Raw genomic sequence first — 72089 nt, 5'->3', positions numbered from 1 at the left:
AGAAGTCCACTCATCAAGAGAAATTGAAAACCTTTCTCCTTTTAATTTTTTTTGCTGAAGCTCTTGAACAACTTTTAACTTAATTGAGTTTGCGTAGTTCATAACAATTGTCTTTATAGCATGTCGATCATCAGGGATTTTAAGTCCTTGAGCTTTCCAGCCATTTTTAATATCTTTGCGATTGGCCAAAGTTGCAAAAGGGATACGATCAACAGCAGTTAAACGAGCTAATACATCTTCAGCTTTGCTACCTGTATTATTACAATAGGTAGCAATACTTGGCTGTATATTTTTAGACTTCTCTAAAATAACTTTTGTCAAATAAATTTTATGTTTGTGCTCTAAATGATACAAGAAACTTGAAGTTGATGAATGGAATTTAAGTTCAACTAAACAATGTTTGCACTTGTATGTTGATTTGTCTTTATTTTCCAATAAAAAGTGTTTCCAAACTTCAGAGCGGTTTTTTCCAAACGACATTGTAAATGGTGGTTAAGAAACGGCACTATGAAAAAAGCATTGTTTTTGTTTGTTTATACTAATATTTGACCGGATGCCGGAAAATAAAGGCAAATCAACATAGAAGTCAACACAAGTCTTGTTCGTTAAAAAAACGCTTGTAAATGTTCGTAAAAATCTTTGAAACAAAAAAACGCAAAGTTGTTATTTTAAAAAAAAAATTAATCGATTAATCGTTTGTTAATTAATCGATTAATGATTAATGGTTTTTAATCGATTAATCGTTAATCGTTTACCACCCCTAACAGAAATATCTTGGCTCTCCTTTTGATAATTATAACTGTTTTCCCGATCGGTCATATTCATATTGGTACTTAGACTTAACAAACATAGTGCATAGATTTAATATGAACACCGATCGGTGTATCCCATTGCGTTGGCCGATTGGTTCCCATCTAGAAACCAATGCCAAAAACCGTTGACATCCCAATGGGATAACCTAATGGGACCCAATGTTTCTTCAATAGGTTGTGTTCACTGTGTATAGTACATCTTTAACAGTGCATTGTTAGATGCAATTTTACATTCTGTAGTACAAAGTTGAATTTTAAACAAAAACGTTTTCAATATTCTAGAGTATCAACGCAAGTCGCTTCGGTAACTTGCTGAAATTAGAGATCTTCTTTCAAAGTTAGTAGGGGTCACGGACCCAGAAAATATGAAATTTCATATCGAAAAAGTTAAATACTTTGAAGAACCTTTTGAACTAGCAGAAACTTGCGCTAATACACTTTCGCACCTCCTCCGAACTTACAGATTTTAATTGAAAGATCGTCGTTTAAAACGAAAAAAAAAGGTATTCAACAACAAATTTCATCAAAGTAAAGGGCTCTAACTCGATCTTGAAGTTTTGAAAAAATACACACAAAAACGCTAATATTCGCCATCTTTTTTCGCAAGATAAGACATTTCCTGTCCAAAGTCTTCGTTTTTAAAATTTTAATAGCCTTTAAACTCAACTTTAAAAAAGACTAGCTCCTACTAACCTAAATGTTTTTAAATTTGCCTTTGTAATAAAATGCAATATAAAAGTAAGAAATATAATTTACATCTATGTAGTTTAACATTTTTCTAAATTAATTTCTTTTATAAGTTTTTATATTAAAATATGGTCTGCTTTCTCAAAATGTTACTTGTCCTCGTTGCAACTTGCAATGTAATGAAGAACAATACAATCGATATGTTGACAAAATAATTTGGAGGTGTCCGTTTAAACATTGTAGAAAAACTATTAGTATACGGGTTGGTAGTTTCTTTGAACGATCTCATTTAGAACAGTGGCAAATAATTGGAATTACCTATTTGTGGACACGTAGTGCTGGCAAAAGTAGAGGAATGTCGTCGGAAGATATTAGAAAGGAGTAAGAAATTTTTAGTCAATCAACGGTCGTAGATTGGAATCAGTTTTGTCGAGACATAGCTGCTAACTATTTCTTGAAAAACCCATTTCAATTAGGTGGTCCCGGAATTATTGAAATTGACGAGTCCTTGTTTACAAAAAGGAAATACAATCGCGGAAGAATTCTTGGAGAATAATGGATTTTTGGAGGTTATGATGTCACCACAAAAGAAGGGTTCCTTATACCTGTTGTGCGTCGAGACGCTGCCACTCTTATACCAATCATTAGACAATGGATAAAGCCTGGTACTGTGATATGGAGCGATATGTGGGCACTGCGTATGGAAATTTGGCAGGACACGGCTATCAAAACAAGGAACAGTCGACCATACGTATCACATTGTAGACCATATTACTGGAGTTACAACAAATAGAGCTGACGCAATGTGGCAGAGAAGTAAATCAAAGATCAAAGCAATATTCGGTTCCTCTAATCGAGAAATGATTCCTGATTACTTGGCAGAGTTCGTGTAGGCGCAAAGATTTAAATAACACGGTTTTTTCCATTTTTGGAAACAAGTTGTTGATATCTATCGATTTTGATAAGAAAAAATTGTTTCATGAAACTTGTTATTATATTTATTTAATAAAAGACAACAAAATCATAAATCAATGCAAAAAATTATTTTAGAAGTTTATAAGAACTTATTTTTAAGTTTATTTATTAAAGAATCTAATTTTGGTGTACTTAAAATATTGCATATTTCGTGCTTACGTTTTGCAAAATCGTCGTAGTTAATAATAAGATAAGGAACTTAATGACTTATAACTAATGACTTTATAACAACGATGTTTGAGCAAGAACATTATAATGCGAGATGACAATAAAACCAGATTATTTAATAAACAAAACTGTTTTTCAAACAAAACATAAGTAAACTGGTTACATTTTTAAAAGATGACGAATGTTAGCGTTTTTGTGTGTATTTTTTCAAAACTTCGAGATCGAGTTAGAGCCCTTTACTTTGATGAATTTGTTGTTGAATACCTTTTTTTTCGTTTTAAACGACGATCTTTCAGAATCTGCAATTAAAATCTGTAAGTACGGAGAAGGTGCGAAAGTGTATTAGCGCCAAGAAACTATCAAGAATGATGTGCAACGAAAAGCATTCGTATGCTAGTTTTATATTTAATATATAAAACAGATAGTAATGTTTTTTAAATCGTGTTATCATTGCAGTGATAATGATTTTTATCTCTATTAATATTTTAGACGATATATATATCAGATGATTTTTTAATACTTAATAAATACTATTCGCTATCAATATAATGAATAATGCATACAGAAAATATTTTTAGAAATTTAGGAAACCTATTGAGAAAGGGGTTGAAAACTACTTAAATAAGCTTTAAATAGCGCCTTTTTTAGTTATCTAAACTGAAAAATATTGGTGGTGTGGATATGGCAGATTGTACCAGAAATATATTGGGAAAGTATGTTTTATCTTTATTTTCTACTTTTAATTAAGAAAGCATAGTTGTAAGAAAAATATACAATATACGATAAATATGTATATATATACTGTTTTTTTTCAATGATCATCAAAATGAGTAAGCTTATTAATTTTTATTAAATAAAATTCCTAGGATTTTTATTTAAACTCAGTGTAATAAGGTAAATTAAAAAAAAAAAATTCGGTTTTGTTTTCATAAAATCAAGACATTTTGTGTGCTCTGATTGGTTTATTTTAAAACATTGTTGCATCTTATCTTTGAATTTTTGAAAAATTTTTTTTTTACCTTGCATCAGCAGAAACATTTTTAAAAAATCAGAAGTTCTCACTGGTTATGAAATATTTGGAGACCTGAGTGTGCTACTGACATGCATATTTGATAGTTAAGAATATTTATTTATCAATATATTGATTCCAAAAACAATATCTTTTGTTTTCAGAATCAACTTCAGAGTCTGATACAGAGAATGAATACACACTTCATTTGAGAACCAGAAATCAGAGACAGACCATTACTGTTATTAAAGAAGATATTGGGTAAACCATGAGAATTGATGTAAGTTTCCTTGCATATTTGATAATTAAGAATATTTATTTATCAATATATTTTGATGATGATATGGATACAACCAATAAAATGACTGCAATATCCCCCATACATCGATGGCGAGCTGGACATGTCATATTGGGAAATAGGCTTCCTCCACAACAAAGAACTCAAATATATATACTCTTAAAATTATTTTTTCATCATTTTAAAATTTTTTCTTTCTTTTTATAGTCTGATGTCGCACAAAGTTATGGCTTGTTTTAATATGAAAGAGACTAAACGCAAAAAAAATGGATAAACAAAGTTTTGAAAAGTTAAAAGTTTACAAGCTTATCATTGGGCGTGTCCAGAAAGATACTGATGCAAAATAGAAAGTTGTTTTTTGTAATGAATACTTTTACGCCAGAAAATATGTGCTATTTTTTAATTGTATTTATTATGTTGGTTTAACATCGCTCTACCACTTAATGACATCGTCTTTACATCAGTAATCTGACGTCATTCCGACGCTGGTTTAACATCGCTCGACGTTGAATGACATCGGAATTCTGACATCACCCGATGTCTTTTTTTCGACGTCGCCCAACCTTTCCATTTCCAACTTAAATCCGACATCGATCCGACGTCAGCTCCGACGTCGATCCGACGTTGTTCCGACGTCGCTTTGCCCACTGGGCTGTTGGACCGCGCGGAAGTGCTTCAGCATTTTATAATTGGTTTTTTGTATATAACCGGAATTGCATTCTTTAACTTTGTCAAACTGTTATCTTGTGTTTTGAACATTATGTCCAAAAATAGAGTTGCTTCAAACAAGAATAAGAAAGTTTGCGAATCAAATTTAGTAAGGTTTGAAAAAGCTAAAACTTCCAGAAAATGTACTACTGTTGTTAAAAGTATTAGTGAAATGAATAAGATGCCAACAGAACAGCGTATCATTGATCGATTTAAAAGTTTGTCATCAAATGTGAAAAGTAGAAAGGAGAGAATTGCAATTGTGGCTGAAGAAACTAAATTGCTATGGAGAAAGCTAAATCCCAGCAAACATCGAGTCTAAAAAAGACGTCTTTTAGATGTATAAAAAACGTCTGATACGTCTAAAAGACGTATTTAAGACGTCTTTTTTAGACTAAATGTTTGCTGGGATATTCCTATTCAACAAGGGAAATCGGCAGCAGAAAGAAAAATAGAATATGTATTGAAAAAACTTGACAAAGATAGTCGAAAACCCGGAACTCAAAATTTTACACGATTGTTTGACATAACCGATGAGAAAGGTGAATGGTTGTGTCAGGAAGATAAAGAATTTTATTGTCTTCAAAAGTCAACAAATGGAAGAGCTGGATATTGTACCACAATTAAAGATACTGAAGATATTCATCCAAGAAAATTAGTGTTGATAAAGAAACAAATGTCCATCAGTCAAGGACAAGATTTTGTTGAATCAGCTAGTGAAGGAGAACCTTCAGAAAGTGAAGAGCAGTGTTCCAGCAGTGATATTGAAGCTGAAGGTCCTTCATCATCATCATCATCTAAAAAACAAAAAACAAATTCAGCAGTAAATTTAGTGATTTCTGCTAAGATTAGTACCAAAAAAGCACATAAAGTCTGTAAAACTCTTTCAGAAAGTGGTATTTCTATTCATACTCCAACGCAAAGTGGTATCTACAAAGGTGTTATGAAAGAAGGAGAAAAGTTGAAAGCAAATTTTATGGAAAACCTAAAAAATGAAAAGTGGTCTGGAAAAATGGAAAACAAATAAAGAAAATGGAACATCAAGTAGTTGTTTTGAAAAATGAAAATAGAGAGGTTAGGCTTGCTGTTCTGGAAATGATGAATGGAAAAAGTGAAACAATATATAATGGGATAAAGCATGTGCTAGATGAGTATGAGCTGTGGCCAGCCATAAAAATGATTGTATCTGACACAACATCTACAAATACAGGATTAAGAAATGGTGTAGTTACACGGTTACAGAAACATTTTAAAACCATTGGACTAGAAAAGCCTGTTTTTATTGGATGCCAACACCATATTCTAGATACTCTTTTGAAACATGTCATGAATGATCTTTTTGAAGGATCGACAATGTTACCATATCTCCATTACCCTTTTGTGACAAGGTTGCAGCAAGATTACGAGAACTTGAAGCTATTGTTTAGTAATATTGGAAATCCTTTGACAAAAGTGAAGCGAACTCGCTGGAGAGATGACATGGATTTCCTGAATCACTTAATAGCATGTTATAGAAAGTTTAAAAGCACAGGTAACTTTCCAAAAGTTAATTTCAAATCACTTCCTGCTATAAGCAATGCAAGGTGGAATTCGAGAGCCATTTTTATTCTACTTGCTTACATTTTAGTACCAGAATACCAAGAATCAGAATCAGCTCAAGCAGCATGTGACTTCATTTGTGGTTCATGGGGTGATATATGGTTTGGGGGTCACTACTTCAATCCTGCAGACTTTGTTAATCTATTAGAAGCATGCAATGAGCATCCTAAAGCATTGAAATCATTGAAAAGGTTTTGGTCCACTGAGCCAACACCAATACCAACACAACGTTCAAATATATGTGCAGAACGTGCTGTGAAAGTGATGCAAGACTTAATGCCATTATGCCATAGCATAGAAAAACTAAATATTAAATACTTATTGTCAAATACACAGTAGACAAATTTTAATTATACATGTTTATTGGTTTCTATATAGTAGTGGAAGATGTGTTGCAAAACTACATTTTTTAAAAAAAATTTACAAATATTTTTTAATTGGGGGGTGAACTTTTTTGACATATAGTAAAAATGCTTGTTATTTTTCTGATTTTTGCACAAAATCTCCACTAAATTTAGTATGGGGATATAGGGTTGCAAAATTGTCATATCCCTAATGTATATAATAGTCATATAATAGTCATTATAACTAAAATTTTGAATACGACACTTGTATTCCAAGTTGTCTATATATTGCTTAACTTATTTTAGAAGCGATAGAAGACAGTTATAAAGATAGTGAAAAAGAATTATTTCGAATTGTCGGAGATAAACTTAAAAATACCCCAGGAGGATTGCATCATTCCATTGATATTTCAGAGAAATATTTGAATTATAATAGCATAAGTGTTTTATTATAAATGACATAATTGTAATTATAAATATATTTAATATTTATGTTTTTTTTAAAATATATATTTATTATTATCACAGATTTGCATTTGTTGAATGAATTTTTAAATATCTAATACGAGTATTAAATAAGTTTGTTGTACGTCTATTACCAACACATTTTATTCATCTACTTAATAAGTACTATAGATTTGGCTTGATTACTCAATTTACAGTTATCTGAGACGTATTTAAAATACGTCTGTTATACGACTATTATCAACGCATTTAAATCATTTTCATTTTATTAATAATTATTGTAGATTTGCATTTAAGAAAAAGAATATACGTATCGAAGAGTAGGTTAAAGCCGTATTTTATATGTATAATATACGTTTATTTCCTAGCTGGGTACATATACACAAATAAGAATTTATAAAATGTACATATATACACAATATACACGATACACAAATAAGAATTTATAAAATGTACATAAACATAAAGAAAAAAGCTATAGAGTTAAGAATAAAGTTAAGAATAACTTTTTAGGTAAAAATGATAGTGACTCTTAAAGAAAAGATTGATTGATTTAAGGATAAAATCTGTTTTTAGAGTGTACGGAAGGGTCTTTCAAGAAAAGATACAAACAATAGCTTCTTCTTGATAGAATACCTTTGTCAAACAATAGTATGCAACCATTTTTGAAGTTTGCATTATTTGTAATTATTCAATAAAAAGTTTATAACTTTGCTAAGACTTAGTTATTTCTTACATGATAATTTTGGACAGTTTAGATTCATTTTCATCTGCAATCTTTATTTTTAACCTTAAACACAACGTATATCTTTTTTATCATCCTAATTTAAGCCCGAAAATATAAGTCCGAAGAATTAAGCCCGAACACAACAAATCTATTCAGTAAACATACTTTCTGTAATTTTAAATCTCAATTGAATTAAATAGTGCACGTGTAAATATTTAATCTAGCACTCTCTTAGCTTAACTGTCCTTATCTGCCTTGTGAGATAATCCTTTTTAAATCCTGCATTCACGCTTATAGTGTAAGCTTTGACTTTTTAACTCTCATATGTTATCGAGCTAAGCTCCATGTATCTCATTCACTTATGTCAACACTTATATCTAGCAACGTGTTCTCCACTTCTGTATTCCAAATCTAGGTTATGTCATTTTTTGTTGTTGTTTTGAGTTTTTTTCTTTGCAATAGTATTTAAAAATACATTTCCTACCGTTCTTAACACTATAATGATACAATGTAATTGGTAATGTTTTTTTTTTTTGATACGAAGGGTAATTAACACTTCATATTACATACACAAGAATTGATCGATATTGTTTCTCCCCTTATTAATCCCACGATTAATAGTTAATAAGTTAACCCACTAATTATCTTGTCATGAAAAACTGGATGCAAATAATTGTTAATTGCATTTCCTAAGTCTTTGGGCCACTGATGATATGTAAACAACAATTTTCTTTTATACAGACACTCAAAACTTCTAAATGTCGTTTTCTGAGAAGAATAACTCATTAATTTACTAACAAAAAATATGCAGTTATTATTATTTCAGTAGATCTTTTAAGTTAAAATTTGTTTTTCAGGTAAAAATGTTTCAATTTTTATGGTTATTTAACTGTATATAAATTACATTCTGTAACTTTAAGATAACTTTACAGATATGTTGTTTCATTTAGGAATTATTAATTTAAAAGCAATGAGTTAAGCCGGGTATAATAACATCAATAATGGGATTAAGTTCAACAATTTATATTGTATAGTACGAAACGTTTTAATATTCATCTTTGGTAATTTTACTAATAGTATTACCATTGCACGAACTTTATTCTTAAAAAAATTCAAGTACTCAAAGTCATTTTCTAGATAATCCTCATCAAAGTTTGGTTCTGGCAAACGCTGAGTTTGGGTGAACCTTTTATTAGATGGTAAATTTTTGTATCATGATTCTACTTCTTTTGGAATAAGTCCAGCGTCTGCAAATATAACAATGTTAATGTTTAACAATGTTAATGCTATGTTTTGTGTTGATCCTGCTTTTGTTGAAGATGATGTATTTCCTACTGCTGTTAGAGGTAAAATAAGGTTAACACATACTACTCAAGTTTATCGTCCAGAATGGGTTGTTGATAGGATGAAACTTTATCATGAAGATCCGAACTATACTCGTTCTAAACAAATACAGGCTAAGTTTGGTTCTGATGCAACTTTTACTACTATTATTATGCCAACTCCGTTTGTTAAGGGAAATCCTAGCCTAACATTTAATAATTGTTATCAAAAGATGTTTTTTCGGTTTTTGTTACGATGTTTTTATCTGCTGTAAAGAACGAAGATGAGTCAGAGGGATTAGAGCCTTTTATAAACGTATTAAAATTTAATAATGTAATTCATTATAATGTTTTTCAAATATATTTGTTTTTACATCTGAGTCTCTTTTAAGTGGTTGTGATAATTCATATATAAAAGTTCCGGGTTTAATTTCGAGTATTCCGATATCTTGTCTTTTATGAAGTATAAAACTGGCATTCTTATATATATAACTGGGCGCTACTCGACTTTCTCCCCCCCCCCCCCCTAATTTTATGATTGATTCTGATAGAGAATTTTATGCTGATTCATAAAAATATAAAAACATAGACCTGAAAATCAACGGAAAGTGCTCTAATTCGAAATCAAAGTTTTATAAAATCCCACTAAAAACCCTAATATTCGCCATTTTGTAAATAATAAATTAATGAACTTTTAGCTGACAAAAGCATTACATTAATAGCATGGTTTTTACGTTAAAAAAGTCGTTAAAGTATGTTTATCTTGCGCAATTTTTTGTGGCAATGAAAATAGCCGTTTTTTGATTATAAAAGAATAAACTATTTTGCAAGTAATGTACTATTGTAATAAATTTTAAAAAAGAATTCAACAGCTTTTTTTCCTAAAAGAAGAACTTTTGAAACTTAGTTCATAGTTGTTCTATCACATGTAAAATTTAGAAAATGTAACCTTCAAACCGTTTTCTTTAATAAAAAAAACCAGCGTATGATACAATAATAATTATTCATCAATTTTTCTACATTCTCAAATTCTACGTTCAAACTTTATTTGAAATCTTCTATTAATTTCATTTCCTTATAACACTTTCGTTACCATACTTTAAAATAATAATGCTAAGGCTTATGGAAACCAGGTCTGTTTATTGCGCAATGTAACGGTAATTAGTTTTCGTTAAAAATAAAAGCGTTTTGAAAAAAAATGGCGAATATTAGGGTTTTTAGTGGGATTTTTTACAACTTTGACTTCGAATTAGAGCACTTTCCGTTGATTTTCAGGTCTATGTTTTTATATTTTTATGAATCAGCATAAAATTCTCTGTCAGAATCAATCATAAAATTAGGGGGGGGGGGGGGAGAAAGTCGAGTAGCGCCATATAACTGTGCATCTGTTTTCAAATACTTTATATTCTTGTGGATACCACTTTAAAATATCAAATTTCTTCACACTGCATTCTTTTTAAAACTGGGTGAGGGTCAATCGGTAATGCGTCCTTGTATTTCATATCCGTTGCTAATGTTGGTGCTCTTTCAAGTAATTGTTTCATTAATTGTATTACACCTAAGTGTTCGAATACCATTTCGTCTCACCTGTATGCAATACAATTGATAAGACTTTGTAATATATATATGATGAAGGAGTGGCTCCCATTGGGCAGTTAAAATTACCGATTTCGTGTGGTTAAAAATCCACATACAACAGGTTTGCAACAAATGACTTCCCGCTGTCCGATTGACTACACGAAATTAACCTCTTCTTTATTGTATTTTCATTACATGTGAATCGTGCTAGTTAAGTAATAAGTCTGTTTACAGTTACAAAATTTTTTGCTGGTCACACGACGCAAAATATAATTTTCGTTAACGAAATATTACTATCACCATATTGAAGATAATTTTCTCTGAATTAAGTTATTTTGCAACTTTCTAATTCTCTAGCTGCAATATTTAATTTCAGCTGTCTTAATGTGTTGCTAGTTATCAATGTTTGGTCATACTGTCTGATGTTCATAATTTTAGATTCTGTTAGGAATTATATGAAAGCATATCTAGTGTGACCTTTTTTGGAATTTCTTTTAGTTTTAATTAACTTTTTAAATGGTTTCTATTAGGGTTGTCCCGGATAGCTTGTTTTAAATATCCAGATAATTTTTATTTACAAAACCTATTACAGGTATGCTTTTAAGCTAAATATTACAAAATATCACAACGGTAAAGATTATACAATGACAAATTTTGTTTGGAAGCTTGTTAAAATAAATGATCCTTATGAATCGTTAGTAATTTGCATTCCATGTGGAAAGCAGACAAGCAGGGGATCTAATAATTCTGGTCAGAAATCGTTTTCTACAACTCCACTGCACAATCATGCCAAAAAGTTTCATTTGAAACTGCATGAAGAGGAAAAAGATAATGATATTGAACCTTTAACATCTTCAATTCCACAAGAACATTCAAAAGGCACCATGATAATTTCAAAGAAAATGTGTGATAGGAAAAAACAAATGTCTATTGGGGATAGTATTTCATCAAAAAAGATATGGGATATTATTAATCAAAAGCCAAAGTAAATACGTAAAAAAATAGTTATGATGATTACTTTATATACCCAACCATTCAGTAATTCTGAAGATGATGGATTTATTCGTTTAATGGCTCATTTACAGCCCAGGAATCAGATTCCAAGCAGACATTTTTTTTCAGAGAATACTCTTCCATAATTGTACCCAGATAACACAAATCTATTGGGCCAATATTGGGCAAATATTGGCCGCGACATTGGGCAAATATTGGCTGCCAATATTGGCTGCCAATATTGGGCAAATATTGGGGAGTGCAAATTGGGCCATTACTGGGAAGATATTGACATTTGGCTGGCAGAATCATGGCTACAATATTGGGCCATGATTGGTTTTGACTGGCTTATAATGGCCCAACATCGACCATGAATGGGAAAATATAGGCTAATACTGGCACAACGTTGGCCAATCCAAGCCAAATACTGGCTAATTAAAGCTCAATATTGGCCAATTCAAACCTAATATTGGCCAATTCAAGTCTAATATTGGCTATTCTTGGCATTTTATATACTCACACCGCCTTTTTTTTGGCAACAAGAGCTTATAAGGTCTTGTTGTGCCTTAATGTGACAATGGAATGTTGTGTCTTAAATGTGATAATTGTATACAATTATCACTGCCACACTAACAAATATCTTTTCAAAATAATCTTTTTAAAATAAAAAGAATGTCGATTTGTTCGAAATAAAACTCAAAAGACAGTCATAAGTCATATAAAAGAAGCTTATTCAATCAATATTCTCAAACAGCATCCAATAAAAAAAATTAACAATGTAAACAAGAAAATAAACACATCATAAACAACACTTCATTACATTTGATATAAATAAAAAAATAATTAAATGTCTTCCTCTACGCATCTCCTTGCGAATTATCTTGAGGCCATCAATGTGAATTGAACATGACAGCCATTTTGGCATTGTCTTATCCAGTTGACTAATCGTCTCTTAGGGATAGTTTTCTTACTGCATCTGCATAAACAAATAATAAAAATAAAAAGAGATGAACAAAATATAGAAAAAATGAAAACACCTAACAAAATAAAACTTCAATCTACCATCACTAAATGTGAACCACCTGATGTGTATGGCATAATCGGAAACAAGATCTGGATCCGATTACCTGGGTAACTGTATCCTAATTTTGAGTTATGGATCCGGATATATTCAGTTCGGATATTCTGTTCCCAAATAACTATTCCCAAATAACTTTTCCCAAATTTGTCCCTCTCAAAAGCAAGGAAAAGTCTCGTGCATATGAAGTAAATATTTAACCAATTTAATGGTCAACAAATTTAAAAAAATTGACTAAATTGAAAAAGGAAAAGTCAGTTATTCCGATTAACAAAACTCGGCCTTTTCTTTGTAGGTGCTTGTTAGCAAGAAAATAAATAATTATTTCTAAAATCATATTACAAATTATATTAAATAATTATTACACAATTTATTAAAATTGAGATATAAAAGTCACAATTTAATAAAAAATAGCTTACTGTTCTTGATCACTGCTCATAATCTTCCATAAGAATCGGGTTGAATTCCAGAAGATCGTTTATCACTTGGAATGGAAAAATAAGAAAAAAGTCTAGGCTTCTGAAAAAGGTGCCGTCATGGTTTGTCTAACGGGGCTTTCTGCCACTGCTAATTAATATCACCTTTCAGCTCCTCCAGTTGCTTGAGCACACTTTAGAAAAAATGACTGAACAGTTTAAGCCATTGATTGCTTTACTATTTCAGGAACTATACACAAAGAAATATTTATGTTACACGCTAATAGTGTATATTTAGTCCCACGACTGGGACTAAATATGACGTATGTAAGAGAGAGTCAAAATAACAAGTGTTGTGATGAAAGACTAATTAACTTTACATGATTTAGTCTTCCCAATAGTAAAAAATACATTTTATATAAAAAAAAAAATTAGATTGCTTTTGAAAATATATTTCAACATTTTTAGTATTTGACATATTTATGCCTAACATATTTATGACATATTTAAGACATAAAATTAAAATTGTAGGTAGATCTATAATTTCTAAAATCAATAAAAGTGAATGAAAAATTAAATCATCAAGCTACTTTAATTATAACAATAATTTAATTATTACTAATATCAATGAATAAATAAACAAACACTTAAATATTACAATTAATATATTCATACGTTCGCATATTTATTAACTGTACCATTTATTTAGAAATGAAAACTGTACTCATAATAGCTATATTAAAATTACAAATAAGATTAAAAACAGATAAAAAAACAAAAGCAAAATTGAGTTAAGTAAAAACTTTATTGACTTTTTGAACTATTTTCTCGAGCTTTTTTAGTCCATCTCTGTCAATAGACCCTGACAGCCATTTTGAAAGTATTTTGTCCAGTTGACTAGCTGTTGATGTTGGATAGCTTTTTCTTACTGCATCTGCATAATAAAATGTGCAATAATTAGCAGATGAAAAGATTTTTTTGTGATCTTTAAAATAATTATAATACAAAAATGATAACAACGATGATGATGTTTATGATGATGATGACGACGATCATGAGAATTTAAGTGTTACCTTATATATAACTATTTATTTACAATAATTTTATTTATAAGTTTGCCTACCATATATTACATTTTTCACACCCATTAGACAACCAAACTCTAATTTTACTTTTCTTCCTGTAAGATTATACAGCTTTGATAGTTTTGCTGTCAAGATTTTCTTAGCAATTTTTCTTAAACAGTCATCAAGACCACTTCCTCCAATTAGAGACAAAAAAATAACCTATAAAGGAATAATTATTTATTATTTCCACTTCCATCATTTAGAAACAAAAAAATAACCTATAAAGAAATAAACATTTATCATTACCTATTGCAAATGAAAATAACGTTTATACTAAAGTACAAACGTTATTATATATGTAGGCAATTCCAAATAGAAAAAATAAACTAATTTAATTTTTAGAAAAGAAATTAACTTTTATATTATATATTGATAATAAAAGATTTACTGCATTAGATCGACATTCAGTATTTTCCAAAAAAATCCTATTTAACTCTAACAGTTCATCTATTTCTTTTAACGGAAATATATAGTTTTCTGGAAGATTTCCACTTGATATTATGACCAAGAGAAACTTGCTTTTGGCGTTGTACACGTAACTGTAACTTAATTTCCTCCAACTGTTTAAATACACTCTGAAAATATGGTCGGACAGCATCAGCCACTGCTTGTTTTACTAAATCAGGAACTATCCAAAAACAACAAATTATATTTATAGGAAATTGTACGGTATATTGAGTCTCAAAAATGACTCTAGAAATTATGAAAGTCATAAAACCCTTATTCTTGCATAATTTTTAGTGTTAGGGCTATAAAAAGTTGAAAGACTTTGCAACTAGAGTAATAGAAAGATAAATAGAATTAAATTCAAAAGCGGTCTATTATAAAAAAAATACCTTTTGCACATATAATTGAACAACCTATATATGCCAAAATATAATTAAAATGCAAAACTTACGAATTAAAGATGCTATGTTTGTGCTAGGACTAGCTAGCGAGGGTTTATCAATTCGATCTGTGTAGGTGGTGGAAGTTGACTGTATGCATGGGGGTGGGGGAAGAAGTGGTACTAATAAATGTTCACTATCCGAAGAGTCATAATTAGAATTTTCTTATAAATTGATTGGTGAGTTTTGCTTATTCTTAATTTTTGAATTTTCTTTTTTTTTCTTTTTCTCAATTGCTATGTCAGGACTCCTAAAATTGCAAATAAAATGTTAATAAAATTGTAAAGTAAATAATAACGAATACAAATATTCAACTTAAGAATTCTAATTTGCATTAAGAATCTTAACATTTTAAAAATATACAATAAATATGATGTACTTTACCATTGAGTTGGCAGTTTTTTCCTCTTTAAATCATTTTTTATTTCCGAACAACTTGAAGAAAAATCAGTGTAGTGCAAAGATTTAGCCTCTGCCTTTTTCATCTTTTCATAGTCTGGAAAATTAAAATGTGCAGAAAAACAATCTTATAATAAAAACTTTTCAAGAACATATAGAAATTAAATACCTCCAATTTTCAATATTTTTATATAAGAATAAAGAGGCCAATCTTTGTGACTAGGAATTGGTAACTTTTTCATTTTTGACCATTGTGTAGCACCAATTCCCTGAGGCCAATAACATGTAGCTGATTCTTGTAATAACCAGCAATCAGGAACCACTGCAACTCCACCCTCAAATTCAATCAAATAATACATTAGTATCTGAAATAAAAAAAATTGGCATAAAAATCATTTTAAATAATAAATAAATGATTGTTAATCAGGGTGTCTTCCAATAATTTATGATGGATTTCCCTGACTTTTCCGCCTGTTTTTCCTGACTTAATTCAAAACTAGAAAAGCGCAACTTCAGATAAAATGGACTTCAATTTGTTTTATCAAGTACTTTAAACTGCAAAAAAGTTTTAAAAATTAATACATTCTTCATTCTACATTCTACATAATACATAGTTCTTTATATGACATATTATACATTCAAAGTATCAATAAAAGATCATTAAAAAAATCTGCTGAACAAATTTTTACATTACGTGTATTATGTTCAAGTAAAATAAGTCATTTATTTTCAAATAAATTTATTTATAAATTTTATTCCAGTAATAATAAAATTTTTTTTTTCATATAAATATCTTGTATAAAAACAGAAAAAAATATAAAACCACCAAAAAAAATACAGTTTATTATGTATGTATTTGATGCTTAGTAGATAAAGGAATACAAACAAATTTGGACTTGTATGGTAGTATAACATATTTTTTCTGTATTTCATGTGTTGTGGCAGATTAACACTGACATGATGATTTAGAGACCTTAACTATATCAAAACATTCAAAAGAATTTGCAGGATATCTAAAGAAAGGCTCAATAGTTAGAAATTTTTCATAAATAATAAAATGCCTATTATCACTATGAAATTTTAACATGTTACGAATCAAACAAAAGTCATTTTTTATTTTAATGCAATTGTTGCCTGTTGAGGTAGAGTAAAAAATTCCATTTAAAGTAATTTCTTGGTACTGTAGACACTCTGTTTGTTCTTTAAAAACAATAGAACCATATTCATGCAGCTTCCTGGGAATGCCTTCCTTCATACACTTATAAGAGTTTCTTATAATTGATCCATTTCTTTCAGATATACGCCGGATAACCTGTTGAAGTGGTAAATGAGGTTTACGTATTAAACGCTTTAAATGCCCTAGAAAATTTTCAAACGGAAATGCAGAGTAGTTATAAACAGATCCAAATCTTTTAACATCACTTGCAATGTGTATTAAGCTGTGTACATTGTAGCTAATGAAACCTCTGCCATATATTTTAATGGCATTTTTTACAAAGGCTTTTAAGCTAGATTCTGCATAATCAACATGACTTTGATTAAGATCTGAACTGGCTAAACATTGTATGCCAACAAAAAACAAAAGAAAATTGTTATATACAGATTTCGAAAGATTTCCTTTTAGTGCAACAATACCACCGTATAATAAAAATTGACTGAATTCCACTGCTTTCCAACGCTCTATGTCACTAAAAGGCCGACATTGTCTAGAAAACTCACAAGGAATAAAACTTTTAAATTCTACTAATCTCTCTTAAATGCCATTAATAGATGCCATTCCTAATCTTATTCCATCGCTAACAGGGCTTTTTATTAAAAACATCAAAATCCTTTTCATTACTCCAAGGCACACTAAGTGCATAAAATCAAGTGGAAACTGAGTTACCATTCCAATAGACAATTTTTTAAGTGGAGTATCTCCAATGTGATGATTAGCATCTATCATATCATTAAAAGAATGGTCAGTTCTAAGCGGAGCATCAGTTTTAAGAAATGTAACCTTACAGTGCCATTCCCCTTTTTGGATACACTTATCACAACTGTAATATCCAGTATGCCCTTTACTTTGTTTTATATATGCCCTTGCAGGAGTATCACATACAAAGCAGGATATACCAATGTTAACAGAGTAATTTTTACCATCTACATCAATTTTAACAGGACCTTTTTCCAATTCTAACATTTCTTCAATGAAATCTTATAAATATTCATTCAAGTTAACTGGTTTACTTTGACCGCAAAACAAGCCAATCAAAAAAGGATTACTTGAAAATGGAATCGACACTCTTCCTAGAATTGGCCAATATTGCTGAGTACTTGACTTCTGTAAGGGTAATCCATCAATATTAATTTGTAGAGAAATTGATAGTTTCAGAGCTTGTAAAAAAATGTGGCAAAAGATTTATGTGTTGCAATGATATAACAATACCAAAGTGAAAATAGGAGCCCCCTTCAATTGTTTTGACAGTGCTTGTTCTAGGTGTTTTTAGTAATGTTCGCGGATCTTTTGGAAGTGATGGGTGCAACACTCTAAGTATATCCAAAAGTGAAGATACTGCAACCATAGAAATAGAAAATGATGCTGCCCACATTCCCAAATCAAATGATAGCTCTTTTTCTTTGTTTTCAATATCAGGTTCAATTTCCTCACCGATATCACTTTCATCACTGCTATCACCCGACAATGACTCTACATTAATGGATTCAATTGTATCCTGTTTCATAAATATTTCCCAATTATTTGTTACAAATTCATCATAATTACTATCTTCATTCAACTTTTCTCCATCTATTGAAACTAAATCGAGCATATTTAACTCAGAATCGTTATTAAATTTGGAGTTATCAAGCATTGGAGAAAAGCGATCTAATAAACGTTGATTACAAACAACATGGTCATCTTTTTGCCCCACTATGTCATTAAAAGAATAGCAGGCATGAGATATAACACTATCTTTTTTTAAAGCTGTATTATTGTTAGAGTAAGAAAGTTCTGTATCGACATCGGACATAATTTTGTTGACAGATTTAATTACTTTTCTTCTCTTTGACTAATAAGATGGCTCAATATCCATGATTTGTTGAAATCCCTTATTATATAAGTTATATAAATTTTACGAAAGCTTAAATGTTAATAAAATAAAACTATAAAGAAAAAATATGGGTACAATTCAGATACGTATACTTTGAAATTGAATATGACTTTTAAACTAAATACCGTTCTATAACAATAATAATAACTTGTTTTCAATAAAACTGGTCCAAGATGACTGTGTTAAGCGAAAATGTGCGCCATATTAAAAAATCTAACTTTTTCGCATCTATTGGTTTATAATTATTAGCCAATCTTGGCCCAATAAATTCCCAAATTAGTCGGCCGGTATTGAGGCTTCTATTTCAGCTGCTAATGGAAGCCGACAAACGCAAAACCACGGCAAATGTGGCAAAATGATGGCATACAATGGCCCATTACATATGTTCAAAAAAATTGTTGGCCCAATAAAGGGCCATCGTACGGTGTTTACTGGGTATGATGATATAAAGAATAACGTTGTTAATGAAATTATAAAAGCAGTCTAAAGTTTCACTTATGATATTTGGACTTGTTCCTCATCTGATGAAACATTTATTTCTTTATCAGGAGACTGGATAAAAAATTATTTTAAACGCAAATATGCTGACTCCATGCTTCACATTTTGCAGAATCTCAGACAGGAATAAATATAGCTGAGAAATTCATCAATATGTTAGAAAGCTGGGAAATTAATTCAAAAAGAAGACATATTTTAGTTTAGGATGGTGCTGCAAATGTCTCTAAGAAGTAAACTTGCTCAAATAACATCAGTTCATTTCACAATTCATTTATTACAGCTGATGTTTAAGTATGCAGTTTTATCCCAAAGATCAGTAATAGATTTATTAGCTAAAGCACGTAGGATAGCAGGCCAGTTTAATCATTCATCAAAGGCATGTACAGAGCTTAAGTCATTACAACAATAACAAAATGAAACACCTCTACTCTTAGTGCATGATATCCCCACTCGTTGGAATATTGCATACTTAATGTTAGAACGACTTCTGAAACTCAAAAGAGCAGTTCAAATATATTTAGCTGATATAATGAGCTGCTAACACTCACATCAAATGATTGGAAATTCATTGAAAATCTATTGCATATTTTAAAACCTTTTTATGAACATACTGAGTTTATGAGTTCTGATGTTGGTAGTTTGTCAACAGTTGGTCCTAATATAATAACTTTACAAAGATTTTTATCTAAATTTAATCAAAAAGATGGTACAGTTCAAATAACAAAACATCTTTTAGCATCTTTAAATGAGAGATTCTTTTCTCAAGATAATTTAGGTATATAAAAATGATGAGAGACATGTTTTATCCATCATTATTGATCCTTTCTACAAGCTCAAATTCTTCCTATTGTTTCAAGAGAACAATCAAGATCAATGCTATTAGAAGCTGTAGTGAAAAATCAACGAAATAAAAACTTTTACCAGAAGTTATTATATTAATTTATATTAATATTACTATATTAATATTGCTACTTGTTCCAATCATTTAACACCATGATCCAAAAAAAAGAATGTTGATTTGACATAGAATGACTTTGATTCTTGCTTTTTAAAACTTGGGGAATATGAAGGAATCTTTGTGCAAAACAATCAAAAAAGCATTTCAGAAACTTTGTTTACAAGAATATAGAGTATTTGCTTATCAAATAAAAGCAAATTTTATAACATAACAAAAAAAAAGTTTTATATATTTCTACTGATTAAGAAAATCTCATTACTTATATGAAATGTATTTATATGTCTAAACACCGCTTATTAAGAAGTCTTATTATTAAAAGTTTGTGCAACTCTTAATGCTCTTTAGCGTTTGTTTTTTTTTATCTTAATGTTTCTTAAGCGGAGTTTCATCTACAATTTTCCAAGATGGTGCACGTTTTGTTTTATGAGCACCTTTGTGTTACCAGTAACAGGCTCAACTAAGCGCTGCATTTTTAACGTATTTGACTGATAACCAAACTGATAAATGGTAGGTGATTGAGTGAGGTTTAATTTGAATATTCGTAATGGCTTCTTTTCTGTAAACTTTAAACTCGTAATTACCATTAGTGTTATTAATTACCGTTACATCGAGGAAGTTTAAAGTTTTATTTTCACTTTCGATTTCGATTATTTATTGTACTGCAGGGTGTTGTTTATTTAAAATAAGTTGGAGTTGCTCTGCTTCCTGATTTTTTGAAAATCTAGCATGACTATCATCAATATATCTTAGATAGGATTTTAAATCAAGAGGAGGGTTTAATGTTTTTGCAATACTAAAAGCATTTTCTTCGTGGTATTGTAGAAAAGATTCTGCCAGTATGACCATGAACGAAAGACCAATAGAACCGGAATTCTCCAACTCATATATATTTATTTTTATATATTTATATATAACAAATATATTTATATATATTTATAAATATATTAATGCATTAACATACTTATAAAAATTATATTAAGACGAAGACATATTTACACAAACATTGAAATAATAAGGAATATTTTACCTGGATATTAAAGGGATTATTTTACCTGGATAATAAAGGAAGTTTCTCATAGTTTTTAATAGGTCAGAAGCGTCAGCGAAAAACAAAGTAAATCTATCATTTGCAAATAGATTTATTGTAATTTGTCACTTTATTATCAACCAAACCCATCCATCATTTTATGTATTCGATAAAATTTCATTTTTTCTATTGTTTTTGTTAATTCCTTTCATTGGAGTCTTGTATCTTTTAAGGCTAACATAATTATGTTTGGACGAGTGCTTTTTAAAGGAGCATTATTTTTTGCAAGAACAATTGCATTTTTTTTTTTTTTTTTTTTTTTGTTAACTGTTAGTAAAACTTCTTTTCAAAGTAAAAACATTTGCAACAAATATTACTTTCTGAAGATAAAGGACAAAGGATATCACATTTTTTGGTCTTAAAGCTCGTGGACTGAGAGTCCTGCTTGCAAGACAGTTGAACTAATTTCAGTTCCAACATAATGATAATATATAAGTCCACTTGAGGTAATATTTGTTAATCCATGGCATACTTTAAAAATCTTCATTTCAATTATTAAGTCCAGAGATAAAAACATTCATACTTCCTGAATATTATTTTATGAAAATAAGGTCACTTTGAAAGACCCAATCAAGGTCAACTCAACTATAGACTAAAGATTAATCAACAAGGATTTCATAAGTAGGAACTATGAAAGGCTTTGTAAATTTTTTGAATGATGTTTTTTCATGATAAGTTATCTTCCGATTATTAGTTTATTTGAGTTTGTTTGCTCTAATTTTAAAGTACAAAAAACTTTTGTAGTATTTTGAGTTAAAACTTTTATCACTTGCTCTATCTTGTAAAATGTGTTAATCATTTACATTCTGGGTGTTGTGATTTCTCGTGAGGCATTTGCGGTAAGTTTTTTGTTGGTTTTGCAAGTTGCTTTAAAATTTTTCTTTTATTTTTCTAGAATATAAAAAACCTAAGGTTTTATTAATAATGGATTTTTTTCTGTATGATAGGCAATGTAAATATTTTTATTAATTTTTAAATTTGTATTACTTGTTAATTCAATATCATCTTTAGAAAAATGTCTTTCGCAAATGTTTATTTTTCTAGCAGCTATTCAATCTTTCAAATCTTTATCTGCAACGCGATATTTAAACAAAACATTGACTATTTCTTACCTCCCGTTAGAATAAAATTTCTCATATCTCATCGGGTATTGATCTATGTTAATTCCTATATACTTTCAAGAACAAGAAACTCCGCATCCAGGGAAAGCAAAGTTCTTACCTGGCATAATGATAGAGTAATAGTTTTTTAAAATCTCTCTTTTGATATCGTAAATAGATATATATAAATACAGCAAGGTTTGAGGATTTAAGATTTTATTCTAAAATGCATCTACATTGATCACGTGATGCAAATATACGGAACTTTAATTTCAAACAACGACATAGCCAGACCAGGGTTTAATTCTAGAGACTATGAAAAAATAGTAATAATGAAATGAAACGACAACGAAATAAACATCGAATAAACAAGCAAAACAAGTTAGAAATTACAATCATAAAGTAATAAAAAACAACACAATTCATAATTACCGGATTGGTGGATGTTTTCTTTTTTAAAAGAATAGATAAAACTATTCTTTTTAAAAAGAAAACATCCACCCATCCGGTTGTTTTGAATTACGGAATTAAATGTCTCTTAGTATGTTGAATTAAAGCTTTATATCTAATTGTACCGGATGCCCAGTATTTATAACCGTTTCGTATTATCTGGCTTATATATCATTACATTTAAATAGATTTCATTTATCATAAAGATGCTGCTGCTGCTGGTTCTCGTTGCATTTAGTAATGCTAATTGGTGTGGTCAAACATCTTATTACTTGTTATACGAAGAATGTGTTAATCATAACTAACTTGCTTGTGATTTTCTTACCATATGTTGTTGTAATGACTACATCGACACATGTTTTCAATCCAAATGATACATCTACCATTTAATGGGACCCCCTCTGAAGGTTATGTCGATTGGGATTCTTATCAATATCGTGGTAACGTCTCCAATTATATCCATAATAAGCCCAAACCTGAAACTCCTACGATTATGCCTTATCAAGATAATAGAGTTGGTGTTCTCTAATGAGCAATTTAAGGACCCTGAACAAGCCTAATTAATATGGAATTCTGTCACTGCAGTCTTAGTGGTATTCAACCCAAATCTGTTGTTGATGGCACCAGAAGTATATTGCAAACTATAGCCGCATTAAAGAAATCTATAGCTAACCTACCAAACCTTGCCAGAAAATATGCGAAAGATTATAAACCTCTTCGGGCTACACCTTCTCCCAGGACTGCGGGATACTCATAGTTTTAAATTAGAACGATTACAACAGATGCACATGGAAAATATTAAAAATAGAATTCCAGCTGTTCCTCCTTATATATGGCCTCCTGAAGATTTAAGTCATAAGTTTTTAGCTGAATCTTACGGTTTTGAAAAAGTCCTGTTAATAGGGTTTTGGAGGCTCAGCTGTTGTATGATGTTAATCATTTGTTAGAGGTACCAAAAAGTTTTTTGATAACGAAAAGTTGAGACAGAAATACCGACGTCCCTCTAAAATGAAATTTCGACCCATTAAGGATAAAGTTATTGCTCATGAAAAGGCAATGTTAAGTTCTGCCTAGCAGTACACTTAGGCTATCAGACGGAGGAGACTAAAAAGAAGCTTCGTGGACCCAAAAGAAATAAAAATTCGAAGTCGTAGAGGTACGAAGTCTAACGTTTATGGCGGAGCAAACTCCCAATTCGATCGAACCAGTCGACGTAGATTTCAGAGTTGAATAAAGTTGGGACCCTTTGAAAGGTTATTGGGAAGAAGCTACTGTTAGCGAAACATTTTATGTTGCTATTAATTGTGATGATAGTTCTATAGAAGCTATATTTTACTTGTCTACCGAGTTTTCAAAATCAATAACAAATGCTGAGAAATATTTTGAATTTGTTACCGCACTATTTTTTACTGATAAATTAATATCCCTTGAAGTATGTGATGCTAGAGTAGAAAATCATTTAAAACCACTGCGCAATCGTCTCGAGTTCAAAGGAGAAGGAAATCAAACCATTAGAGATTCTATATACCTGCTTCAATCCGTTGATGGTATGGAAAATCTTACAAATTTGCGTACCAATTCTAAATCAGAATTACCGTTTCCTTTACCTACTCGTGTGTTATTAAAAAGTACGTATTTATTTAAAACAGGACAGCTTAATTAAATAAGGAAAAGGCTAATATACAGTACTGTGAATAAGTTTTAGCCCACCATAAGTTTATAATTATTTTTGATTTTGTCGTAAATATATAAAGGCCTTATGAAGAAAAAAAATTCGGATTTATAGACACAAATTATTTACAAAAATATCTAGAAATAATTTGATAAAATATGATACAAAAAGAAAGAACAATTTATACTTCGTAAGTCTGCCTTTTGCGTTGATCACAGAAGCGAATCTCCTGGGAATTGATTCATTTAAATTTGTAATGAAATTTTGTGTAATATTGGCCCACTCTCGAAATTACTAATTTTCGAAAACATTCTTCGACATTTTTGGGGTTATATTCAGCCTTTTTTTTTATCCAAATAATTCCAAACATGTTCAATAATGTTCAAATCTAGACGTTGAGGAGGCCAGTTCATTACTTCGAGAACTCCCTCCTTACACATGTCCTGTAGATATTTTTTGGCCACTCGGGAACAATGTTTGGGATCATTGTCTTGCTGTAGAATGAAATTATTACCAATTAGTCTTGCTGTAGAATGAAATTATTATCTATTCCAGATGGTGTTGCATAATGTCTTAAAATTTCTACATATTTTTCTCCTGTCAGTTTGTCATCAATTCTGATTAAATCACCTACTCCAGTGAAATACAACACCAAACTAAAACAGAACACCCCCACCCCTCCCCCACCCCCATTGTTGTCTACATCCAACAATGCTCGATTGTTGGATGTAGACAATCAGGGTGATAAGCCTCTCCTACCCTTCTTCTTACATGCTGTCGTCTTCTGCTACAGAACAATTCAAATATTGATTCATTTGTGTATAGTACACGGTCCTACATTCCTTGGGTCCAATTATTATGCTGTTTTGCATATTTAAGTCTTTTTTCATTATTGTCACGACGTAGTATAGGCTTTCGAACTGCAACACACCCTCTTAACCCAGCTTTTAGTAAATGTCGTCGAATGTAAGATGAGGAAACATTTGCCCCATTTGCAGCCTGAATGTCTTGGGCTAGTTCACTGGAGGTTTTTTTCCGAATTCGGAGAGACACATTTTTTAAATGTCTTGGAGATCTTCCACTTCGAATTTTATCCTCAAGAGATCCCGTGTTTTTAAATTTTTTTATAATTTCTCTAATGGTTGTCCTTGAATATTTTGTTTTTTGGACAACTTGTCTTTGAGAATAGCTTTCTTCAATAAGCACGATAATTTTTTTTCTACGTTACAGTAGTGGAATTTTACCCATTTTATTACTTAAATAACAACATAATACAAAAGAAATAAAAAAGAAAGTTTAAATTAGAATAAGTTTTGCTGATTAAAAAACAAAAAATAATATTAAACACACAGTTTCTATGAAATATCTTTGTAAACTGTACTTTCATCTTATATGAAGCCTTCATAGCAGTAAATAAAAAAAAAAAATTCAAGAGCAAACTGAAATCAAACGAGCTGATACGAATTGGGTTCAGATCAGCATACAATAAAAATAAACACGTTAGATATCCAAATACAAAAATCTATGTAAAAGTTTGATAAATATTGCTTTTGTTTGTTACTATAGTGTTTAGTATTGTTTGAAATTAGACATTATTTTATGTTATAAAATAATCGGAAGCTATTATTCAAATTATGTTAAAAAAACATGAGTTTTAATTAGTGCGCTAAAGCTTATTCACATTACTGTATATCCGTCCAAGGTGTCTATTAGAGATTTAAAGAGAAAAGTTTTGATCCCGACAAAAAATTGGTTTGTTATACGTGGACAAATTACGCTGGTTTGCTCAAAGAAATTAAACATCTATTAATGCCCTCTGTGGTTACTCTTTCATTATGGACCGTTGATTGTGATAAAGCAGGTGATGGTGAATCATTTTGTATTGAGAATTACCGCAAAATTATAGATAAGTTCCGTTGGGACCCTAAGTTCCATATTGATATATGGACCTGTATATATGCTTGTCCAGTCGGTTTTAGAGATAGGTGGTTCACCTGTCCTCATAGTGGTTTTAAAAATATTGCTCGTTAAAGTTATAATCAGGGAGGACTTAAGTTTATGACCTATCCTTGTATAGCTGAATAATATTATCACAAAGGTAATACCGATAAATTGGAAAGATAAAAAATATGTATAATGGCTCTTATTAATCCTGTTACACCCTCTATGTTTGATAACTATTTTGATATACAGTTTTTACCTAATGATTTAAGTAATTGGGAGAGTTATTTATTAAAAAATATTCAAGGTTATCAGATACTGTATGTTGACAAGAATCCTGCCTCTGCACAGTGGACCAGAATTCACTTTTACTGGGTAAAATTCATTACTAACTTAACATTAGGTCTATATTGACTAAAATCAGGATGAGTAATAAAATGGTGTCTGCGCTTCTTATTAAGTTGTTATTTCTTTAATTCGCTGCTATAGATACCTAATTTTGGGGTTGCAAAAACATTTTTTTTTTAGATATTTTTGCAAGTGCTTTTGTTCACCGAATTTTACATAAGTACCAATATAGGGTCATGCTTTTTAAAAAAGTAAATATATTTTTTATGTAGTTGCTATGGACACCTAATTTTGCTTAACAACAGCTAAATTTTATTATTGTATATGTTTTATTTGTGTTATGTACTCTATCTAGCGCGTAATTTATTATGAAATTCTCCCTTAAATCCTCGCTCGCGGAAAGCCAAACTTCTTTCAGTTTAATATGATTAATTAGTCTTATTACACTTGCTATTATTATGATTAATTTGCGTTATTAAACGTTGCTAGATAAGCTTGGTTTCCTGTAAAAAAAATTATATTCTAGTTTAGTTAATTAGTTCTTCTAATTTGCAGATTTTATAAGCGTCTGCAGAATTTTTCAAATTTGAATGGGTATTTTTGTACCCATGCATTCAAAATCACCGAAAATCTTTGACAAAGTATGCCACAAGCAGGCCCGCCGAGAGCCATAATTTTAGACGGTGCAAGAGATATTTTTGGGCCCTTAACCCATAATTCTAATATTTTAAACTATTACTGTATGCTTTTGCTGAAACAATTGAGGTTTAATTCCACATTGGTTTTTGAAATCGGCAATTGTTCACAATGAGGATGCAATCTTGTATTACAGTTTTATTTCTAGTTACAATTATTTCATTTACTAAAGAATATTAATTTAAAAAATAGATATTAAGCGTTTTGAATTTTTTTTTTTTTTTTTATGTAAATAGTTTTTCTTTCATTATTGGATTATAGGATATTTCTGAAATAAAAATTCAGACTATTTGTTACGTTTCAATCATGTTCAATAATACAATAATCAATCTCAACAAATATACAAGTACTAATAAAAACAGAATTTTAACAAATAGTTTATTCCAAGAATAGTTCATTTACAAAACAAACGTGCTTTTCTTGCTTTTTTTAAAGCGGAATTTCAAATAATTTTGTCAAAATCAATTGACCTAGATATTGAAGATTCGAGACTCAACATTGCCAAATCCACTAACCGTCCTTGTAGCATTGTACTTTTTAAAAAGTTTTTAATCAGTTTTAGTTTGCTGAATGAGCGTTCGGCGGATGCAACTGGAGCAGGAATTATTAAGAATATTCTCAAGCATACACAAATATTTGGAAATAGGCGATGTAAATTAGTTCGACTAATCGAATTTAGGAGTTCAAAGAGGCTTAACCGATTCGATCCAAAATATGCATAATGTATAGATTTTAACTGTTTTATTTCCATTACAATATCTTCGCTAACATCTGCTGAATATTCTTCACTTAATAATTTTGCTTTCATTTCCAATGTATCCAAATTAATATTGAGATAATTCCACATGAAGCTAAACTTATCTAAGATGCTCTATGCTGCTTTGAATCTTACTGTAAGGCCACCAATAATACCACATAGAAAACAAATCTTCTAAAGCATGATTCTTCCATGGCCTCATCTTCATTTAAATCTGTAAACCCTTGATCCTCTGGCTCTTTTGCGATTTGCACCACCACGCCCTCTTGATAGTTTGACTTCTATATCCAAACTCATTGCAAAATTCTTTGATTCTGACCAGATATCTTTCCATTTATTCCGAAGCTCAAGAAGTTGTCTCAGAAAGTGGTTTATGTTGTCCACTTCCACATCTAATGTTGTATTTCTTGCTTGAATAACTTTGTTGCAAAAATCAATCGGAACAAGAATTTTGTACCATATTGATGACATTATTATGCAGGAAAATGAATTAATATAATATAAGGCACCTTCTACTTTAGTTCTTGTTTTAGAAGTCAAATTTTATTCTTAAAGCTCTTCCAATGACAATTTAATGCTAGAAAGTTGTGCTGCAAGAGGTTTGACACTTTCAACACGATCTGACCACCTTGTATGTGACATTACTTTTAATGAGCAATTGATGTGTTTTGATAATATCAAAACACATTTTTTAATTTTTTTTTGTAATTATTATTGTAATTATTTTAAAAAAAAGCTTTGGTTAATGGGCCCCAATCGTTCAATGGGCCCTGGAGCAGTGCACCGCCTGTACCCCCCTCTCAGTAGGCCTGGCTACAAGTTGTACAAGCTTAAGAAGTGATAGGTCTATATTTAAAAATACAAGATAATTATGTACAGTATAATTCAGGAGAAATTACGAAAAAATAGAATGGCTTTCATTTAAGAGTTGCACAACACCATCTGGGAAATTTTCTTTTTTAGGATGCTTAGGTGTTCGTAAAGTACTGATTACTAAATCGGATGAGCACATAAAATGCCGTAAAAGGTCTTCGTTTGTCTTTAAATGCGAACACTTCCTTGAAAAAAAGTCTTTATTTCGTGCTATTAAGGCCTCTTAATTCGTCATCCAAATAGGCAACACCATCTCATCAACAACCTGCCACCCATGTATTAAGATTTTGTGCAAGCTCTATGGCATGTAGTACCAGGGATAAAGTTGTATATAAAGCTGTGCTGTTTCTAAGCAATAGTCTTTAAATTTATCGACATCGATCACAAAACCAGATAACAAAGTACACAGCACAACATATATTCTTTTAATGAAATGCACATCAGCATTAATAATTGCTGCTGTTTGTTCAGCATTTCTGAAGAAACGTCGGTCAGTATTGCCATTATTTGATGAACCAGAACCACCAGACCTAGAGATTTGAATCACCAGCCCAACTTTATTTCTGAACCGAGATTAAATCAAAATCTTTTTAGCTTTAACTTTTTCTTTGCCTGCATCTGACCTTGATGCCCATTTCTTCACTTCAGCTTTGTAGCCGACTTTCAACAAACACTTCATACTACAGATCCATGCAAGAAGTTGGTTTATTTGACTTAGTATTCAACCACAAACTGAGCAACACTGACATGAATTAGTAACTGTAGATAATGCAGTGGCAACTTTTTCACCTATCATATTAACATTAACTAGGTAAAGAACAGTTAAGTTTTTCATACTTTTATTCCATACATAATTGAATCATACCATATTATCATAATAAAAAGATGTTACAATAAATTCCTTAATAATTTGTGTTTTATTTAAGTTTAACATTGGCCTTAAAATTTAACCACCCTTTATAATTCATTTGGACTAATATAATATTAGCGCATATACAAGACACCAATAGATTTTTTCAAAAAATATGTTGTTTTTATTTATTTTAGATATTTTTTATTTCACATTCATGGATTTTTGTAAATTTTATGGTCATAAACCAAAACCAGTTCTTCCTAAACCAATTTTGAATTCTGCAGTATCAGAGGAAATTGATTTATCTTCGGAAAGTGATAAATCAGTTGAGCCAAATGATATAAACACAGATGGCGAACTTACTGATTCGGAATTAGAAATAGAGTTACATGCTGATTTGGAACTAGAAACAAAGTTGAATGAGTCATTTTCGGAAAATAATGACCAACTTTTTTCAATAGCAGATGTTGCTCCAATGCAAAAAAGCAGTGCTATTGAAACCAAATTAAACCAAAAAACTCTAAATTATTGGAATGGAAAACAAAAGAACGTTATAGTATTTCTGTCAAAAAAGTTCCTTTAATTAGGATTCCACCTCTTGGAATATTGCCTTTGCAGCAGTCAATAGAATATTTTTGAGATATTATAAGCTACGATCTCATCACCCGCATCGTTGAAAAAAGTAACATACGCAGCCCAATTTGGCACCAGTAAACCTCTTAATATTTCATCAGAAGAGCTGAAAATATTTATTGGTATACTTTTGTAAATGTCAATAGTAAAAATGCCTGGAACAAGCGATTATTGGGACATATTTCTTCGATACGAGCGTATAGCTAGTGTTATGAACATTCGACGATTCGAGCGTATCAAGAGGTTTTTGCATTGCAATAATAATTTGAATGTGTCAGAAAACTGTCCAGACAAACTTTTTAAAATTCGTCCTTTAGTAGATGCTTTATAAGAACGTTTTATATTATTTGTTCCAACTGAAATGTTACTCATTGATGAACAAGTTGTAGCTTTTAAAGGGAGATCTAGATTAAACCATTATAATCTTAAAATGCCTCAAAAGTGGGGCTACTAGCTTTATCTCCTGACAAATCCATACAGACTCCATTTTTGCAAGCACGGGTCAATCTGATCTTAAGACCTCAGGAAGATATTGTTATGCCATTACTACAAAATATTCCAAGACTCAATTGGCATAAATTGTTTATAGGTAATTGGTACACATGTGTTGGATTAGCATCTACATAATTAAACCAAGGATTTTCTTTATTAGGGACTGTGCACCCTGACAGGATTAGTGACTGCAAAGTTTCAACTGACAAAGATATGAAAAATAAGGAAGAGGTTCAGTTGAAATAAAAACTTGCCAATATGATGGGGTTGAGCTTCATGGAATTAAATGGTTTGGTAATAGATCTGTTAATATCCTCACTACCTATGAATCAGTAGTTCTAATAACTCAAGTAAAAAGCTGGGATAAAAAAGAATAAGAAAAAAAGAGATTCCGAATGATTGTCCCTCTGCAACCGTCATTTACAACAAATGTATGGGAGATGTCGATCTTTTAGATGGACTATTGAGTGACTATCGCACTCCTGTTCGTTCAAAAAAGTGATATCATCGGCTAATCTGGCATTCTGTTAATGTTTCAGTAGTCCAAGTGTGGATTTTGTATAGAAAAGTTTAATCAAACGATAAAAAAAAAAAAAATGTGATTAAAGTCCCTCAAAATCTCGATTGCCGAATCAGTGAATTTGCAAGAGAAAAGGTTAATCAGAAAAGGACTACCTTCAACATCAAATCTGAGCTTTAATTCAAAGAAAAAAAAGAGAATATAAGAATGTTAAAGGTTGCTGATTCTATTCAAGTCAGAGATTTTAAAGGAGTTTTTCATTTTTTTGCCTTTTTAATTTTTGTTGCATCATGAAGTAATAGCGCTTCTTTCTGGAGAGTCAGTGAGAATTCCGCGACTTTCTAGTTTTCTACCTGTTTTTTTCTAGGTGAACAAAGTTATGTTTTTGGAAAAGGGCAGACCTGTTCTGGCATTTCACTTGAAAGATTTCATAAAGAAAATTCTATTTCCATAGTTGTCGAAACATTTTCTGGCAAAGATATATCGCTATTTTTTTAAACTTATCGATGAATCTTTAATTAATCTCTAATCTGGAATTCCCAAGAATTCCGTTGCTATTTCGGAGTGGATGGGTACTGGTGTCCATCAATCTTATACCACACTAAAAAGCGCGTATTTTCATTGCGCTTAGGGCTGCCAAAATCGAAATAACATCCGGTAATACGAGTATGTACGAGTAATCCGGTACGAGTGCTAACTGAACTATCGAGGCTAGTAATATAAGCTATTTAAGTAAAATTTTATAATAAATACACACATATCTCAAATAAGTAGAAATCCTCACGTGTTTTTGCTTTCACGATAGCTCGCACTCACCGCAAGTAAATTGCACGTTTTGAAAAAATCCATTCTTTTTGAGGGGCACATGGGAAAAGCAGACAAGTAACATTTTTCAAGTTTTTAGAAAACCCATTTTAAAAGTTCAAACACTCTTCAATGATCTAAGCTACAGAATACAAAGTGGAGATTCAGCATACAGCAAGGCGAACCAATATCATTGCTACAAATGATAAAGTTTGTATGTTTTTTTAATGACCGATGGGATTTAAACTAAAAAAATCACATAAGAGATGGTTTTGTGACGTCTGTTTTTTCCCCTGAAACCAAGACATTCCAAAATAGGCTAAGTTTTATTCTATAGATATACTTATAATGCTATGGGATGCTTAAACAATGAGATAAGAACTTAGAAGCCATATAAATCCATCTTTATAAATAAAAAAATTCCATAAAAATCAACCAAAGCGAGAAATTTTTTGTGATATACAGAAAGCTCAATTTTATGACAACTACAAAACATAAACAAACAGCACACAAGAACAAAGTTGCACAACAAGCCACAGTTGCAACGTTTTAATGAAACAAGGGATTCATTACCAATTCATTCCTCATTCTCCGACGAGTCATTAAGTTCATGGCCCTGGGTTAGTTCTATCAATGTCTGATCGACTATGAGGAAGCTCATCGAAGAACTGATAATTTGTAGGACAGCAAAACCTTTTCAATACTTAAAGTTCTTCATACTTTTCTGAACTGATGGGCAGGGGACCATTTTCATACAACTTGGTAAGTACAGACATCTGTGGTTGCTTCTTCCCACGCTGAGTCCCTGTTGTTTTAGTACAGCAGATACAAACGCACCATTCAAAGAATCCCTCTAGAGAGCAAGCAATGGACGGGAGTCCAAAATGTGGACTTCCATGACTGGGCGTGTTTTTAAAGAGCATGCGACTTTGAAGGAAGGTCTTCATTACTTTGTGTAGGCAAAAAACATGTCTTGTGTTGCCCTGATGACCGTGAAAGGTGTTGGACATGCTCGAGTAGTTGTAAATTCTGCTAACCAGTCCTCTGGCTAGTCTATATTACTTGCCATATTGACGTTGCCAAAGTCTCTATCGTTCTCCATGTAGGAGAGGCCTCTTATCGGAAAGGTGATTTTCACTAACTTGAATCTCTTGCGCTCATGTACGTTATTGTATAAGAACTTTATCACTGTATAGTTTTTATTTTGTCCACTGTACCCATCGCAGAAGAAACTAATTTCGTCCACGGCTTCAGAACTGTGGCTGCGGATGAAGTCAGCAAGAAGTAAACAAACGTCGTCAGCACCCTTTTTTGCTACTGTTGCAAAATATGTATACATATACACTTCATCAGTTGACAGTACATGGATTACAAACGTATACAGGCTGAGCTGCCTGCGTTAGTAAACGTCATTGGTGGACTTGTTTGGCATTGGTAGATTTCTGGCAAAGTCAAAGCAGATTGTTTCAAACCTGTCACGTTTTCTTGCCCCTTCCCCTAAGCTGCAGCTTTCCTGTCATAGAATGTACGGGCCTTGCGTGTCTATGCAGCTCGTGGTTCGTTAATAGTTTAGTTTTCTTGCTATTCCGACCAGAAACATCTCTGCCTTTGCTCTTGGCGTCGGCGATGTCACCATCCACATGCTGCAACTTCACGATGAATTCGTCACATGTAGAACAAGTGTCCTTCCGTGGGTAGCCAAATCCAATCTTGAATTTAGTATTAAACTGTTCTGTAGGATTCATAGCTAACCTGTGACAAAAAAAATGAACATCACATCAAAGCATAAAATTAGTCAAGGACTATCGATCGCTTCTATTGTAAAAAAAGACTAGCTTGAGTTGAAGGGCTTAGCCTAATGGAGAGAAATTGAAACGCGCGTGTGATATATTAATAAGATTGAAAAAAAAGTCTCTTAATTTTTAATGATTTTACGTCGATATTGTGCCATGTTGTGGAAAACAAAATCATTGGGTATAAATGTATATGCACAAGGGTTGTTCACGGAGTTTTAAACGTTTTATAGATTTATTACCTTTGAAAAAAAGGTGTTGAATTTCTAAAACGAGGTAGGAGAAGAAGAATTTGAGTTATCTGACCAGTGTTAAAAGATTCCAGATTGTCAACTTAGATTTATTTTTATAAATCGTTACATTTATTGTGTCATTTAATAGTCTTTAAAATATCTAATCAAAATTGATCGTATCTCATTTATTTCTAAGTAATCTTTATACAATGTTAAAAACAAAAGAATTAAATTAATTCAAATATTTTGGTGTATAGTGTGCTTTATATACAAAGTATGAGAGTTTTTAGAAAAGCTTACATTTTTTGGCTAGTAGTATAGTTGTTTAATAATATGCCCTGATAATATAAATAAAATAACAAAATAAAATAAAGGCAAATCCACAAGATGCTGTGATGGATTTGATATGTAAATTTAGCTGCAAGTAAAAATAAGCATTTGTGCATGCAAACCTTGGTTACAGGGTGAACTGACACAAACATCTTATTCAGTTTATCAACATTTAAGGTATCAGAAAGGTACAACTTTCTTGACTCCCCCATTGCATAGTGACTGTGTCTGCATCGGAAAGATGATGTGGCCTGTTGTTATGCTTTCCTCTTCCATCTTGTGGTGCATGACCTGCGAAGAATTAACCCACACAATCAACAATCCAATCAAAATTAAATTAAAAGCACTAATTCTAATTCCAACTTACCTGTTAATGACATTGCTTTGCGGACTGTTTCTACACTGTTTTTTGTGATGCCGAAGAGCGAGCAAAAGGCTTTCACACACTACCAGATGTGTAATTTTTTATGTTTAATCTTTGCTGCATCTTTTTTCCTTCCATTACTTGTTCGCTTTCGAGGCTTTTAAGTCATACCTAGACTGTCAAAGCAATCCGCCATTTTGCTCGCACTTTGTTATGACAAAGCTAAACTCTAATTGGCTGACCTGGTAATGTGAATCAACATCACATGACTTACCGGGGAAATGTCAACTTTTTCCCCTGCAGATTTTGGCCTGGTTTTTTACCCTGATGGCTATATTTTTAAATGCTCGAGACTTTGCTGGTTTTTCGGCTCGACGATATAATATGATGTAACTTTGCGTCGGGCTCTACGTACCAAGGAAAAAAAACTCAATATACAAAATTTTTGACATGTCTGTTTTTTCCCCTGTGCCCTTCAATTGTCAAACTTTAACGCCTATGGGAAAAAAAACTTTCGTTTCAACTTTATTGTAGCTATTCACTATTAGGAAAAATTGTTTATGAATTTAAGTGAAATGAAGTGTTCTTGAAAATTCTAATGTTGTCGTTAATAAAAAGGAGAATCATAGGCATTTCATTTAAATTCTCGAACTCTTATGACAAAGATGTTTAGAAGAGTTAATTACTCACTTATATTTGCTCGTCAGAGATATAGCATGCGCTCGTGATCAATCGGCCTCATAAACATTTTTAGGGGTCATAAGAATGGAAACACAAGCCTGTGAAAAAATATTTGCTTGAAAGAAAAGTGAATTTTTTTGGAGAATCTAGATATATAGAACAGTTGGGGCAGTTATGCATCATATAGTTATGATTTTTCATGTGCTAAGGCTTCGAATAACAAGTTTAAAGGTTAAAATTGACGTAAAAAGTCCTTATTTACAGAAATATGAAGCTTAAGTACTTCATTTCGAATATGTGAAGAAACTCCTAATTTGCAAAAAGCACTGTCGTATGTTGTGGGTTATCTAAAATGTTGTCTCAATAGGTATTGATAAATAATCATTGGACGTTCTCCTATTAAAATGGTTCTAAATTTCGCTCATTAAATAAGCTGTTTTGCGAGAAGTGGAAACGACTTAAAAGATATAACAAACACGGAGAAGAGACAACTTGTGAGAACTTTTTATAATAACGAGTGTTCTATGTAAAATTAAATTCTCAGTAAGAATTAATCGAATATGATAATAAAGAATTGAACTCATTAATTGATTTTATAAATATTTGTCATAAACATACTTTTACATACTATTTATCAAACAACCTTATCTGAAAAGGTTCACTGTTTCTTTAATATTCTTTTTATATTTTCCTGATTATTTTTATAAAGTTGATAATATATTTTCCCTGAAATAATAAGAGTTTCAAATAAGAGACTTTTTACTTGATCACTAGGAAGCGTTTTGAGATATCTGTTGTGTGTAATCTTTTAATAGATCTCTCTTTATTTTGATAAAAACAATTGGTTGGAAAGAAAATTGGAAAGATAATTTATTGTCTAACGTTGTTCTTTCTTAAGGCGTTCACTTTTTAAACGGTTTGGTTTAATTCGTCAGCTGAAAAGTTTTCTTTTTCACTGCAATATTTCTTCAATTTCTTGTTTGAATTCTTTAGCTGCGGTCAATAAAGTGACATCTCTCCTTCTAATTGATATTTAACCAATTCTCTTGGTCTCAACATATTGAGCCGTTTTTGCAAGAGCAAAATTTATTTTTCACAGAAGCCAATTTTTTTTATTGACTTTTGAAAATCAGTTTTTTGCATTTTCTTTAAATGCATTTTTAAGCCTCTTACATTTCTTTCAATAGTTTTGTGACCAGCGTTTGACACATTATTCTTTACTCTCATTACTTTTTTCAAAATACTGCCACACTTCGATGAAAGCACCCTTATAGATATTTTGTTTACCCGGTAATAAAAATGTCAAAAACCGGGGTTTTACCGTTACCGGTATTTATGAAAAACGGTAATAATTCCATGCCCTAATTGTGATGATTTTGTTGCTGTAAATAGTGCTGTAGTAACTTTCCCATTTACGATTGTTATTTAATTCTTGTGTAGAACTGTAAATTTTTTATTATTTGTAGTAAACAATTTTTAAATCCAGTTGCGAAGGAATTGTTCTCCCTTTAATACATCTGTTTCTTTTTCCTAGGAAAATCCCAATGGTCTGTAAGATAAGTGGATGGTGGATGAGGGGTTGGATCAAATAATCTTCCTTTCACAATTACAATATCCAGATATCTGCAGAGGCAAAAAGCAAGTGAGGAATAAGCTGGCTTCATCAAGGATATACCTCTAACCAAGTTATTGAGCTCATCTTGGGTAAAGGTTTCCGGTCTAATATCTGACTCAGAGGATTAGTCCAAATCCGTAGAATCCTGATCACTGCGGCCAGTAAAAGTATTACATTCAGCTTCATCTTCAACAGACTTAAGTCCTTGCAATGGAGGGACTGAATCAGGCAGTGAAGCATCATGAGAAACTGGTTTTTAATGTCTTAATCTAAATTTCGATTCACAATTTTGTGCTTAATTTTTACCGAAAAGCCACTGGTATTAAAGCTGCAAAAGTACCAATCAACGAGATGATTCTTGGGCTCTTACTATATCATGGGTTTTGCAACAAAACATGAAGTATAAATAACCATTAGAACGCGAAGTAAAAATAAAAAATCTCGTTTTTATAAACTGGTCTTAACAATTACAGAGTCAAGCTAAATGGTCCTTTTGATTGGCTAGGCAAGCGTATTTGAATTTGTAATTCATAAAATAATCTCAGAAAACAATTAATTTTCTTTTATATTAAAATGATATTTAACATGGTTTATTTTCTATCTCATTATAAAAGTGTTAATATTTCTAGATTAACATCATTTTTTAAATATTATATATTAAATATATATATATTATTTATATAATAATCATTTATTTTTCATAATGTGAACAGAAACACGTTTTTCTAGATAAGGAGGCAAAAGCGCATGTAACTATTATTTGAAAATAATTATGAGATTTTTCTTCTTAATATAAACATTATTTGTATGCCAAAATTTTATTTTTTTAAATTATATATATGGTGCATGCATGTAATGCAAACATTCCATCAAAATAATCAATGTGCAAATATTTTTTTCAATAAGTTTAAATTTAAAATTAAGCTATCAAATGATCGATATTATTCAAATACTGTAGCATTGCCTAATGACAAAATATATTCTATTATAGTTAAAATAGTTATAATATTTTAATACTCGTGAAAACAGGGATTATTATGATCAAATTAGGTGAATTATATGGTTATTTTTTTGGCGGTTGCTACTTAGAGCGCAATGCGCTCTATGCAGTTATATGTAACTCGAAGCGCAATACTTTGTACGCATGCGCTAGATTTTTTTTTTTTTTTTTTTTTTTTTTTTTAATTTTAGTTTTAATCTTGTTGATGTTAACCCTAACACCCTAACTAACCAGCTTTATTGTGAAATATAAATTGCACTGTTATAATAAAATAATTGCGCATGCGTGTTCAATATTGCGCTCTAAGCAACGTCGTATTTTTAACTTGAAAAAAGACACTTTGTATTTTTTTTTCAAGTTAGTAACCTATTCTTATGATATTTATTTTTTTTATTTGTTATAATTATATTATATTTCATTTTTCTATGAAAAACTTAATGAGTCTTTCCTCCCTCCCCCCTCCCCCCCCATCCCTGTAATATTGCTGAAAGTGTTAAACTTTGGTACCTATTTTTGCGCCAAAATTTTGGTGTCTATTATGTAATATTTTTTAATTTAATTTTGCATACTCATGAAAGTTCTTAAACTGGGCCTAATACTTATAAAGAAAGGCTCAACATACCTTCGATATCAGTTTTATATCTGAACAGCGACGAAGTTTTTTAGAACTGTAAATCTAATAATAGCGGTGCTAACTGTCGAAAAACAAAAATACAAAAATGAAGCGTAAGTATTCTACTTTTTAAAAAATACCTGTTAATATGAAGTTCTAAATAGAGATAAAGCAATCGAGGTCGATGTGTTTCGAAGTCGAAGTCGAAGCTTCGACGTCGCAAAAAGTCGTGTGTGAACGTGTTTCGAAATCGTTAAAAGTTGTATGAAATTTATTTAAACGGTTTTCAAAATCGTATTACTTCGAATAAAATATATTTTCGCGGTTTTCAAAACCGTAAAAAGTTGTATAAAATTTAATTTCACGGTTTTCATAATCGTATTAGTTCAAATAAAGTATATTTTCGCGGTTTTCAAAATCGTAAAAAGTTGTGTAAATTCGAAAATGGCGTATTTTAAAACTGTTTAAAATTTCTAACGGCTTTCAAATTCACTTCCAAATATTTAACTGTCTTCGAAATCGTTTGAGTAAACAAAACGAGTGCATACAAAAAGTAAACAAACGAACGTCGCGTGACTTCGTTCAGGTTTTAAGCTCAATGACTTCAAGTTCAAGTTTAATAACTTCAACTTCAAGCTCTATTAGCAAAAATTTTAAAGTGAAGTGAACTGATAAGCCATATTTTAAGCTGAACTTGTATGTGGCTGTACTAGTACTGTTATGCTCTTCCTTTCTATTCTCCTAGACTCCTACTCTATCCCTTAGATTTGGAAAAAATCACAATCGATGAGAAGCTAACTATGTTCAGGTTCAAAGACATCGGTATAAAGTAAAGTGATGTGATAATTGGTTTGGTATATGCTAGCAATCTCTGCCCTTCTATTTCTTAATAATAAAAATTTGAAGTATACACTACAGTAACATTTCAGAAACACAGAATGTACAAAAGATATGCTAAAACCCTTTCATTTAATAATCATACTAGATTTCATAAATCCAATTTCTTAAACATGTGAAAAAATTATTTGCATATTATCGATTAACTAATCTAAAATAATACTAGCATGCTTCGCAAGTATAGAATATTTTGTTGTCCGCTTCCAGTCTTTCATTCTCATTTTTTTGTGCAAGTTCCTGGCCTTGGGAGCCTAAATGATGTCTGTCTCACCTTTCCAGTTCAACAATACTAGAGTTTACATTTTTTTATCATCATCATCATCATTTTGATTTCTGTCTGGAGCAGATCTTGCTGCCATTTGCTCTTCCATGGAGTGGTATTCCCAAATTTGTACAAAGGAGTTTAAGAGATCGAAGTTCTCGTTGATGAAGACCAACTTCTCAGTGGTTTTTGGAGACAACCTGCATCTCTTTTCGTGGACCACCTGTCCAGCTTCACTAAAAGCCCGCTCACTTGAGGCACTTGAGGCTGGCAGGCAATAATACTCCCGTGCAAGTCCTGCCAAGATGGGCATCTCTTTGCGATGTGTCCTCCACCAGTCAAGGGCATTAACCTTCGAATCTATCACAGTTGTTTCTCTGAATTTTGCCCACTCAACGGAAATCGGAGGACCCTTAGCTGTAGCATTTGTCTGCCTGATTTGGCTGGACACAGTCTAAAAGAAAGGAAGGAAGTTAAACGTTTAGTAAACTTCGTTTTACTTCGCTTTCTTTAATCTAAAATTGTTTAAATTCAAATAATTTTTAAAAAGTTCGTTTAACTTTGAACCGCCTCCCCCTCTCCCCCGTATGGCATCGTATCCTCAAATTAAAATTTTTATGACTGTTTGTTCGATTGCATTAAGATTAGTAGATGTATATTTAACTAGTTTTAAAGAAATTTATTTTATATTATACTTAATAGCTATTACCTTTGCTGCTGCCTTCCAGAATTCAGTCTCACCATCATCTTCAAGAAACTCATCGGTGATCTCATCTGAGACATTGATTGTACCTTGCTGGTTTGACATCCAGTCTGCTGTTGTAGGATGACTGGCTTTCAACTTGTCAAAAATCTCATCCCTGACACCATAAGCGTGCAGTTGGTGGCCTTTCAAGAAGGGGTGCAACAGGTAGCCTACAGCATAAGGCATGATGTCACATCCTCCTCTTGGGAATCGTTTCTCAAGTTCTACAATGAGCTCAATCATGAAAGGATCTACTCCAGTGACACTGTTCTTTCTTATTTCTTTGACCCTCAGAGAAGCACACCTATCCACAAGATGAACAATGGCTGTCAGTGCTCTATCCATTGCAATTTTCTTATCACTCGACATTGACTCAGAGATGACTCGGCATGTGGTCAGGAGTGGCAGAATGGTTGCAACCAGTTCAAATTGTTCATCCGTAGGAACGGGTGTGGTCCATTCCTTTTTGTCAGCCCGGAGAGCACACAGCACACTTTGAAGATGGTTGATGTCTAGGAGCATCATCTGGACAGAGTTCCATCTGGTTGCACAAGGAGCAGTGATCTTTCTGTAGGGCACTGAAACAAAAACTAAAATAAAATTTCGCAAAAAACTTCGCATGAAATCGTAAACTCTTAGAAAACTTTGTTTGAAATTAAAAAATATTTGTAAAAATTTGACATTAAGTTGTAATACTTCGTATTCGTATCTACTTAAAATGTTAAAAATATTACCATTCATCTCGAGGCACTTCTTTTTCAACACCCCTTCAGCAAGAGGAGAGTGATGGACTCGGGCGGAGATTGTCCTGCATGCATCGATAGCAGTCTTGATATCAGGCTGTTTGTTGACAGTCCTTTCTAGGGCCATGTTAAGCTTGTGGTCAATGCACGTGATTGAACCACTTTCAAGATCAACAATAGTCTTTGACTTCCTCAGTGCAGCTTTTATATTTGAAGCTTGATCACACACAACAACCCGCTTTTTGACCATTTTGAGTGACTCAAAACGTTTAACCAAGTTGTCCAACTGAGTAGCAATGTTCTGACCAGTGTGCTTACCTGGGAATGGAACAACTCCAACAGTTACCTTTTGTAAAACAAACTCTTTGGTGATGTAATGAAGAGTCACCGCCATGAATGGGTCGTTGTTGCGTGAGGTCCAGATGTCAGTGCTGATTGCAACTCGGTCGCAATGAGGAAGCTCCTTGTCAAACATGCTCTTCATGGCCATCTGCAGATTCCTATAGACGAGAGGTAACTTGAAGCGAGCCATGCAGGCACCACTTTTAACCTTAAACCTTGAGTCAAAGTGGGCAAGCAGTCTTTGGAACGGGATAGAGTCACATATGGAGAAAGGCTGATTGTCAGTTGCAAGGTAAATTATGAGCTCCATGTCACCACGAAGTTGAGTGGTGCTCTGTGATGGATAGCACAGATTCTTTCTGGCTTTTAGAACCCTTTTTCTTTTCCTGTGACCTAAAAAAAATTGTATACATTTGTTAACATTGAATTAACCCCCGATTTCGTTGTTTACATAAAAAAAAAAAGTTGTATAACTTCGCTACATCGCATCGTAAGATCCATTATGTAACTAACTTACCAGTGCCAACTGTTTCCAATTCATCTTCTGCCTCTTCAATTTTGTCCTCCTTAGCAGCTTCTGCCTCATTCTGTATCTTTTGATTCTGACACATTTCGATGTACTCATCCTTATGGTTGGATCGCAGGTGACAACTCAGGATCGATGTTGACCCAGTATTCATTTTTAGGTCCTTCTTGCAGATATTGCACACACCATAGGCCTTATCTCCTCTGTATTTCTGCAGGAAGTACTGCCAAACCAGCGAGCGATGGGTCTTTGGCATATTTGTTTAATGTTTTGCAATGTTTAAATCTTGTTAAATAACATAAACACAGTTATACGATTTTCATAACCGTAAAATTTTGATTTACAACATTTTGCGGCTCTCAACATCGTTTTAAGTTTTAACGACTTTTAAAGGATTTCAAAATCGATTTAAAATTAAAGCTACAATTTTTTACGGCTTTCGTAACCGTTTAATGAACTTTTTTTCGAAGTTGAACGGATTTCAACTTCGTTTAATTTAAGAAACTTCGCCTAACTGACGGCTTTCAAAGTCGAACAAAAAATATACGATTTCGAAAACCGTATCTCGATTGTTTTATCTCTGGTTCTAAATGATAACACGGTAAAATGCATTCTTACAGCACATACGCCAAGTACGCAATGACAAAATGGTCGAAAAGTTTGACAACAAAATCTGTAACGTAAATAGATGGATACGCTCATACCTACATAATACAACCCTCCATCTGAGAGAAAGGGATTAAATAGATTTAAATCAAAGGCGCCATATTTTAAATTAAACTACAGTTTATGGTTACATTTTAAAATTAAAATAGAGTTTTTTTTATCTGCAATAAACTCGTTTAATGAAGTCACAACGCGGTTGTTTTCTCAATGTTAATTCAAAAATTATTTATACCAAAAGTCGAAAATTCCAAGCATGTTTCTGCAACAAAAGAATCATGATGCGCTATTTTCTACGTTTAAATGCTAAGCTATTTACTAAACGCTGGATTTTAAGCTCTTTGTTTTAAGCGTTGCAACTTATTGCGCACGCGTAGGACTGTTTCTCTATCTACATAATGTGACAAGGGTTCCTCTTAAATTTGTACGAGAACCCTCATTCCATTATAAAATTTTTAAACTAGGTGTTAATTTTACAGTAATGCGACTGCACAAAGATTAAAGGAAAGTAATCATGCTTTTGTTACATTACTTTTTCTAAGTGCATGTCCTCAGTAAAAGCTATGGAAACTCTTCGGTTAAAGGTTCTCTCAATTCTTTGCCTTGATCATTTTTATTCAATTTCTAACCTATTAGACCAAAAAGTTGATTTTATTTATTAGTGGCTTATATTTGGATTTTTTCAACAATTTTTTCTGACCAATTATATATCACCTCTTCAGTAGGGTAAATCTTTTTTTTGACTTATGAAATTTAATCTTATATAACCAATATTTAGAGTTATCTCAATGGTGGCAAAGTTTTCAGCCCTCTAATCGTCAGACTCGGATGTCTACATGCATCATGGGCTCTTTTCCATGATAGTTGTAGGATTGCATTCTTAGTTACCGATATTGCAACAGGAATGTCAAACGTGACTGGCTTTTGCTTTTAAGCAGGACAAATAAAGTTGAGTTGTTCCCCAGGTCTGATTTTTCTTTTTTAATAGTTGGATATATATAAGTAGACATCATTTATAACATTGAGAACTTCTGAGGTGTTTGAATTTTCGAAAAACTTTTGAAACAAAAAATTCGGAAATCAGCTATAACTAATCCTATAAAAACTAAAGCACTAAATAAAAAAACTTTATGTTAACAAGTTATATTATAAGTCTGAATGCTAAAAATAGTATACTTTATATTATTTACTTTAAATTATAAACATTAAAATAGATTATATTATTTGATCTATTTTATGTTTTTTGATGCAAATTCAACAACGCTGGATTTTAGCCATATTGCACAATCTTTATGGTTAATTCTTCGTTTGTATCTTCGCCATGTTTTTTTGAACCCATGATGAAAAGCTTCTGTTTTCTCACAGTAAACTCCTAGGCCGCAGTTGAAAGAATGAAGAAAAGAAAGTATATTTAATACTGCTGCATGAACTTTCCATGTAAAAGTGAGCTCAATACCCTTAAACGTGTCGTGCACATATTCAATTAAATCTGCATAGAACTTTTTAAACTCCAGAACAGCATTTTCGATGTTATACCCTGCTACCATACCAAATGCTTCTGGTTGAAGGCATTTAAACTTTCTAAGACAGTTTACAATTAATAACAATTTATACTTTCCATCATTTATGAATATCCACCAACTTCAGGAACTTGCTTGCATCCTCAAAACATGATGTAATTTGAGTGTAACCATTTCTCAAACAAAAGCCATAACCTAAGCAAAGGTTAAAGTTGTTGTAGTGTTCATCCAAGGACCTAAATGTTCTTTTGTTACCAGGCTCTAGAGTGCAGGATCCCTCATAGTATATACAGGTGTACATCCCAGCATAACTACTAATTCCGAACACTGAATTTGCACATTTAAGATCAATTGCAATATAATACTTGACATCTTGTAAATTCAGTGCCTCAATAAGCTTCCAGAGATAACCATAAGCTTCAGAAACCCCCTCAACAATTGCTATAAGAAAGGATCTCTTTACTCCAACATCTTCGAGCTCTGAATCTGACGAGTTTTTTCTTGGGGATTAAAAACATTTACATTGACCTTAAGGAATCCATGACCTGAATCCACAGCTATCCTCAAAGTGGAGTCATGTGGATTTATTCCTCTTTCTCCAATAATGTGCTATATAAATGTAGATGTATCTTTTACATGAACCAATGTTCTAGTAAAAACTTCTTTTCCATCCATGAACTCTTCTATACAGGTATGGAGAGCCTCAATTTTTTAAAAAAAATTTTCTTTAATGCAGGTTTGAGTTCCCGTACTAGCTCTGTATTTGTAACAAAAGTTCTTGGTTTGATTCTTTGAAAGCTCAAGAGATTTAACCAACTCCATAAGAGTACCGAAGGAAACCTGTTTCAGCTCAATTCGGTCACTTTTCTTGTCTGGAGTCCCAACAATAATGTTTAAAGGAGGACCTTGAGTAACCAACTGAAAATTCTTTCTTTTACAAAAACTTTCAGCCTCCATCTTTTGCTTCAGTATACCTAGCAACAGACATTAATAAAATATGTTTAACACATGGGCTGAAAAGTACCGGGCCTAACAAAGAAAGCACAGCTTTTTTTTTGTTCAAAACTAGCTTTATTCATTAACGTTATCTCCATCAAGAGCAACGCAATCATTCCAGCGCCGCTCTAACATTTCAATACCACTTTTGTAGAACGATTTATCTTTTGCTTCAAAATAGGCCTCAGTTTCAGCGATAATCTCTTAATTCGTGCGAAATTTCTTACCGCCGAGCATTTTTTTCAGGTCTGCGAAACAGCCAGTAGTCGCTGGGAGCCAAATCAGGCGAATACGGTGGATGTGGGAGCAATTCGAAGTTCAATTCATTTAGTTTTGCAATTGTTTTGATTGACTTGTGACACGGTGCGTTGTCTTGATCAAATAAAAAATTTTTCTTTGCCTTATGCGGTCGTTTTTTTGCAATTGCGGCCTTCAAACGCTATATAATATTCACTGTTGATAGTATTTCCTTTTTCAAGATAATTGATGAATATTACACCACTCATATCCCAAAATACCGAAGCCATAACCTTTCCAGCCGATTGTTGTGCTTTCGGGCGCTTCGGACGAGGTTCACCAGTTGCTGTCCACTCAGATGACGATCGTTTTAATTCCGGAGTGAAGTGATGGATCCATGTTTCATCCATTGTCACATATCGACGTAAAAATTCCGGTTTGTTACGTTTGAACATGGCCAAGCACTGCTCAGGATCATCAACACGTTCTTGTTTTTGGTCAACAGTGAGCAAGCGCGGCACCCACTTTGAACATCCTTTATGTACTTTTAGTCAATTTATCCACTCTAATCCTCATTTTTATTTTAATTTTTATTAAATTTTATCTTATGTAAAATTAAAGTTTAAGTATATAATAAGTTTATTACAACTTAATGTACATTTAAGTAATAATACATGCTAATTTTTTAACAACACGTGTTATTGAAAAACTTTCATTTTTCTCAATTCCAATTTTTTAGTTTAAAAAATCTGTTTGTAAATAAAAAAAAAAGTTTGTATTAAGTAGTAAGATATGATAAATAATTAAAACAAAAAAACATAGATTAGCATGAATTTTACCTTGGTTATCTTCTCTATCCAGTTCCCCAGGTACTCCACCTTTTTCATGTTGAGGTTATATAGGTTTCTGTGACAATGGTTACAAATAATCTTGGGATAGTTTAGTACTTCTAAACTATACTGGTTTCAGACGAATGTTTTAAAAACTTTTTATCTTTGTTTCAATTGCAGGAGTGATCTTTTGAATTTAAGTTGACTTTTTACTGAACTGTGAAAGACAAACAGCACGCATTTTATGTTAACATTCCGCCATTGTATACGCAATTTGTTAATTTCGCGGGTTTTCAACCGAGTTTCGCCTAATTTTGTTAACATTTTTATGGTTAAAAATAATGATTTTTGAGCAAAATTTTTTTAACTTTATCCAACCCCTCAGAAGTTTTAAATTTTGTATTTGGTGTCTGCTAATGTATATCTAACTACTAAAAAAGAAAAATCAAACCTGGGGAACAACTCAACCTTGCGGTTACTCAGGTCCACAGTGCAATGTAGAATCACTTTACAGTTCTATCTTAAAGTTTAAAGTATGTGCTAGAGCTTAACTGTAAATTAAGAAAGTGAGTCCAAATATTTTAAAAACTGTTACGGCAGTGTGGTAATTTAGAATTTTACTTCAATTATTTGCGGGATTTCTCAATGTTAATGATATAAGTATTGTTGGGTTAACAATGCTAAATAACTTTTTTTAACATTTCAAGTTTAAAGTAGTTTAATTTTTGATTCCAAATGTTAAATGAAATTGCCCTTTCTATATTTTTCAGATTAATTTGAAATCAAAAATGCTATCTGTAGTAAATAAAAGAAGTTCTTAAACCATAAAATAGCGTCATCGCAAGAAGAGCGATTTCTCTGAACTCAATTATCTTTTGTAAATGTCGTCTAAGATACTTTGTCAGCGTCTAAAAGAGATTTAAAAACGCTAACCAACCGACAACAAATGAAACTGTTTTGGTTTTCTAATTGAATTATTTTTATGTGGTGCGAAAAACAATTCAACATAATACACACCAGATTGGAAACTGACAATATTGCTAGTTACTCGGCTGTTGGATGTATAATACTTAGGACTCATAAAGAAAAAAGTCTTCAAACCGAAAGATCTTTTCATTTCAATTTAGTAATTGTCAAAGGCTTGGGGCATAACTCTGATAAACTTGCCCCTATCAGAAATTCGATTTGAAAACTCATTTGAGTGCAGAGTCCAGAGATTAGCAAACATAAAAACAGAGTTTAAAAGCAACTTTCCCAACTTTATTTACTGAGAAGGAAACTTTTTTCTGACCTAACTGAAGAGAGAAGATTGATCTCTTGCCAGTGTTGCTTTCTGGAAAAGAACTTTCTCAGTTACTCACGGTTGCCATCCGGTATAGGTGAGGCTATTTTTTTGAGTCCATTGAGTATTTGGGCTGAGCCAATAATATCCGAGCTACATGTTTTATAGAACCACCTCGAACACTGTTCAAATATTTTGTGTCTGAGTTCCTAGATCAGTAACTTAAAAAGGAGTTGCTGTTGTTGGCTTGCATGCATCACAAAACTGATTATTGGAGTAGTTATCCAAATTTCAATAGGAGTTACCTTCTCTACCGTAGTTTAATTCTTCAAACGCTACTAAGAATACAAGTCAATCATAAAGCGACCAAATATGAACCGGGAATTTTAACAATAGTTGTGACAAAATTGATGGAGACAGGCAAATTGTTAATTTTGCCTTCGAGCAACTTAAACTGCGCAGTTGACAGATAATTGTAAAGTGCTTATGAAAGTTGTTATCTTTTCGTTGCTGCTTTTACTGACTGATAAGTATGATTTATCTTGCCGGAAAATTGTATCATAATGGCTGGATAAGTATGATGCAATGCTCTTGGCACTTAATCACAGGATCTTGAGTAGAATCATTTAATAATTAAATATTGTAATTTTCGTTTATTTTTCAAGAGCAATTTTCTTCATCCCTTTTATTTAAAGATAAATTTCGTTCTATTAGATGCTTTTTACCATCTTTATTCAAATATCTATTCTTATTTCTTCTAAGTTTATTACCTTTTACATATTTTCCATCAAGTTTATCAAGTACAAAGTTTACTGTAGTGCTGCCATTTTTTACGCACATTTCAAATAAGGTATTATAATAAAGTTTAGGATTACTATTTGAATCTTTTTTAAAGCTCAGTATAATTCTTTTATCTCATAGAAAAGTTCTCTGGTTTGCAAGCCGGGGAATATCGAATGTTTCGGATTTCCAAGGAATAACACTTTTGCAAAAACAATTAGGCTCAAATAATTATACTCTTGATGCAAATACAGTGAGGGAATCAGTTCGAGATTTCGAGACTTTTAACTCTCCTCAAGGAAAGGTTCCATTGCAATATGATATGGTTACTTGTACTCAAAATGCATGTGATCAAAGATGAAGTTCCTTTTCCTTCACATCTATATATGTGTGTGTGTGTGTGTTCTTTTTAGTTATTTTATTTGTTCTTATAATTCTGTATTTTATTGTTTACCTTAAATGTATTTTAATTGTAAAAATACCTAATATAAAGTTAAATATTAAATTTTCATTCTCACTTCCCATTTCAAAGAGGATTTCCATAACTTTAATTTTTGTTATTTTGCATTTATTTTTTGAAAAATTTTGAAAACAGTTTGCTAAGGTTTTACAGAATAGTTCATCCGGATCATTATTCATTTTCATCAGTTCAATTTGTTGTCATTCATTACAGCTTTTTAAAGAGCAATTTGTAATGGGCAAATTTTCTTTTTTTTTTTTTTTTTCATGTGATTTGGCGACGAGAAAATCATTCGTGGTGAGGCAATTGAATTTACAACTGTTTCATTTTCCGTTAAAGTCAAAATATCTCTTCAACTTCATTCTTTAATCGTGTAGTCTGTTTTCAAGTACTCTGTGTTCTACTGGATGCTGCGTTACATAATTATTACATTTTATGTTTGAATTAGCCAGTTTTCCCCTATAACATTTTTCTAAAACATAATTTTATGAAGAATTGACATGATTGTAGTTGTTCCCCCCCCCCCCCCCTTCTACAGCTCCAGATACGGTAGCCTAATTTTTTTTGGCGATTCAAGCATCAACGAAGATTTTCTCTCAACCTTGTCCATGTTGAAGTCAGAGTTTTTTCTACATACAAAAAAAAAAAATTAAAAACAAACAAAAATAGGTTGTGTTAGTTTAAAATAGTTTATGTTAGTTTAGGTAAGGTCTACTTACTATTTAGGCATACACTGTAGGTCAAAAGTTTCCGTACACTTGAATTTTGTTTAATTATTTAATTTAAACTCCCATAATTATTTTTTAAAAATTCAAATATCATATTTATTTTATAAAAGATACATAGAGTTTCTATATAAGAAAGAAAAAAATAGACAAAAAATGAAATAAAAAAATTACTAACAACACTATTATTATTATTAAACTGACTTTTTGTCAAAAAATAACCCACGAGGTTTTATCACTTTTTTTACGATCCATGGCATCCTGTTAATTAATTATTTTGAGTGTAATTGATAACCAGGATTCTTCTAATATCTGCCACAGGTACTCTTTGAATGTTGGACATTTTGGTCTGGCCTTTCTGTCCAATTCTTACTATAGTAACTATTGGGTTCAAGTCCGGTGATTGGGCTGGCCAGGTCATGTTGTTGAGGACACCATTATCCTCTTGTTCCTTTATATAATTCTTACGTAATTTTGAGGTGTGATTAGGGTCATTGTCCTGCATAAAAACAAAACACCGACCAATAGTTCTTAAGCCAGAAGGTATAGCATTGTTTTCTAGAATTATTTTATGTTCTTTTTTCATAATACCCTCAATTTTAACTACGTCACCTACACCAGTTGAAGAAAAACATCCCCATACCACAACTGACCCACCACCATGCTTGATTGTCGGCATACTCTGGGATCGTTTTTTCTTTTGTTGTTCTTCTGATGTAAATTCTACGTCTTTGCCCAAACAGTTCAAATTTGGACTCGTCGGTCCATAGTACTTTTTCCCAGTCTTCTGTCCAATTTTGGTGGTCTATAGCCCATTGTAACAGTGGTTTCGTAGTGGTTGATGAAATAGATTTTGAATGATTCCTATTAAAGCCTGAAGTTATTTCCGGGGCCGTAAGTCTTCGATTTCTTTTACTCATCAATATTACATTATCTTCTGCTTTTGTCGTTTTTCGTGGTCTACCAGATCTTTTTTTGTCTTCAAAAATGCCTGTTTCTTTACATCGTTTGATGGTATCTTGTACAGTACTTCTGGCAACTTGTAATTTTTTGAAAATTTTACGGACTGAATAACTTTCTTTATGTAAAGTAATTTTTTTGGAACGTTATGCAACCGTTAACGGTTTTTTACCCATATTTTTAATTAAACAGTCGAATTATAAAATTTTAAAATTTTTTTGAAGATTTTTTAATGCAACTGTCGTTAATACCAAATGAAAACTAAACAAAACTAAATATTCTTAATCACTTTAGTCCGATATCATTATATTATAAATATTTCCTTCATGTTTCAACAAATAGATAACTTTAACAAGACCAAACTCTTAAGAGTAATGTAACGCTATATATCAAGTTAAAATAAACATTAAAAAAAACAATGTTACTTAAACACTTAAAATTAGTAAGTTTAATTATTGTAAGTTAATATTCTTGATTAATATAATGATACAGGATATATTTTAGCTTTTTATATAAAAATATCAACTGTCCGGAAGGTTTTTGTCTGCAGTGTATATTTGCTGAAATTTTGTTGCCAAAATAAATAGCTACCTTCTTCATTTAATAAAGTAAATATCTGCCTCCATGCTTCAACTTTTAAAGGTGTTTCGTTATATGCGCAAGTTTTTGTGTCCCAGAGACGCTAAATTTTGTGTTTTTGAAAATTTTTTTTTTCGGAAAGCAATTTTATCAGCATCAGGTGGGTTTTCTTTGCGCATTACATAAATATCTGTTCGCCTATTTTCTTTGCGCATTACATAAATATCTGTTCGCCTAGAGTTTCCTAAAAATTTAAATGCAAAGCTTATTTTTAGCATTTAGCTATTGCTTACCATACAGCTTAACAAACTATATACATGTAAAGCTTTTTTTTAACTAGTACAAATTTGCTGTTTTTCAACTGAGTTTTAAAATATGTTAATCAGTACTGTATGGCTTTGAACTTTCTTTAAAATTACGCAGTAACACATAATTTTGATGCAAGTTTATAAAGGCTAAAAAACAGTATTAACAGTTTTTATTAGCATTAACAGTAAATATTTACTTAGATGTATAGCAAAAATGCAATTAATTGTATGTATCTCAGAGTTCACTCCTGGTCGATTAGGAGCATGCTTCAACACCTTTCTAATTTCGTCCTCGATCTCTTGTTCATTCGCTCCCTTGATGATCTTTTTCAAGTTTGTAAATATTTTAAAATAATTTATTTGCAATAGTTAATAAAAGTACCCAATAAATTAGTAGAATAATCAACTACCACAAAAATGGTTTGTGAGAAATTATTGTTGCTAACGGCAACTAAGTATTTCGACCAGGGATGGTGAGTCGCAATTGAAGTTGAAATATTTTAAATATTCAAGTTTAAGACATTTAGAAAATTTTGATCGAAATTGAAGTTGAAATATTTTAAATAATCAAGTTTAAGACATTTAGAAATCTTTTCAAATTAAGTCGAAAAAACTAGCTATCTTCAAACCTTTTAAATTTATATTCAAAAAAAATTTTCGTGGTAAAAGAAACTGTTTTAAGTTCTCTTTAAAAATGTTGAAGAATTCACCAATTATAGCAATAACAAATGAATTTCTTTTTTCATTTAAACTCTCTTCTCTAGTTTTTCAGTCAGCAAAAACCTCATTGAACATCTTTCATTTTCAATTAATATTCCGCGGATTACAGCCAAACATTATGGAACTTTTTGTTACTGACAATCTTTTCAGGATTCAAATAAATGTGTGCATGTATTGAAACACAAACCTTTTCAAATGAATCAACGTCATTTACAATTCATTTAATTCTTTCGATAAAAATAGTAACTAAACCTTGATTAAACAACTCCCAAGCAATTTTTCTAACTTTAAAAATATTGTGGTTGCTTAATTTTCTTTACATCAGTCTATCAAAATGTTTGTTGTTTATGTTTACATGCTTTTACAAAAAGTATAAAAAAATGCTGCAATATAACTTCGTCATACTGAAGTGTGAAATAGAGTCACTAAACATTTATGTACCAATTATTGTACACCTTGCTGATAAATTTTATCACTTTCTCTCTATTGCCATATAGTTCCAACTCTTCCAGCAATAACACATTTGTGTTTCCAAGTGTGCCGGGTATCTTTTAACTTAGGTTATACGCTTTAAAAATGGAATGCATGTTTGAAGTTAGGGGATTGGCATGTTCAAAAATACTGTACTCTTTAACTATATATTTGTAGAAAACTTTTAGCAGCTCCTTTATGCTATTTGTAGAAAACTTTAGCTATAACCTTTTAGTAGCATTGTTTAGTATTATTGTTAAAAATATTTGTTATATTAGGTTGGAGTGAAAAAATGGATTTTAAAGTTTGAGCTAGAATAATTAAAGTGTTTATGGTCCATATTAACAATCCTCCAAACTTACATTAGTTTCTTATAACTTTATCACCGTCTTTTACCTAACTGAAGTAATTTCGAAGTTTTTAAATTTTCATTTTTGAAAAAGTTTCATTTTCGAACCATAACTCCCTATGGTAAGTATTTACACATTTTGAAGTTGCGGTGACCAAACCAGCAAATAACGATTTACTTACTGTTTTGCTTTCCCTTACCTCATGGTATTTTATTGCTTCTGCTTTTATTTTAATCTGTTCTGTTTAGTTGCTATGAATTATGAATTGTAAATTTATAAACTGTTGTCGTAGACTATAGTAGTGCGATAAGTAGTTAAACATAATCCAACTGTAAATGCGTGAAAGAACACAAAGTTCCGTCAAACGACTTTTTCTTCGATTGAACATGTTATATGTTTGAATTGAGTATAGCTTTAGGATTATGTTTTTAGATTCTTTCGTTTTTTCTGTTCACAACAATAAAACACAGCCAGTGTTGATATCTGGGTGTGTTTATTTATATAAGTTTTTAGTTCGTTTCAGATGCATTTTTTACAAGCTCTACTATCATAAGGATCACATCAAGATCATTTAATGTTAAAAGTTGCTTAAAATGCTGAGTTGATTGAATTTCATAGTAAGTCAGTTGATTGTCGATCCAAGACCAAATATTTTCAATTGGGTTGAGATCTCGTGATCTAGGGCACCAGGGCATCACATTGAGCTTTTTTTCAAAAAAATTTCTTTGATTGAGTGAGCTGTGTGAGCTGAAGCCCCGTCTTGTTGAAAGATGAATTGCTTGCTTCTGCCATACAAGTGATTGACTAAACACGTTTCCAATGTGTTCTTGTTGGTGTATTGATTAATTCGGCCTTCGTACAGCTCACAACAGCCTATACCTTTGTGAGAAAAACATCCCCAAATGCCAACCGAACCTCCACCGCCTTGTCGACGATGTTGCAAAAACCTGTCTGAATATTTCTCAGTTGCAAATCTTTTGATTCTTCCCTTGGGGTTTACGACTTGAAAATTAACTTCATTTGTCAATGGTGGAGAGGAGTTGATGAGTATTTTCCATGGTGTTTTGTAGGTATTCCGTCCTTGTAGCTACATTTGATATGACTGACCCAGAAGATGGGGTAGTGTCTTGTGCTTTACTGTTTTTCATCGACCTATAAGTGTGGGTTATTTGGTCCTGTATAGACGAGGTGAAAGAGAACTTGTCCTTCTTACATTCCTTTAAAATAAAAATCCTTTAAATTTAAAATAAGTGTATTCTATTTATTCTTTTATAATGGTGAGTTTATAACTATATTTATTTACTTCTAAATCAAATGTTAATTTCCCTCGTCAAAATTTTTTATAATTGAGAAGTCGGAGAGGTGGTCTAGTTCTCCTTCAAACGATTTTTCTCGTTGGCCCAAATTTACGCCGTAAAAAAAATTATTATATATAAGATTGGAGGTTTAGATATTTTAATTTGTTATAATGTTTGTCAAAGTAAAACCAGCGATGTCTATGGGTTTCCAAATTTTGGATTAGCCATTTCAGTTGACACATACGCTTATTGAATTTTATAACGTTTCTTCTGAATCCAAGGATCGGAAAAGAGGAGATAAGAAAAGGAGGGCACCCATTACCGAAGAAAAAGAGCATCAGTTTGAAGATCTGTACATCTGTGGCTTCGTGATTCCAGAAAATGAGTTGTGTTGGTAAGAGCCATGAGCGTATTGTATAGAAGCAATCTCCCTTCATTTGGGTGTACAAGCGGTGACGCTCCAAGTCAATGTGGTTAATTGGTATGGAGTTTGCAAATTCCATAGCTTGTTGGAGCTGAATTTCAATTAAAGCTATGTCCTAAAGGATTCATCAGACAATTAGTATCATCATTCTTGATGTTCTGTTCACTTCCAAGCTACTAAATAACTTTTGTCTCTTTCTAATAAAAATTAATGCCTCTACTCTAAGTGGTTATGGTAATGTTATTTTGGTTCGTCCGGACCGTATGTGCCGTATATAATAAAGAGTCTTTGATCGATTTTGTTTTCCGATATGTTGTTAATGGTGGGGACGGCCAAATATTTCGTAAGTGGGTATCCTGTTTAATTATGTCCCAATGCTTCATTATGATTTGGTTTATGGCTTTACCTATGTTAGTGATTACTGTGATCAACGGTAATTTTTTGTCTTTCTAAGGTGTTCTTGTTTTGTTAACAAAGTCATGTTGTGTCCACTACTTATTGATGTAACGCTTTGTTGGTATACTTATTGATGGCATGCAGTGGGTAAGCTCTGAGTACTAAGGTCCTAGTTAACATCTTCAACTCTTTGATTAAGCTTTCTTTGTTTGATATGATTTTGTTATATATTAAAGCTTGGCTATAAATTATGCTATATTTTAGATGATTAGAGTGACTTGAGTCATAATGCAAAAGGCACATAGTATCTGTAGGTTTTCTATGAATAGTGGTCTGGATTCCGCCGTTTCTATCTTTTACATCCATAAATTTTTTTATATTTTTACATCCATAAAATTTATTGAAGAATTAGAGTGATTTATAGTAAACTTAATGGTTAGGTGCAGGTTGTTTATGAATATAACGACTTCTTCTAATTCATTCGTTGATCCATGAAATATAAAGAATATATCATCAATAAATCTCTTATAAAATGATATGGATTGAGGAAATTGTTCCATAGCTTTAGAATCTAAATGTCCCAAAAATAGGTTGGCATAGGGTGGTCCCGTCATTTGGTGGAAAAATTTGTTGGAGAATTGGAATGTAGTGTGAGTCAGAATAGCTTCCAGTATGATATCAATAAAAGCGATTGATGGACAATGTTGCATTCTAGCCTATGACGGAATCTGTTTCGTGTAATATTTAACAGTATCAATTTTTTCTCCATGTGGAATATTAGTGTATAAAGAGGTTACATCGGCTGTAACGAACATGTAGCCTCTTGATAGAATTCTTTGCGTTTGTGATAAGTTGAGGAAATGAGTGGTATCTTTAAAATAGGCTGGGAGCGATTTTGCCAGTGGTTGGTTAAAGTATGTTATGAACTTAGATAGATTATCGGTTGGTCCTTCACATCCTGACACTGTTGGTCGTAAAGGGACATGAGTTTTCTGAATCTTCGGTAAACTAGAGAATAAGGGTGAGCGATGAGGTGTTTTTGGGCGCAGAAAGTCTACAGTTTTTTCGTCGACTATGTGGTGGCATTTCATAAAGTTGATCAAGTTATTCAAATCACGAATCACGCTTCTGGTAGGATCGTATGTATGTTCCTATCCGTCAATAATTTACTCATTTTTTGTTCTTTGATATCTTTATCTAAAGTCATATACCCCCTCCTTTGTCAGCTTTCTTAGTAATATTATTTGGATTTGATTTCAAAGACTTTAAAGCTCTTCTTAACTTAGGTAAAAGGTTGCTTTTATCTTTTTCAATTAGGTTATTGTTAATAAGAGAATTTAAATCGTCGTCTCCTTTTTTTTAGGTATGCCAGTACCGTCGCATTCCTCGTGTTCGGAGGTTGCCAACTAGATTTTTTGGCAAAAAGGATGTTTGCTTCTGCGTATCAAGCTATTCTCAAAGAACGATTGTCTTAGCCAAGACTGTTTGAATTTGTTCGCATGCGAATTGCAATTTCATAAGTTTTGTGTGTTGAAGAGGGAACGAAATTCAATCCTCTACTTAGAACCTCCATTTCTGCGTTTGACAATTCATGCTTAGATATTAATTACTATTTTATTGACCAACAGACGGGTCATCTCTATTTTTTCAGCACGTATTTGGCGTTTGTATTGCTTGTTGTCCGACGTACGGACAAAAGGTAAAAATAATCTTTTCATAGTTAACATTTGACAGTTTCGCATTATGGAAGCTGGAGAAAATAGTTTTTGACTCTGGTCCTCAAATAATAACGATTACAAATATGTAAGATACATACTCGGGTTTCAAGTTAACAATTCATCGGTTTAAGTTTATACGACAATATAACAAAATATAGCTTAATTTTTGGATTAAACTTAAATCTTGATTAAGTTTCTGCTTGGTGTAGTTCTGCCTTAATTCTTCAAGTTACAGCCTTGTGTTAAAAATTGATTTTTGTGATAGGATTAAGTTACCACTCACTGTAATTCTAACCTGATATTCCAAGTTATAGCTTGTGTCATTATCTATTCTCGAGTTAACATTTTTAAGTAGATTAATAAGCCGCACGTTAACCTTTTCTAATTAAATTAACCATTTTGTTCGGTATGCTTGTTTAGTCGTTCAAAGTCTCCTTAGTGTGTGTCCAGTTTTATTCTCTTAGTTCTAGTCTATTATCGCTATTTACATTTTTAATTGAATTAAGTTCTTGCTGAGTGTGTTTTCTAGCCTCATTCGTTTTTCTTATATGGTCGACATATCATGAATTATGATTCTACTCGGTGTGTTTCTAGCCTAACTCTCATGGTTCTAGCCTATTGTCAGTTTTAATTATGACGTTTATGATCGGACAAGGTTTTTGCTCATTTCATTTCTAGCCTAAATCTCTTAGTTCTAGCCTAGTGTCAATATTCGTTTTTTATATTGACCTTTTTCATTGTAATTCTAGCCTGATTCTCTTAGTTCTAGTCTAGTGTCAATATTTGTTTTAATATTGACATTTTAAATCGGATTAAGTCCTTCTTCAGTTTATCAGTCTATGAGATATCTCATAGTATATATTATTCCAATATCACTGGCTGTGTTTATGTATAATAGATTCGTATTATAAGGTTTCAGCGAATACGATGCGAATAACGAGAGTAACGGTAGAAAACACCATAACAACGATGTAAACGCAAGAAAAACGTACGTAAGTTTTACAAAAATGAAAAATATCATAACCATGCAAGACGATACCAGAAAGAGTAGAAACAACAAGAATATAATTATTGCGCACCGATATCAAAAAGCATATAGTATCAGTGATCAGGATATAGTTAATCATATAAACGTAAAAAAATGTATATAAGAACTACTTATTCACTTTCAACATCAAACTTTGGTGAGAATGTGTTTGTTTAAAACGTATATAAGAGCTCTAAAAATGAAAAATATAATTGCATCCATATACATCCTGTTCTTCATCGCTAAACATGAGCTCGTCGCACTTAGGTTCCATCGTCTTTGTAAGTCGGGATGATTGACTAGATCCTGATCACTGATATAGTCTATATGTTCTTTGATATCGGTGAGTAATAATTCTATTCTTGCTACATAGTTAATAAATAACACTTACAATTTTTAGAAGGAAAGGAAGTCGGATGGATTAAAAGAATTAAACTAAGACAATTTATTAAAACTTAATGGCGATTTATTCCCAGGTAAAAAAAATCGGTCATAAGTCGATTAATCATGAATACTAGGAAAAAGCAACCCGTAATACGGGTTATAGTCGGTCTTTTCCTTTATTTATAGTGGCTGTTTTCCACAATTTAAAGTTGCCAAACTTTAACTAATAGAAAAACGCCTTCAAATGAAAAATATTAAACCATCTGTAAAATTAAAGAAAAAAAAGTATGCGGAGGTAAAATAATTTACCAATTACTTAACATTATTTGAGTAATTTACAACTGACATAGGTCATATCACTGTAAGGCAGAACCATTTTCCTCGACATTACTAAGTTCGACACAATACGTTTTTAGTTACTGACACAAAATAATAACACTTCATGCTTTAAATTGACGAAAACGTGAAGCTAAATTCTTGTTATATTTTTTATAACATGAACTTTAATTAATAAGATTAATATAAAGCGAACGCAAATTATGCATGAGTTAATAATTTTTTGGTACCCCTTTGAAACATGTTTGTTTAATAAAGGAAATTGTCTAAATAAATTTATTAAAAATAACTAAGCAATTGAGTACAAATACGTTACAAACAAAAAAAAGATAATTTAAAATCAAACATGTGTCTAACAAATTAATTTCATCTCGCCTAAGTCTATCTCTTTCATTTCTGCGACGATTATTTTCAACTCGCCTAACCAAGCTCTCCTCATTTGGGTTCGAAGTATTTGCTGCTTGCCGAGCAGCATTTCTAGCATTTTGTTAATTATTAATATCATCGCCTTTTGTTGATTATTAATATCATCGCCTATCTCTTTCATTTTTGCGACGATTAACTTGCCTATTAACATTTTCATTTTCTAAACTAATTTCTGCTTCTAGCCTAATATCATCCGTTTAAACTTCACTTTTAATTGAAAGTAGTAACAAAAAATCTAAAACGAATCCTGCAGATTGCGATCTTTCCTATATAATAAAAAATGTAACGAATAAGTAAATAAATAAGAAAAACATTACGTGCAAAAAATGAAAATCAATGTACCTTATAGAGAAAAGCTGTTGTGATTTACCAGAGTAGTAGTTGTAAAATATTATCATTTTATGTTAAAACACCAAAAAAAAACACGACAGCAACAATACACAACAATAGCACACACCATAAGTTAATGTAATATGTATATAATATAACTTAAGTAAGATAACATTCATATAAAACAAAACATAAGTACAAGATTACTCAAAATTTTATTAAAATACGTTATGTATTTTTAGAATAATTGATAAGAAAGGCTTAAAAACAGCTAGACCCAAAGCAGTAACAGTTTAACACTTATGACTATCGTGTAGCCCTCTGCTAAAAGTGCATCACTTTGCTGGCGAAGCTGACAAATGATTTGCTCTACACGTTTACCAAGTCACAGCACTTTGAAAACACGGAAACAATACAATATAAACATATGTATCAACTATAAACATAATAAATGTGTTTTAATATGTATATAAGGTTAAATATATACCTTATATACATATTTAAACACATTTTTAAAACAATTATATATCAAATTAACACATACACAAGCATTAAAAAAACACTTTGCATTATTATAAAAACACATTGATAAAACAACTATAAGGTACTTATTACCACATATACATACATATCAAAAAAGCATATATGCAAACAATAAACGTGTGCAAACAAAAATTTTAAAAATGACGCAAGAAAATTTAAAAAGATATAAAAAATATATTTACAAACAATATTCTTTATCTTCTTCTTTTTTTCATAAGAACTGTAATCCTCATAACAAAATTTAACCTTTACATGTAATAACATGTGACATGCCATGTCAGTGTTGGCACAAAAGTTTAATTTATTTTTCTAAGTTTTCTAAAAAAGAACAAAAATATTTAATAGCATCACAGAAATTTCAAAGAAGTAATAACCATTTTATGGAAATAGCATTAGTATAACTTTAAATAACATCCATACCCCTGTTTCCTTCTACAAAATAAATTAATAAAAATAAAACTGCTAAAAGAAAAACGAAAGCAAACAAAATATGAACGATTTAAAAAAATTAAAATCCTTTCTAATTTAAATGCTTTCTACTTTATCTAATAAAAATGTATATATAACTAATTTATATACTTACTTCAATTATAATATGATCTTAACGATGATTATTTATCTTAATATGATTCTTTATGTAATATATCTAAACTAATAATTAAATTCCAAAAAAAAAAGTTTTAATTTGCCTAATAGATTTTTCTGCTATGACCGCGTGGTTTTAGAGAACGGGCTCTTTCGAAGCCTAGGAACTAATGACGAAACGACGTTAAACGTTTCTGTACCAATTATGTTATAGATAAGAGACGGTAGTGTCACACATGCAAAAAAAAAAGGTGTTTAGAGGAACTGTTACTCTAAGTATTAAACAAGAATTTAAAAATTCTTTTGCTTTGACAATTTTATTATCAAAAAACTAGACTAGTATCATAAAAACTTTGTCCTCGTACAATCTTTTTGGACATACTGTATTTAATAAAACTTGTATTAGGCGAAGGACACTTGATATTCCACATAAAGTTGTCGGTGATTTCTCTGCGGTTTTATTGATTTGTTCAGCGACCTTCAAGCAGGTGCTTGAACGTTTCACGGTATAAGGTGACATAGATATCAATACAGACCAGATATCACTTTTAATTTCACTATTTGGACTGAAATCTTAAAACCGTATATTTTTCAGTCGAATTAACAGAGACTTTTCGATTCCACGAATGTTTAAGGAAATTTAGTTCTTAGAAGTAAAAGTGTTTGCAATTAAAAAGAAACGATGAGGTGAATTTATGTCCAATATTGCAGATTAAGCATTTAATACAACGGTTAATGATTTTTGTTTTATTAATGCTTTTATATTTCATTATGAATATTGCTTAATTTCTACACTAGCCACTGTAATATATGCTAATTGCATTAAAACGTTTTTAATACAATTAGTGGCGACATTTCAACTACATTACAAACAAAAATTTTTTAAAATGGTCTTATCTGAGTTGTATTTGAATAAACAACAATTGTTTACATTATTTTTAAAACAATTTGTTTTTTAAAAAATAAATTGTTTTTGTGAATGTTTTTTTTTTTTTATTTTAAATAATAAACAGTTATTGTCCTACTAACCAGTTAAGCCGTTTTCAACAACTTAATCTTAAAAATGGCATTAAAAAATGAGCGGTTTTTAATTTTTATCAAAATTTTAATCATTATATTAAGAAAATATTTTTTCAAATAAGAAAATTTTTTTTTAACTTAACACTAAGTTATATCTAATGCAAAATATAGAAAAGTCGTAACAAATATAGTTGTGTATTTTTAAACGGGAAAAAATTTCTTCGTATTTTTAATTATAAATATCGCGATATTATCATTAATGACGAAACCATACAACATTAATGTCGCTAATATTGAAACCCAAACGTCATTTGTAGATTTCATATCGAAATTTATGGAATAATATTGAAATACATTATTGAAACTAAATATCGGTTACTTTCGTTAACGATACGCAGAGTTGTTCCGTCGCTATTTAAAAAATTTAGCATAATTTAACTCAACGTTTTATTACATTTTATTACAGCTTATAAAAGATGCATCTGAAACGAACGGCAAAACTAAAGACATAAAAAAACTATGAAATATTTCATGTCTAAAAAAGCTATGTCTCCAAAATAGTCAAAGGAACATCAGCTTTAGTCTTCAAATGACTTAGGGAACAAGCGAACGGCTGTGATATTGATTAAAAACTAATTTTCTCTAAGAAAAGCAGTAATGATTGCAACAGAATTTAAAATATTCAACTTAACATTGTAAACTGTCGGTTTCTCTGTCAGATCAACTGCTTTGTTTCTTGATTTACGCGCTATCAATATAGATGGCATGGAAGTCAATAATCTGTCTCAACTGACTGGTTTCTTTAACGAAGACCAATTTTTTTCAACAGAGAACGGATTTTTTTTACGAATATAAAAAAGTGATTGAACAATTGCATGAACGCAAATTTACCGCTTTTATCACTTTTTACCCCATTTATCAGTTTATACCCCTCTTTTTGCTGATTACCGAAAAACTAAACAAAGATTTTTAAAATTGCTTATTGTATTTCTATTACTAAATTTTACATTTACAGTTTTAAACAAAGAAGTTATAGAAAAGAATTTAATCATCAAATATTTCATCATCTGCCTCTAATAAAATATTTTCAAGCTCAGATACTCTGTTCTTCTTTTTCTCATTCCGCTTCCAATCAGACTTCATTATATTACTTTTTTTTTTTTTTTTTTTTTTTGCTACTACTTAGTCTTTGTTAGACTAACATGCTAGTCTTTTCTGGTTTTACATTTTGCCTAAAATCTGTAAATGTTCCACCTCAAAAAAACATTCTTTCTGTTAAAGCAGAAGTCACTGGTACAGCCAAGTAACTTCTAGCCAGACTAGCTCTAGCTAAGGTATTTCACCCCTACTTTGCTTGCACCATTCCAAACCATTCACATTTCTTTCAGGTAAGGTCATTGTGTGATACTTTTCACATCAAGGGTGGCTTGAGCTTTGATTGGCTTGACTGTAAATTTTAAATGGGTTTCGCTTAAGTTTGCCTTCTGTCTTACAAAAACTGAAGGTACACTGGATCCATAGTTTCGTCAAGTTCTGATGTTTCTAGAGAAGTTTGATCATCAACCAATTACTTGAAGAACTGAACTGCGGTTGGGTGATTGTCAATCAATTCCTTGATGGCGGCTTCCCTCCCTACCTCTCTGTTTGCAATATCTTTGAGTGTGTATCGTTTATAATATGGGTGCAGAAGTAAATCCGCATTATAGTATTTGACTCCAATGCCATTATTGTGTAAAACTTTCTGAAATACTTCCATGGATTTGTTTAGGCACTCTGCAACTTTATTGCCATGCTCTTTAACGTCATTTACGGTTCTTTTGCAAAACAAGTGGAAATTTAATGTCTTTTTGAACTTTATGCATGGTCACCTGTTTTTCCGAAGACCAGGAAAAATTTAAAAATTCCGAGTTTTGTGCCGCATTTTACCGCATTTTCGCAAAATTTCTGGGATTAAAAATATACTAAATTACAGTTAAATTAAAAATTTACTTTAAGTGAGCTTTAACTCCACTGGTGCTACCTTGAGACAGCTTAATCACTTATTTGCGCTTATTGCACTCAGCAAATCCTGATTTCCTGACAGAGCCAGAGATGTTATCATCTCCTCTGTCAATCTTGGTAAAATAATTCCAAAGAGACATTGTTTCTTGAAGGTGGTTTGATTTGTTTATGATTTGGTTGTTAATGGTAGTGGTTTTGGTATACTAATCAGATCAGAGGTAAAAACTTTGAAACTGTTAGTTTTTCTTGACTTTAGTCAAGCTTATTTAGGAGGCTAATTTAATTTTAGGAGGTAATTATTTAAAATCTAGCTTGATAAAAAGAAAGCATTAATTTACGCTATTTTATCCATAATTATCGCTTTTACTAACTTTCATCAAATATTATCGGAATTACCGGTTTTTACCGTTATTACGCAATTTTATCGTTTTTACGGATTTTAACATTATTTAAGAAAAAGGAAAGTGTGAAAATGCATAATAAGCATTTGCAGATATTTTTTACCGCCGGTGCGAAAATAACGATTCTTAGTGGTAGTTACACCATTGCTCAAACATATGCTTTTGCTTAACGCAATCAAATCTGGTAATTGACCAATCTATTCACATTACCAGTGTATATACAGGAAATTTAGTTATTGTGGTAAAAGTTTTGTCATATCATGAAGTCTAAACTTGATTTAGACTTCATGGGATGACAAATCAACAGCTAAACCGACCATATTTGAAGAATTAAGATTTAACTTACGGCCTGTTTATATGGAAAGCAGGCTGGCTCGGCAAACGAGCCTGCCCGTTTACAGAGATATCGACTTCATGATTCTATTAAACTTTTTATTGAAACTTACTTCTGCGGCTAAACTATGGTTCTGTTTAAATGAGCTTTAGAGCGTTTTCATACAAAAAATTTGAAAAAGGAGAATTTAGAGTCGAATATAGGGGGGATTTAGTTTCGAAGAACTCACAGGAAGATAAGGAAAATTTATACGAAGGAACAAATCCTGGTAGTCACATGGGTTTTTACTCAAAAATGTTGAATACCGGTACTTAACTAATTTAGCTTGCATTTAAAATGTTTATATGATATGTTGATATTTTTTAAAAAGAAAATTTTAATTCAGGATTGTTGCAACTCCGTGCAAGAAATACTAATAAAAAATGTTAACGACTCAAAATACTTTTGCAAATGCATTCATAAAAAAGATTTTGTTTAGCAATGTTCCTCATTTGTGCTCATTTGCTTTAAAAGACATTTCTATTGGCAAAGAACTTCTCATGTTTTGTGGAGCTAAAAACCTCAGTTGTATGCTAAAGTTTTTTCATTTTCTTTAAAGTTAAGCCTATTTATTAGGGCGTGTCAATTTTTTTTTTCTTTTTTTCTTAATTATATATGGCTAGCAAAAAAAAAAAAAGTTACATTTCCAGGTAGATTATAAAAATAAAAATTATTTAAAGGCACTTCCATCTACTTTTTTTAACATACAATTTTTTGTTAATTTTCACATAGTTTTTGAATAAGCTTACTCAAATAGATTTGATTTCAAATAGCTTATAAAAAAGTAATAACTTGATTTGCAATATACATGAGTCAAAAATTTTTCAAATTTAAGGCAGGTCGCCTGCAATCCAGTAGTCCCTTTTGTCCTAAACTGAGGGTTCGAAGGGTCCTAAAACGGCTCTGAATTAAATATATATCTAAATATATTAGTTTTAAATACTATTTTGTGTATAATCTCTTCATAAAAAATCATTATACATCAAATCAATAAAATAAATACAAACTATGTCTTTTAAGAAGTTTGTCAACTCTTTCTTATTTGAATTATTGGCCATAGGTTCTCTGCTTGATAACTGACCTCTAATGAATGTTTCTCTTCTGACATGTCCAAACACATGACAAGCCTTTCAGACGTCATTTTCACATATCTTTCTACAGATTGTGTATGAGGGGACCGTTTTGGTACTTTCATCGGAGAGTTAATAAACTCTTTAACTGTCTTATTAGGTAGATGGCATGTTAGAGGGGGTTCAGCAATACTACTCCAGTCTATAAGTTTTGACAAACAGTTTGCTTCCATGATGATGTTAGGTTTCTTTCGAATCCTAAAAGATTTATCCCCAAATTGAAGTATATCATTTCAGGCTCTTCCTAATTTAACTATTTTATTTACAGCTTCTCTTCGTTCTTCTACTCTCTAACTGCAAAGCATAGCTTGCAGAACAGACTCAGGGTGAGGATACCAAGCTGCTCTTTTAGAAATGGGTAAAACAGTATTGATTTCCTCTTAGGTTGAAGTTTTAGTAATTGCATCTGATTAAGTAAGTTGATTGGTCCCACCACCCTATTAGACTTTACTTTAATGTTAAACCAGTTAGGGATAAACACACCTGCTATGTACTCAATTATCAGCCTCAACTTATATAAATTTTTACCTATTATTCCATGCTTAGATATCCAGATTCTGCAAAATCTTAAGGTAGTAGTTAGCCCTAGTTTCTTACATAGTTTTTTTTTAACCCATTGTATTACTCCTTCTCCCTATCCGAATTTTTACTGGTATTTAAATTGGTACTATCATAGCCAACAGCTTACTATTTAAAATGCAAGGATCTTTCTTTAAGCTATTTAACTAAATGATCTGAATTTATCTCTGCAGGTTTTTTAAATCTGATATTCAGGAACAAAATGGAAAAGATAATTTCCACCAGGTTCGCTGCAAACAGTATAATGTTCTTCTTTTACTAGACCTGGGATCTACCTGCCTTCAACATTGATAAAGACTTTAGTTTCATCTTTTCTATCATCAAAAAGTATACAACTTAAACATTATTGGTAAGTTCATTTTCATGTTTTGAGGTCAACTCTTTTTTAATTTTTCCTGTGCTCTCTTAACATTATTATGATCAATGACAAGACTAGTATTTTCTTATGTGATAATTTTAGCATCAATAAGAGCAGCAGTTGCTTTTTCTGCAGTCTCTCCTAAACCTGTATGATGCCTTAAGCTTGCTAAAGCTACTTTTTTTTATTCATGGTATTATATAAACCAACTTTTTTTGTTACTTCTTTGCTTGTTTGATTAATACTCATTTTTCTTTCATCATTGGGATCTAAAGAGACCTCATTTGAGTTGCCTTGGGACAACATAAAATTTTTTTATTGATTTATCATTTCCTTGTCTATTTTTGATTTCTTTATTTGGGTGGCCCGTTTTCCTATTATGCACCACTTTAATGCTGTAGTTTTTTTTATCTCTTAGTTTCAAAAACAGCAGTGACTGCTATTTGAAAGATACATTTTGTTCCCACTTTTTCTCTTTGATATCTGACAAATTTTAAGTCATGACAAGGAAATTTCTTTTCTTTTTTACTGATGCATTTAATTTGAACTTCTCTGTCACAATTTTGTTCATAATTATTCTCAGAACAAAGCAGTATTTTACAACTAGGTGTTAACAAATCAAACATTTTATCAAGTTTTTCTATATATCTCTATCTCACTGATATAGTTACATTGCCATTACTAACTCTTACAGCCAATGACCACAAGTCTTTGACTTTCTGTTTAATTCTCCTTTCAGAATTAATAACTTGACTTACAAATTTAGCATTGGCTTTTTTCCACTGTATCATAATTCCTTAAATAATATCGTGAACTAGCTGATCAACAAAGAAGTTCATCTGGTCTTTCTCACTTGTCTCTCTTAAATATAAGCCATACTTGAGGATATCTCTAGAAGTTGGAAGTTCTGATGGAAGAAACTCTAGACCTTTTCCAATCAAGCTACTGAGTTGACAAATTGTCTTCTTTTTTTTGGGTATTTGGCATCTTGATTATGTTATAAGTTTTATTTTTTTTAAAAAAAAATTAACAAATAAAAATAAAACAAATATTAAATAGTTTTTACGAGTAAGAGTTTGAATATTTAAACACGTCATTTTGCTACATGTTGTCTTTCATACTGAATTCTTAAGGTGGCACACCACCAAATACTCTAAGTTCTTTAAAACTTGAAAAAAGGTTTTACAGAATTTAGAAAATTTTGTTTAGAGTAGGAGTCTTTTTTGGTCTGGGAGATGAATCAACTTTTTGTAGATCCTCATTTCCAGTACCTCTAATACCTTTTATCTTCTTAACAGCAACACTTCTATCATCTTCAGTACTAGAACACAACAATGTTTGAATTATACACTCACTGAAACAAAGCCAAGCTGATCTTTGAGGGCAACACTATTTTAACAACATTTTCTTTATGGACTTGAGTTGTTGCAACTGGTAAATTACATGCTTAGGACCTTCAAACCAAGAATGTTCAACTGCGAACTTAAACCAACAAGGAAAATTAACACTTAAATTTTTTAAATCTTTACCTTGAATGCCATATTTAGAGATCCATATTCTACATATTCTGTTAGCAGTAGTAAACCATCTTGAATGTGAAACGGGCCCAATTTGTAATAAATAAAGTTTTGGTGGTAAAATACCACTTCTAATGGGGCAGACAACTCTATAACCATAAAATTGATCTGGAGATAAGTCATTTATTATTTTATCATCCAGAGAAAAAAGTGAATTACCAATTTTAATGGTTTAAAATGATGGATTTACATCTAGATCTACAGCGAGATCAAGCATGGATCCAATAACAGCAGACCATTTACTGTTAGATTTTTTTTTAAAAAAAAGTCTGAAATCAACACACCTTACTATTGATGAGGATGATACAAATGTAGCAAAACGTCATCAGGATACGATAAATGAATACCCTAAACTTCGTCCAGATATGAATATGCTGATTGATCGTTAGCAAGGTAGTTGGTTAATGCGAGCAAAGGATTTTGATGGTTGTCTTGGCACAGTTGATCTAAAAGTTAAAAACCTATTGGTATGCTCTGCTCAATAGGTAGGCTTTTAACTATTCCATTGATTTTTTTTTTTTTATCTGTGTGTGTTCCGACTTAAAAGTAATCTTTGTAATAGTAATGTTAAAGCTTCTTAGCAAAACGAAACTGAGAATTGGTAAAGATCTCGATAAAGAACTTCATCGATGGATGAAGGGCATGGAAGATAAAATTTTAAGCAAGGTTAAATTAAAGTGTAAATACCATTTCATTTCTGAAATGTTTGCTTAAATTGAGTGTGAAATTAATGAAAGCCTAAGAGAGGTAACAAATTGTGGGTAATACAAGAGATTTTTTTTTTCAAATAAAACATTGCTAAATATGTTTATGCATTTTTCTATTGAATATTGTTTTATAGTTTAATTCTGTTTTTATGTTTCTGTTGTCATTTTTTTTACTATTTCAAATGCTACATTGAATGGAGCAATAGGAAGGGGGGATATGAATTCTGCAAGGTCTTGTGGGTTTTCATGTTTTTCTCATATATAGCTTTGTAATATTTTATTGCTTATAACATATGCTTTTTGTTTATCTAGTCGTTGTTTAATTCATCATTTTGCATAACAAGTCAATGATAAAACGTTAAATCATAACTATCACGTGATGTAAACTTTTCGGAAGAGCTTGGATTAATTAGAAAGTTTGAAAAAATAATAAGTTTTAATGAAATGGTTAGTCTAAAAAACAATCATATAACTCAATAATAATTATTTATTAGGGTTTTTTCAACAAAATATTCAAAGTTTTGTATAGTGAACATTTTTTCAGTCGGGCGTCTTGAATCTGAAATAGTTATTCAAAGACAGTTTCTTATAGAACGTTTACAAACGGGTTTTTTTTTTAAAAAAAAGTTCTCTATAAGGTTCTTCGAAGTGCCTATCCGGATGATTTATCGGAGCGCTGAAAAACTTTTAGGTTCTTCAAAACCCGGTTTATGGTTCTTTAAAAAACCATATCATAAGGTTCTTCCGAAAAACTCGTACAAAGAGTTCTTTGAAGAACCTCTACAGGTCCTCCCTCAGCACCAACGTCAAGTAATCTCTGGAGTTCTTCAAAGAACCATACGGCTTTAGAGTGTATATCAAACAATTTTCAATTGCAATTACGCAGAAACAGAGAACAATTCTATTATCGCATCGCATCGGCGAAACATTCTTCAAATGTAGATACGCCTTTGAATTAAGATAAATTTAATTGCAATTAAGAAAACTAATATCTTAAATAACTTTTTTTATAGATTCTTAAATTGACTTTCATGAGAAATATTGATGAATGGTTGTTTCCTAAAACAATAATTCGTTACTAATCAACTTCATGAAAAATATCTAAATTTCATTAAGTTTTCCTGTTTTAGACAAGCATATTCCAATACTTTTATTTTTTATCAAAAGTTATTTCATATTCAGCTCCATAAAAATTTGTGTTACAGTTTTAAATGGCATTAATTATGACTATCGCTTCTTGAAAGAAACCTTAAGATTTTTCAATTATCTAACCCTGCTGATGGGACTCTTCTCTCAATTCTGATTGGTTTCTAAGAAACATGTGGATAAAATGGTTATTGAATTGCTTATCATTGTCAAAGTATTCCTTCAAACATGTCTTCGAGCTGCAACTTTAAAAAAGCGATGATGTTTTTGTTGCATATTTATGTTATTTTTTAACTTTTTTTTTTAAAGTCATTTCGTGCATTACGTACTTATTGTTGTAATAAAGCGTGTAGACAAAATAAATTTAAAAGAAGAAAAACAACTAAAAAAAGTACTCCTCAATTTTTATTTCGAACCAAGTAATAGTTTTAAAGCAATAATATAAGAAGATCAAACATTTAAAAAAAATTAGTTATTCCTGTGGGAAACTAATAAAATTTCCAGCTTTTGCTTTAGTGGTACCCATAAGCTTGCGCACAGAATAAGAATCAAAACTATTTGATGCTTTTTCAAATGATTTTTTAATATCTTTTAATGTTTCTACAAAGCTTTTTATTATTTTCATTTTTCTTTTAACAATAGCCCAGTAATTTTCAATAACTCTCAATTCTGGGCAGTTTGGAGAATTTTCTGTTTTAGGCACAAGTTTCACATTATTTTTTTTATACCATTCCATAGCTAGTTTACAATAACGAATTGAAGCTAAATCAGGCCAGAACACAGGTCTGTTATTGTGTGATTTAATTAGAGGTAAAAGGCGTTTTTGTAAACATTCTTAAACATATATGACCAGAAAGTTTGGACTGAGAAATATAAGGTGCTGATTTTTTGCCACAACTGCAAATAGCTTGCCAAATCAAAGCTTTTTTAGCAAACTTGTCATGTTTTTTGTCAATTTAAATTTCTTATCTGCTTTTCCTCTGTATTTGGCAATATAATAAACAGCACCAGGATTTTGTTGATGATCGCACTTGATATAAGTTTCATCGTCTTCAATAATACAGAAGTTTTTAGAAAGAAAATTGTTATACAACTCTCTGCCGCGAGTTCTTACAATTTTTTTGTTGAGTTTCAGAACGGTTGGGCACTTTTTGTGCTTTGAAAGAATAAAAACCATGTTTGATTCTAACTTTTGCAACAAAACTAGGAGAAAATCCATATATTTTGGCCCGTTCCTTTAGTGAAAGGCTTGGGTTATTCTTAAAACTGTTTACCAGTTTTCTAACTATTTCTATATCTTTAAAACCTTCCTTTCTTCCACCACCAGAATTTGTTTGAGAAAAACGTTGAATAACACGACAAACTGTGTATGGATTTATTTGCAACGATATTGCTATCGATTTGTAGCTACTATTAGAATTTTGTAAATATTTGTGCATAATTTTTTCTCTTACGTCTTCTTTTGTCATTTTTAAAACTAATTTCAAGTTAAATCCAAAAACTAACATATTTTTTTGAAACCACAACATGTTGTAAACAAAATGCAAAACAATTTAAAAGGTTTTAATACAACTACTAAAATATATTATAAATATTATAAATACCTTCACTGATAGAAGACATTTACAACCTTTTGCTTGCTGTTTTTTCTTCAGTGTCTCCCAGCACCCCAGTATGGATGAGTCCTCCATTTAAAGGATGACTTATCCATACCGCTCTTACTACACCACTTATTGAAGGACCTCTCCGAGAGAGGCCCTAGGTGTTGGGAGCGATAACTTCGGTATTACTCAAATGTTAACGGCTCTAAAATTACAAATAAAAGGATATAATAAAGATAAAAAATATTTGCAATTTTATTTAATCAAAATATAAAGCATAACCTCACCATTTTCGCAGGATGAAGAGGATGCTAAAAGTATTTAAAGAAAGAAAAAAA

At 31.4% G+C, this 72089-nt stretch overlaps 1 protein-coding gene and 5 pseudogenes across 2 annotated transcripts; all 6 read right to left on the bottom strand.

The window, feature by feature from the left end:
• Positions 1 to 13970: 13970 nt before the first annotated feature.
• LOC149892826 (uncharacterized) lies at positions 13971 to 15951 on the bottom strand (annotated as a pseudogene). Its single transcript, XR_016450066.1, has 6 exons — positions 15813 to 15951; positions 15630 to 15719; positions 15143 to 15166; positions 14695 to 14934; positions 14303 to 14465; positions 13971 to 14113 (listed from the first exon to the last, which is right to left on the bottom strand). The product of XR_016450066.1 is annotated as an uncharacterized LOC149892826 (transcript).
• A 587-nt stretch (positions 15952 to 16538) lies between these two features.
• Positions 16539 to 18666, bottom strand: LOC149892825 (uncharacterized; annotated as a pseudogene).
• Positions 18667 to 21490: 2824 nt separating this feature from the next.
• On the bottom strand, positions 21491 to 23163 carry LOC149892824 (uncharacterized; annotated as a pseudogene).
• A 9780-nt stretch (positions 23164 to 32943) lies between these two features.
• LOC149892823 (uncharacterized) lies at positions 32944 to 34934 on the bottom strand (annotated as a pseudogene).
• Positions 34935 to 44793: 9859 nt separating this feature from the next.
• Positions 44794 to 45695, bottom strand: LOC149892822 (uncharacterized; annotated as a pseudogene).
• A 10188-nt stretch (positions 45696 to 55883) lies between these two features.
• On the bottom strand, positions 55884 to 65956 carry LOC149892821 (uncharacterized). Its single transcript, XM_090079118.1, has 3 exons — positions 65735 to 65956; positions 56307 to 56660; positions 55884 to 56225 (listed from the first exon to the last, which is right to left on the bottom strand). Exons 1-3 carry the CDS (start codon positions 65954 to 65956, stop codon positions 55884 to 55886), a joined length of 918 nt encoding a protein of 305 aa, XP_089935244.1.
• Between the last annotated feature and the right edge of the window lie 6133 nt (positions 65957 to 72089).

Source organism: Hydra viridissima, unplaced genomic scaffold (assembly GCF_058129835.1).
Source record: "Hydra viridissima isolate aposymbiotic clone 2 unplaced genomic scaffold, HvirCarnegie_v1 scaffold_1, whole genome shotgun sequence".
Classification (NCBI taxonomy): Eukaryota; Metazoa; Cnidaria; class Hydrozoa; order Anthoathecata; family Hydridae; genus Hydra; species Hydra viridissima.
The sequence above is the reverse complement of the archived record's forward strand: the minus strand, read 5'-3'. Positions and strand labels throughout refer to the sequence as shown.

Excerpts from the sequence above, each read along its gene's own strand:
- LOC149892821 (XM_090079118.1), bottom strand. The coding sequence starts at position 65,956 with ATGGAAGCAAACTGTTTGTCAAAACTTATAGACTGGAGTAGTATTGCT. Across the intron at positions 56,661-65,734 it reads AAGAGAAACATTCATTAGAG|GAACATACATACGATCCTAC; the intron begins GTCAGTTATCAA and ends ATTGACGGATAG. Across the intron at positions 56,226-56,306 it reads ACATGTTCGTTACAGCCGAT|GCTAGAATGCAACATTGTCC; the intron begins GTAACCTCTTTA and ends ATTCCGTCATAG.